Consider the following 71,519-nt stretch of genomic DNA (forward strand, 5'->3'; position numbering starts at 1 on the left):
TCCTGGAGGAGCAAATCACAAGGTGCAAAGCTTGTTTTTTGGGAAAACAGACAAGACTTCCTTTCAAAGAATCCACCTGGAGAGCTACAAAGAAGCTACAACTAATTCATACAGATCTTTGTGGTCCTCACGTGACTCATTCACTAAATGGCAGGAGGTATTTTCTTATCTTCATTGATGATTATACTAGAATGTGCTGGATTTATTTTATGAAGCAAAAGTCAGAAGTTGCTGAGATATTTCTGAAGTTTAAGAGATGGGTTGAGACTCAAAGTGGCTGCAAAATTCAAGTCATCAGATCTGATAATGGAACAGAATACACTTCACAAAGGTTTAACACTTTTTGTGAGGAAGCTGTAATTGAGCATCAACTTACTGTTCCTTATTCTCCACAGCAAAATGGAGTTAGTGAAAGAAAGAATAGAACCATTATGGAAATGACTAGGTGTCTGCTGCATGAGAAGAATCTACCAAAAGAATTTTGGGCAGAAGCAGCAAACACAACTGTTTTTTTGTTAAATAGACTGTCTACAAGGGTACTGGAAAAGAAGACACCTTTCGAAGCTTGGTTAGGTTTCAAGCCATTTCTAAAAAATTTGAAAGTGTTTGGTTGTCTGTGTTTTTCTCACATTCCATAGGTCAAGAGAGACAAGCTGGGAGAAAAAGCTGAATATGGAATTTTCATTGGCTATAGTCTGGTGTCAAAAGCCTACAAGATCTATCAACCACAGACAAAGAAGGTGATCAATAGCAGGGATGTTCAGTTCCTAGAAGATGAGCAATGGGACTGGACAGATGAGCCACAAGCAAAGCATAAGGAGGTCTCACTGGATTATGATGAGCTAGTAGATGATGATCCAATTAGAGGTACCAGATCTCTGACTGGTATATATCAGAGGTGTAGTGTGGCTGTTTTGGAACCTTCAAGTTATGAGGAAGCTAAAAGTGATCAGAGATGGATGAATGCTATGAAGGAAGAGTTGGCTATGATAGAAAAAAATCAGACATGTGAGCTAATAGAAAGACCTGAGGACAAGAAAGTGATTGGAGTAAAATGGGTTTTCAGGACCAAACTCAATCTTGATGGCTCAGTGAATAAGCATAAAGCCAGGTTAGTGGTGAAGGGATATGCACAGGTTTGGGGAGTTGATTTCTCAGAAACCTTTGCTCCGGTTGCAAGACTAGATACAATTAGAATGATTCTTGCCTTGGCAGCTCAACAAGGATGGAAAGTGTATCAGTTAGATGTGAAATCTGCTTTTTTGAATGGAGAGTTGCAAGAGGAGATTTATGTTGAGCAGCCAGAAGGCTTTGTCACACCAGATCAGGAGGAGAAGGTTTATTTGCTGAGAAAAGATCTCTATGGTTTGAAGCAAGCACCTAGAGCATGGTACAGCAAGATGGATGAGCACTTGCTGGGTTTGGGTTTCATAAAAAGTCTTAGTGAATCCACTTTATATGTCAAGAAGTTAGCATCTGACTTAGTGGTGGTGTCTCTTTACGTGGATGATATGCTGGTAACAGGGAGTAATAATTCTCATATTACTGCATTCAAAAGGGAAATGATGAAAACGTTTGAAATGACTGATCTTGGTGAGATGTCATATTTTTTGGGGATGGAGGTTAGACAAACTGAAAATGAAATTTTTATCTATCAAAAGAAGTACTTGAAGGAGATTCTGAAAAGATTCAACATGGAGGAGTGCAAGAGTGTAAGTACTCCAATGGGTCAAAAGGAAAAGTTTCAAAAGAAAGATGAATCGGAATCTGCAGATGAAAGAGTTTATAGGAGTTTAATTGGCTGCCTTATGTATCTCACTGCAACTAGGCCAAACATTATGTTTACAGTAAGTGTCTTGTCTAGGTTTCTTAATTGTCCAAGTGAACTGCATATGGTAGCTGCAAAAGGGTGTTAAGGTACTTGAAAGGTACTCTTTCATATGGAATCAAATTCTGCAGAATTCAGAAGTTTAAGTTGCAAGGGTATTCTGACAGTGACTGGGCTGGATCAGTGGATGATATGAAAAGTACTTCGGGTTATTTTTTTACACTTGGGTCAGCTTGTTTTTCTTGGTGTTCGAAGAAGCAGGAAATAGTGGCCCAATCAACTGCAGAAGCTGAGTTCATTGCAGCTACTGCAGCTGTAAACCAAGCATTATGGTTGAAGAAGCTGATGGATGACCTGCATTTGGAGCAAAAAGAAGGCATAGAAGTATTTGTGGATAATCAAGTTGCTCTAGCTATTTCACAGAATCCAGTATTTCATGGAAGAACAAAGCATTTTAAGATCAAGTATTATTTTTTGAGAGAAGTGCAGAAAGCTGGAGAAGTGAAACTAATGTACTGAAGTTCAGAAAATCAAATTGCAGATATATTTACCAAGTCATTTCATGTTAGTCGATTTGAATTTCTCAGAAAGAAGCTAGGAGTGTGCAGCACTTGATCCAGGAGGAGAATGTTGGTGTTTCAAGGCTGCTGTTGATGTCCTATTTTTTAGGAGTTAATTAGTTGTTTTTTTAAATTGATTAGTCTTTTGTTTAGGAGTTTGTTTATTGCCTTTTACTATTATTGCTTTGTTAGTTTGTTGCTGATTTTGTGGACCAACAAAATCAGCTGGTTAGTGGCAACCGTATGAGCTCAGTTTTATATTTAAAACAAGTTCATTAGTCAGAATAAAATAAGCTGTTGCACAATATTGTTTCTGATGTTTGTTTTTCTCATAAAAGATCAACAAAGATTTTATTCGTTTAAAATAAAAAATTCACCATTTAGGAAAAGTGAGGAGTACCAGTTCATTGACCATTCTAGTCTAATTTGATAGTGCAAATATGATGTTTCATTCTCTATATAAGATGGTAATCTTACTACACTCGAATACTCAGTTAGTAGCAGTTTAGAAGTAACATTGAAATGTGTACTTTTCTCATTTTATTATTGAAAAACGAAGTATAGTAAGAGCGATATAAAATTTATGGTGTGCAAATAATATTTCTGTGTATTGGATTATCCTTTGTATTCATGGTAGCAATAGCATAGTATGTCGGTCTTCTTCGGTCCTTTTATCATGGATACAACATGCTTTTATCATGTGCTCACTTTTCCATTATTTTGTAGGCAATAAAGACAGATTTAGTCAGAGAAACTAAACTTGATGCACAACTAAAGCTTGTAATTTCATGTGTCAAGTTGTTCCAGCTCTTGAAGTTTTATCTCCAAAAAAGCTTCAAGAGCTTGAACAACTTTAATGCACAATAAAAGCTCGATGAGATGAACTACAATTTGAAGCACAATTCTAAATGCTTGAAGAGCAGAAACTAGAACTTAAAGCACAATTACAAAAGCTTGAAGAACTGAAACACATTTTACATTTGCTATCATTCTTAACTTCATGCACACTCATGCCAATGAAGATACAAAGTCAAAATTCAATTGATAGTTGCAATTGTTAAAAGCGATTTGTATGGCTTTCAGGTGTTACTTAAATTCATTTGAGCCATAGCTCTGGGTTCGGAACTGTGAAACACGTATCCTCCTAAGTGAATAAACATGGTTTTTGAACACGGTTGTGGATTGATATACGAAACTCATTAATTCTTAAGCTCAACGAGAGGCAATCCAAAATATTAATCAAATATAATTATAGAAGGATACTCATCAAAAGCATTGAATGTTCAGAATCCACTACTCACATATAAACTCTATAAATAAGAGATAAAACCTACAAGTATGATATGCTCTCTCTTATTGTTATACTGTCTCTCTTATTGAACCAAAGTCGTTTATAGTTCTTCATAACACAGTAATCTGCTTGCTTGACTCAAGGGTATGTAACTCATAAATATTTGGGAGAGGACACCTAGATCCAATAGTAACATACTAGTCCATTGGACTAGATATCTTTTCTAAGACAGAACAAACATCATTTTTAATATCTCTGTACTTATCAATTTTTCTCCTTTTCACAAAATAAATTCTGATAGTTATATATAAACAAGGGGTTTTGGTTTCGTAACGTTGCAGTAATCATTTTTTTTTACCGCAAAGCAAAACGACAACATAAATAATAATAAATTTTTTGAAACAAACACTATATTCAATAATTTTTTTGTCTGTAGCTTTGCATTACAGGAAACTTTTTCAAATGATTGTTATTTATCCCATATAAACAAGTTAATGTGTTGATATGTAGATTTATTAAGTTCAAAGAATCCACTTAACAAAAAGATGAACGTGTCTCACACTAATATATTTCAAGAAAAAACAATATTTTTTTTTAAAAAATTAAGTGCTCTTTCGTATATTTTTTTAAAGAATATTTGAAAGGAATTGATGAAACGAACAAACTGTGATCTATCTTAAATTAGAAACTTTTTGTCTTATTTATTTTTCATTTCATAAAAGGAAAGAATGAAATTAAATGCCTGGACCCCACAACGGTAAGGACAAAACGACACATGCAATCAAAGCCCGTTTTATTGTCAGACACGGTGGGGCCAACGGCGTGGCGTTTCGTTTCGTCGTGGCATTGTTGCCCCCTTACACCTCCTATTAATCATTTATAATCATTTCTTATAAATGCTAATTATATCACATCAACACACTTTCCCTTACCTTTTCCATTAATTAATCACTTTAACTCTTTAATTCCACCCAAAAAAGGAAAAAAAAGAAAAGAAAAAAAAAGGGTTCGTTTTATTATCCAGTCACAGTCACAGTCACTAGACGCAGCACACATGGATGAAGATGAATGAATGAATGAACGAATGATGATGCACACTGCGCACCCTCACCCAATCGTCGTTGTTGTTCATGCCTGCTAGTTACTGAAACCAGCTTCAAAAACCGTTAATTTCAGCTTTTTCTTCATTGATTAATATTAATCGTGACTTTAATCAGTTACACTTGAAAAAAGTGCTAGATCTCGATCTCCGATGCCGATGCGGTGGTTGTTGTTATTGTTCTTGCTAATGTTGGTGCCAATGGCCTACGCAATGCCGGTTCGGCTCACTTTTTCTGCGAGGCTGGTTCATCGGTTCTCCGAAGAAATGAAGCCGGTTCGTGTTCCGACCGGTTCGTGGCCGGACCGGCGGAGCATGCGGTACTACCAGATGCTTCTAAGCAGCGACTTTCTCAGGCACAAGATCAACCTCGGAGGCGCTCGCCACCAGCTTCTGTTTCCATCTCATGGTAGCAAAACGATGTCGCTTGGCAACGACTTTGGCTGGTAACCCTAATTGATTCCTCTTTTTTGCTTCTTCGGATGAAAAACGACGTGGTTCTGAATCTGATTTGTGATTGTTTGTTGCTATGCATCTCTTTTGTGATTAGGTTGCATTACACGTGGATTGATATAGGGACACCGAATACTTCATTTCTTGTGGCGTTGGATGCAGGGAGCGATCTCCTTTGGGTTCCGTGTGATTGCGTACAGTGTGCTCCCTTGTCTGCAAGTTACTATTCCAATCTGGTACGGTTGATTTCCCGTTCTATGTAACTTGTGACCTTAATTTCTGATTAGATTTGTCTTATACTCAAATCTTAGCAGAGAGCTTAAAAAATAGGAAGAAGAAGAAATGATTTTTCCCTAGGGTGTGTTTGGTTGGGGGAAAATGTTGAGATAGATGGGTAAGTGAGAAGTGGGAATAGAAGGTAACCATGTTTGGTTGAGTCAACTTCCATACTTACCTACCTAAATCACTATCCTACCATTCTCCGTTGCATATCTATTTTCATCAATCTAGCCGGCGAAACTTTCCCTTTCATCATGTGGTATTGTTGAAAAGCAGCCTATTTGCTGACATTGTGGTTTAACCAAAAGACCAGCGTACCCTCTCTAAGCGCGCGAAAGGAAAATATCGGACCAAATCTATTTGCTTTCGTTGTTAGAGTTGTCACTGCTCAAAGACCAACACTTGCACAGAGGCACACGGAAAATGGTGTGGCTGGGATTTGTGGAATACAAAACAAAAAAAAAATAAGAAAAGAAAGATGGGGCTGTGGTTGGGGTTCGTTTGTGAAAGAAAAAGAAAATTTAAGAAGAGGAGGAAGGACGAAGGTGGTTCGGAGAGAAGAGATATGGGGTTGTGGTTTTGATGGTTGGTTGACGGTGTTACCGGTAGAGATGGTGGTTTGTTGATGGGTCTGTGGTGGCTGTGATTTTGGAGACTAGGGGAAGGGAAGGTGGTTATTGGCAGGCGGTGGGGTTTGTGGGTCTTCAAAAAAAAAAAATTTGGAAAGGGGAGGGGGGGGGGGGGGGGATGGTGGTTGCTATGAAGGAAGAAGAATATTTTTACAAGGTTATTTTGGTAAAAGCACATTTTTTCCCCATCTATATCTAACCAAAAGTCAAACATAGACTTTACAAAAGTTACCTAATTTCTCCGGTAAAATTTTTCCCAACCAAACAACTATTTTTATATTTTTCTACCAAACTCACTTCCCAACCATTTCTCTACTAATCACATTTCCCTATGATTCATAAAAATTTCTCTTCAACCAAACACCCCCTAAAAGTTAATCAAAACCAATCAATGACAATCCTGTCAAGCAAATTGCAAAACCTTGATCGGATAAGTTTTTCAATTCTGAGTGTAATGTAATGTAACACTTAAACCCTAACACAGTACACAGGACATGGACACCTTTCTAGGGAGAAAAACTTCAATGTTCGGTGGTCCCTTTTAATAAAAAGGGAAATTTTTTTGGACTAAAGGAAATATAAAAAAAAAAGTTTGACAGTCCCGGTATTGAAGTTTTTCTCCTTTCTAGGTGCATATGTTTGATTGAAATTTTAGATTCTAAGACTTGGCAACAGGTTTAGCACTTATTTCCAATAATTGATTGGCAGGTGCTCCCTCACATATGGGGCATCTATTATGCAGGATAGAGATCTCAATGAGTATAGTCCATCTCGTTCGATATCCAGTAAGCATCTATCTTGTAGCCCTCTGTTATGTGATCTGGGTTCGAATTGTAAAAGTTCCAAGCAGCAATGTCCATACAGAGTCAATTACTTATCTGAGAATACATCAAGTTCTGGATTGTTAGTTGAGGACATATTGCATCTTCAATCAGGTGATGGCGGGGGTGTGTCAAACTCTTCTGTTCAGGCTTCGGTTGTTATCGGGTGTGGCTAATTGATCCTGTCCTTGTCACTTCAACGTCACTTTGCCTGATGAGTGATTATGTTTCTTTTTTCGAACCTTTGGTATTTTTATCTGACGTCAATTTTGTTTAGTGCAGGTGTGGTATGAAGCAAAGCGGTGGTTATTTGGATGGGGTTGCTCCAGATGGTGTCATGGGTTTGGGACCTGGGGAGAGTTCAGTTCCAAGTGCTCTTGCTAAATCAGGATTAATCCCTGATTCTTTTTCCTTGTGCTTTGATGAAGATGATTCTGGTAGAATATTTTTTGGGGACCAGGGATCAAGTATCCAACAGTCAACTCCATTCTTGCCTTTGGATGGAATATAGTAGGAGATTCTGTACTTTAACTTAGTCTACAGTCTTTCAATGTGCTAAAATAGTTTAGAAAATGGTGTCATGCTAATTATGATAAATTTCTTGGTCAGTTCAACCTATATTATTGGTGTGGAGGCATGTTGTATTGGGAATTCTTGTCTTAAAATGACAAGTTTAAAAGCACAGGTTGATAGCGGAACATCATTTACATTTCTTCCCGGCCATGCATATGGAGCAATAGCTGAGGAGGTACCTTAGTTTGTTGAATTCCATGATTGTAAATTTCTTCTCGATCTTTTGATGTGATTTTATTGGTGACAGTTTGATCGACAAGTAAATGCTTCAAGATCTAGCTTTGACGAATCTCCTTGGGAGTATTGTTATGCATACAGGTGAGTTTATTTGATAGATCTATCTCTGCCTGTCTTTCTCCCCTCTACTCTTGTCTCTTTGGTGCTTGATTTCACAATTCCTAGAATTTTCTGGTCTTTCTGATAGCTTTAATTTATTAATTTATTATTTTTTGAAACAGTTCGCGTGAGTTGCCAAAGGTTCCCAGCTTAACACTAATGTTTCAACAGAATAACAGTTTTGTGGTCTATAATCCCGTGTTTGTATTCTATGACAATCAGGTAGGTGTGGATTAAGATATAAAAGATTCGATAACAACTTCCTAGACTGAAATTTTGACAAGATAATTAACTATAATGTAAGAGAGTTTATTAGAAAAATAGACTAATTATTTGAGGCCGGTCACTTAAGACAAAAAGAGACGAACTGTTTGAACTTTTATTTAGTATGTGGACACTGAAGAAGTATATTTTTCTCTAGTTCTTTCTACCTTACAAAAGCGAATGAAATTTGTATCAAACATATAATTTTATTTATACCAATTTTTTCTTTTCCTTTTTCTGCCATTCTGTCCCAACTTCCAACCTTTTCATTTTTATCTTACATCCATTCTCATTACTGGGCTACAATGCTACACAGGTCTGAACTGCTTGAATGTTTACCTCTTGTACTCATAGTTACACACTTACACCTCTATTACAAGCTGTGCTTGAGTTTCTTGAAAATTGAATTATAACAATTTTTGGTTATATTATTTTCCTAGTTGGTGAACCGACTTTCCTTTTTCAACAAATGCATAAAAGGTGGTGCAACAGCCTTTTGAAAACTTTTTCTAGTATAGATTACATTTTCTAGTGCTGCACTGCATCCATTCAACATATTAATAAAAAAAAATGTTCTCTACAAGAAAATTCTCAGTTTTCAGCAAAAACTATTATAAAAATAAGGGAAATGATAAAAAAAAAAATGCTTACTGATGTAGCTAAAATATGAAGACTGATCCTTTTTGTGCAGGGAATTATTGGATTTTGTTTAGCCATACAGCCAACCGAAGGAAATGTGGGAACCATTGGACGTAAGTATACTGATTGTCCCCTACTCCAGAGTATGGAAAAATGGATACTTTGATCTTAAAATTATTAAAATCTTTTGCAGAGAACTTCATGACAGGATACCGGTTGGTATTTGATAGGGAAAACAAGAAGCTAGCATGGTCACGCTCAAATTGTGAGTCATTTTACTTCTGAACGAAACATGTACTAGTCTTTTGAGTATATCCTCTTGTCATGTGCATCCAAAGATTAAGGCATGCGAATTACTTTGAATTTATGTGCTAATACATTTTAGCTTAAGTTCAAATCAAACCTCTCTGGCAATCTCCTTGTTTTTCTTTGCCATTTGCTGATGCCTGATGCTAAGGCTTTTTTCTAGCCTTCACTCTTCCCTCTGTTTATTCCTTTCACTTAAACACTGTCTACATGCATCATCTGTAGGTCAGGATCTTAGTCTAGGTAAGAGGATGCCCCTTTCCCATCCAAATGAGACATCATCAAACTCATTGCCTTCAGATGAGCAACAAAGAACCAACGGGCATGCGGTTGCTCCAGCTGTTGCTGGAAGAGCTCCCCACAAATCTTCGGCTACTTCATCTCGTATGATTTCATGCCGGCAACAGAGGCACTGTTATTTGTTTCTTCTACTTCTGCTTGTTTCAGCCTTTTACTGAGACCCTCGCATTCTCATGTATTTTAAGTTGCTTGTTTAGATAGCGTTACATGTATATCCAAATCCGCCTCCATTTTGTCCTCCTAGCTTTGTAAGTATTTTAGATCTTACACCATCTAATGCTGTTATTTTTTGACCTTGTCAACATTAGATTCCTACCACTCGTAATGGACCATTTTTTCTTTTATCCCCGCTCTTGGTCGGGTGAGGTTATGTAAATTAATTTACTTGTTATTCCAAATTTTCATTTGCTAACGTTAGACTGCTTTTTAATTTTTAATTTTTTCAATCAACCAATTTCTGTGTTACTTTGTTAATTTTATTTGATATTGTTGTGGACTATGTGAAATATCATGTGGAGTAAGACGACATTTTAATTATTTTTTACAATAAAATCTGAATCCAGGATATTTAAAGGGTATAAGATTTTTATATTTGATATAGAACGTAAATTCTTCTGATATATCATACTTGAATATCATGCTTAAATTAACAATACATAGGTTTCCAAATAAAATTATCAGTAACCAATAGACTCCTGTGATGTATCAAGTTTGCATTTGCTGCCTTGTAATTATGATCATTTAAATGCTTGAAATCATGTTTGAATCAATTGTTCCTGTTAAGAACCTTGGAGTTATGTATAAAAAAAACTTGAAATCATTGTCATTTTAGAACACAAAACATTACCAATTAATTAACCAGGGCTAATGGTCCTAGCTAGGAAAGCCCCATCACTAGGCTAATGTCAGTAGGACTTGATAGCGAATTTACGTAGACTTTATTCAACAGGTTTCGATTTTCTAGTACTGTAGGAGAAAATTTTATCATGTTGCATTTGTTGCCTTGTAATTATGATCATTTAAATGCTTGAAATCATGTTTGAATCAATTGTTCCTGTCAAGAACCTTGGAGTTATGTATAAAAAAAACTTGAAATCATTGTCATTTTAGAACACAAAACATTACCAATTAATTAACCAGGGCTAATGGTCCTAGCTAGGAAAGCCCCATCACTAGGCTAATGTCAGTAGGACTTGATAGCGAATTTACGTATACTTTATTCAACGGTTTTGATTTTTTCATACGGTAGGAGAAAATTTTCTCATGTTGTAGACACATCTTATGTGGAGTTCACATCTATTAAAAAAATAAAAAAGCAAAAGAAAATATTGCACGAAAATTGAAGGGTCGCTAGTAAGAAAAAATAACTCTCTTACAATATGAGAAAATATTTTCCCACAGTCACATTTAATAGGAAAAAATAACTCTCTTACAACATGAGAAAATATTTTCCCACAGTCACACCTAATATGTTATTATTATTTTCTTACGCACTTAACTCTGTTAAATATTGCATGCCACTATGCCTGTAAGCCAGCTTAATTAGACTTGTATTCATTATTTTTAGCCAACAACAAAAAAATTTATTGGACAACTGGTTCATAGAATAAAACAAATCCCTTGAACCAAATAATGCGTTGCACAATATGATGACCTGAAAGTAAGAAGGTTCCAGCTTACATGTATATGTTAGATATGTGATTTTAGCTTATGTTATTCCTACTACACCAATAATGTCGCTGTCCAGGTCTTCCTTTCTGACTTTCAAGGTAGCCAAGACGGATCATGAAATAATTTATGAATAAGATGCCGAAGATTTGAGTAAGATAGTAGGCATATATTAATATGGGTTTAAAATGTTATAAGAAATAATTTTATTTCCTGTATATATGTAAAAATTTGCGGGACTTAATTTTTTTTTTTTTTTACATGACCCCATATGAGTTTCATACATTTTTAATATATTTATAGGAGATAATTATATTTCCTGAAACATAAAAAATGTTAAACCCATATTAATATAATCAAATCTTCGGCATCTCATTCTTATTTTTTTTTTAAAGGATGAATGTGATCTGTCCCCAAGTTTTGTCTGATACACAATTTTTAAATGACATGGTGAATGAAAAAAAAAAAAAATCCTTGTAAGATCAAGCTCATTACATTCACATCTTACCATTTGAGTTAAATAATTTTATATATGACCCTTTTTCATGATACAAGTATCAATGTATGTCAGATACATATAAGTATGATTTCTTGAAAAGACAAAAAAATAAAAAAAAATAAAAATCATTAATCTCTAACGATTAGGAAATTATTTTCCTTCTGTTGAATTAAATTATGCATTGTGCTTGTTTATTATTTAAAACCAGGGAGAAACAAATGAAGAGAAATAGGTATTCTCGTTGAATAAAGCTGGAAAGTGGAAAGTGGAAAGTGGAAAGAAACCTCTTTCTAATGGAGATTGGTACTTTGAACCAAAGTACCAAACAACATTATGTCTCCTACCAAACCATATCTGTCTACACCAATTTCAAGGGGTCGATAAATTAAGGGTTTTATAAGAGTTATGTTGTAGGAAAAATGATTGTGTAATGTTATAGAGATTCGTTTTGCGTGTCTTAATTTTTTATTTATTTTTTTGTTTTAAAAAGTGTGGGCCCCACAAAATGTTGTGAGAGTAGGAAAATTTGTTGTATTATGTTAAAGGATAAAAGTAAAACCCATAAATTAATAGATGGGATTGTGTTTTCTTATGTCGTTGAAGAGTATCTCCTATAAAGACATTTTCAAATGGGTCTCACATTATAAAAAAAAAGAAAATTATTGGCTCAAATTTCGAAGAATTTATGGCATGAGGTAAGTTTTCTTCAACAACATAAGAAAATATTACCCTTAATAGATATGAGTGTATCTATGTAATATATTGGCATTGGTGCAATATATCAATGGTCGATCATTGGAATGGAAAGAAAATAAGGAGGTGTTTGGCACAAGATAATTTTTTTTTTAATGGGAAGAAAATATTACCGAAAAATATGTGGAAATTTTTTTTATCGGGTAAGTAACAAAAAAGTGTTTGATTGACCAAAATTTTCCTGCAATTATTTGATTAAGTTTTCCAAGTTGTTGCTTGATTGATTGTAAAATAATAGTAGGAATGTGGAGTTATTTTACAAAAATAACTCCACCTTTACCTTTTCATTCAAAAAGAGTTGTTCACATATGGTACAATCAAGAAGGTTATTTTGGTTCATTTTCTTGCACTTCATTTTTTACTTCCTCGGGCAACAACGTATCCCACACTATCGATGGACAACCTGAGTTGCATGCCGTATAGGATTTCCCACATAAAAACAAAAAATCTGATAATATTTTATCCGAGAAGCTAGCTATTTTTTTGGTGCCAAACACATATTTTCCTTTTTCCGAATGATGTTTTCCCTGGCACCCAAATAAAATCAGCGTACCAAACACACTCTAAAGACTAGGGGCTTTTGACCACTGTAGCCTTAATTTAATAATTAATTACTAATTCGCCCTTCAACATGGAGCGTTTCGACATTGTGCCACTTCTTGAAGAGACACATGTGCTTGCGGAGATGCGGTGCCCGTACTCAGATGTTATGGTGAGAGCATTCTACCAGAAACTCAACTATGTGCATGGCGAGCTGACTTCCCGTGTCTGCGAAATTGATATCATCATGACTGCTCCTATATGGACTGGTCTACTCGGATAACTTGTACTAGTGCACCCGGGTAGGCTGTACCCGGGTAGGCTGTACCCGGGTATCTCCATACCTACCCGGGTAGGCTTAGTACCCGGATATCCCCTTACCTATTCGGGTAAAAACTCAACGTATGTAAAAACATTTAAATTTTGCGAAATATACTCAGGTAAGGAAGGGATACTCGAGTAACTTGGTGATCAACAGTCAAACAAGGGTAAATTGATGTTATATTTTTTCAAAAGTTTAAATTTTTGCAATAGTTTATAAACAGGGTCAATTTAATAATTAATTGTTAATTAAGAGCTAGAGTAGTCAAAAAGCCAAAGACTAGGTCGTATGACCCTTTCCCCTCACATTTACGAGCTTTTCCTAAGACCCACTGTCACCGAAACAACTGTAGGAAATCTTAGATTTATGCGGAAGCGGTTTAGGACCTAGTACATTGGTATGCTTACCGAATCATCCTTGTTTCACAATTACCTCTCGGTGCGCAGATCTCGTGTAGAATCTTCCCTTGTAGGATTCCTCTTCACGAACAGCTCACCTCAGCACCGCAACACGAACAACTTCCTTGTAGCTGGACTGTGGCAGATCTTCCAAACTATCTCTCGAGGAGAAAAGGGAAGTGTGTGGGCACTGATTAGATTCTGAGCTTGCCTCTTTCTTACAAAAAAGACCTCGGAGGCTGATGACTTAAGAGATACTATTTATTTGGGTTCCAAGAAACCCTAGCTCATTGGGCTCTAGGTTCCTTGGGCTCTTCTCATACTAATAACTCATTTGGGCTTTAGTAAAAGAGCAAACCCAACAATCTCCCACTTGCTCTTTTGGATACAAACTTGAGTCGTAAAACCCAAGATCATGTAACCCATAAGTCATCATCTATCCAAAAAAATACCCCATCCCTTGTCTCGAGCTAGCTTGGGGATCTACCATCTGTTATTAATCAAGGCTCCTGATAATCAACGAATGATTATCTAATTCGGTGCTACTCCACTAAAAGCCCGAACTTGAACTCCAAGATTAACAACACTTATAACATGAATATGCATCGCCCCTTTGTAGAATGTCTATAATTGATTGACAAGGTTTATGTAACTCAATCAATTATTTATTCCCTTGACTATGATAGTTTCTCTGATGGATTACATGTACTGGCCAGTGTCTTTAATATCCAAGTACCGAAACATATCAAGGGGACATATCCTACAAATTCCATGTTGTTTATCTCATAAATATCGATAATCAAATAATCTCACTCCCAAAATACCGAGTTATTGGTCGTCAATAGATCGAACCTCACCCGTTGGTAAATCAAAGAATGAAAACTATTAGATTACCTATTTATAATAAACTCAGGATTAAGAGCAATCACATAACTATAGTTAACTGGAGATTTGATACCTTATGACAGAAAAACAACCTTAATCAAATCTCTCCTTGATCCTTTCAATGTGAATGTTAATTCACACCAATATTTTACAATGATTCAGACAAAATCATTTCATAAAATATTGCAGCCTGAATAAAGTGCCCAACTTTATTTAACGGCTGTGACTCCATTCATCAATTGTGAGATCCTATGATCATGTCCTCCATGAACGTATCCATATGATCATATACTCCACAATTTGATCCGGACCTTTATGTTTGTAAATAGTGCGCAAAATAAATAAATAAAACCTTATTTATGAAATTCAGAAAATTATTTTATTGTTTCATCGTCTTACTCTAAGAGCACAATGAAACCAATAACTCCCACTTGCTTAATGCAAGTCTGGGATCCTCCTAAGACCCAAAGAAGTAACATGTCTCTCGAACACAAGTCCAGGCAAACTCTTAGGAACTGGGTCTGCAAGATCCACCTCTAATGCTATCTGAGTTTAGTGAAAAACTCATAGCTCGAGGTTGATTTTCTTGAGTCAATATCCACTTGAAATAACTGAATTTTTGAAAACTCAGCTTTTCAAGACTCCCACTAGAATATACCAGCATATAATCTCTCGTTCTCAAAAGATACTTGAGTACATGCTTAACAATAATCTAGTATTCCTCTAGGTTCAAAATGGTACTATCTCACTACTCCCACTACGTGACAGATGTCTGGTTTAATGCCCAACATGATATGCGTGAGTCTACCTTTGCCAAAGCATAAGATATCTTGCTCATGCATTCTTCCTTCTTAGAAGTCTTTGGTCACTCCTTAGGAAGATGAATTCCACATCTGAGAATTATAATTCTTCTCTTAGAATTCTCATGTTGAATTTTGGATTTTGTCAATGTAAGTAGCCTGAGGTGATGCCAACAACTTATTCTTCCGGCCTCATAAGAGTTTTATACTAAGAATATAATTGGCTTCCCCAGTACTTCCATACCAAAACACTAACTTAGCCAACTCTTTATGCTTGATATTACCTCCACATTGTTTCTAATAAGGAGCATATCATCTACATAAAGTACCAGAAAAGCTATTGTCTTCTGTTGTATCCTTTACGTACAAATATATATCATTCATCAAGGTTATCTCAAAATCAAAATTTTGATAACCTGATCAAAACTGATGTTTCGAGACCTGGATGCTTGCTTAAGTCTATGAAATAGACTTTCACAACTTGCATACCGTGTGTTCCTACTCATTTGCTATAAACCTTTTTGGTTGTTGTATGTAGATATCCTGACATCCAACTCCCAAAATGAAATCTCATAATTGAGACTTATAGAAACTAAGAGAATATGGATAGACTCAAGCATGGCGTCTGGCAAAAAATGCCTCCAAGCTAGCTTTGAAGGTTTTCACCTTTCTGTCCATCCTCTCTTTGCCTTTTATGTCCACATGCACCTTGTGGGTTTTACCCCTCTTGGTGTCTTTACTAGGACCGAACGGAGTTGAAATACAAGTATTTCATCTCATTGTTCATAGCCTGAGCAACACTTGATCAACAACATCTTCTAGTGCATTATCGTAACTAGTAGGATCAATATCACTCAACAAGAAACAACTTGAGAGTTAACAAGGTTCTCTCCCACTACGAATGTACTGCACTAGACCTTGTGTATTTATAGGTAAAACAAAGAGTGGGTCAAATGATGGATCTTCAATTTCTTGAGGATCCGCTTATCCTTAATATTGTTCCTTTACATGTGATACTAATATTTCTACTATTTTCACTTATATATTATCATGTTGAATTTCCAATCATGGTTCTCTTGTTTGTTCACTTAGAGATATATCTATCCCCTCTTGAACAATCAAGGGAACAATAGATGAAGCTTCTAGAGATTCTGGAAATTCTTGATTTGAGATAAATCTCATCAATAATAACCTAACTTAAGAGCTTATAATTTCTTATCTAGTCCTCTTTTAAGAAAATCATGTGAGTGCTCACTTAGATGATCTTGTCCTTAAGACTAAATAAGAAATCATCCTTAGTTCTCTTAGGGTAGCCAAAAGATATGCACTCTTCCATACAAGATTCCATCTCATTTGACTGCTGTTGTAGGACGTGTGCCGTAGCACCCTAAATCCGAATATGGTTTGATCTAGGCTTGCACCCTTTCCATAATTCTTTAGGTGTCTTTACAACAAACTTTGACGGAATCAAGTTAAGAAGATACATTTCCTTCTCTTAGGCATCTCCCTTGAACAACATTGACAAAGATGAATAACTGAACATGATCTTCACCAAGTCTAGAAATATTTGATTTTTGCATACTGCAACTTCATTCAACTAACGCGTTCTTAGAGTTGATAGTTACAAAAACTATCCCCTCTTAAATCAGGTAAGACCTGAAGTTACCGGACAGGTAGCCAAACACTTTAGTAGACCAAAGTGTTTTGATTTGAACACCTACATGCTTTTCTGCCTCAGACTTAAACCTCTTGGAAATTTCCAAAAGCTTTAGACTTATAGCGCACTTGGTTCATCTGTCCAAATCCAGAGTAAACATTCATATAATGAAGTACTCATCACCTCTTCTGGTCTGAACACTAATTGGTCCACATACATTAGTATGTACCAGTTCCAGTTGAATAGTTGCGCAAACCTTTTTGGCCCTTGTAGGATTGCTTGGCCACTTTACCTTCCAAATAGGACTAACATGTAGCTGTTAGTTAAAAGATTATTGAACTTTCAGTCCCTCTTTTAACTAAAATATGTTTCCTACTTGAGATAATATGACTCAATCACAAAGGCCAAAGTTATGTTTCATTTGAAACTTTTATTTCTTTGGTGAAAGTTCTTGTTCATCATCCTTTCCATTCAACATAACAAATTTAAAAAGGGTATAGGACATAGGTAATAAAGACTATTTAAACAATGTACCAGAACAAAACAAGACGAAGATGAACTTCGAAATGTAATTGAGGAATCAATTGCATTGTCAAACCATGTTTTAACCAAAACAACTAACAAAAATTGAATTCCTCTTGAAATCCGGAACAAATAAACAGTCACTCAAAACCATAGTCGTATAAATAACTTGTCCTACTGCAAATGCAGACACAAGTTTCCATTTTCAAGCTTAAAATATCTATGTCCATTGCTGACAGGTATGCCATGTTTGAACTACTACAAAGAGTAACAAACATAATCAGTGATTCCTGAATCAATAATTCATTCACTGATCAGGCCTTGATATGCCCATGTCAGGTTCTTTTCATCACCTCTGGACAATTTTTCTTTCAGTATCCCATCAGTCTGCACTTGAAGAACTTGCCTTGCGGCTTCTTCATAGCAACTGGTTTGACAACTGATAACCAAGTCATTTTGTTCTTGTTACCACCCTTGGGTTTCCCTTTGGGGCCTCACATGATTACAATTGATAACCAAGACTCTTAGCAAAAACTGCACCGACTGCATTCTGTCCAGCAGAACTGCTAGACGCAGCAAACATGTCATTAAGAGTACGAAGCATTTCTACTCCATTCTTAATCATGTACACTTGCTTCTGCAAGTATTTGGAAAGACTGACAATAACATAGCAGCGAACTACCATATCTGTCCTTTCCCAATCTGAGAAATGCATCTTAGTTTCCTTAGACGCATCCTCTGCAGGTTGCTATGGCCCTCGCATTGTCAGAACAAATTTTAGCTTCCATGTTTTAGAACAATATCAAAAAATTTGCTTTTCACTTATTCATAGTTGGTACCATCTAGAGGTTTTCGACTCAAAATCATTTCTAAGATATTTTCTGAAAAACATACAAAGCACACAATTATAAACAAATAATGCAATAAACAAACGAAGTGCGAGTAGATTCTCATAACTGCTCTTGTTTATTGTTAACAATTCTTCAGTTTATCTTTACAAGGCTTACGATGGGCAAGTCACTTGTAAAAACCAAAATTGTTATTTGGGCCTTCAGTGCCATTGCCAGAGCCTCGATGGGAGGGTTAACAATTTTACCAAAGTTGAATTTAATTAACCATTGTTTAATTTCAAAATTATCCTTAGTGTCTAAGGATTGCCGACGATGGGCCGTACAATACTTTACTAAAATTTTGAAATTATTAAGATTTAATCTAGTGAAATCTGATTATCCTTATCCGATGGGGCTTCAGCGATAACCATTTCACTAATAAACCCACAAATGGAGCCCGCAGGTTTTTAAAATTAATTAATTTTTAAAACCTTCACCCATTCAACATTTTTGTTTGAGAATTTTCATAAACTCAGTCGAATTCATTGTTTAATTTCAAAATTATCTTTAATAACTTAGTATTATCGACGATGGGTCATACAATACTTTATTAAAATTTTGAAATTATTAAGGCCCAATAAAATCCAATCATGCTTATCCGTTGGGGCCTCACATGATTATTTTATTGATAGGCCCACAATGTGCCTGGAGGTTAAATTAATTTCTTAATTTAAATCTCCTCCCATAGATATTTAAGTCCAATCTAATAAAATCCAATCATGCTTATTCGATGGGACTTCACATGATTATTTTATTAATGGTCCTATAATGCGCTTGAAGGTTAAATTAATCTCTTCATTTAATCTCCTTCCATTCAACATAAGCAACATTTTCTAATTTCCAAGAATTATTTAATTGAGAGTATCCTTTGTTCGATTTCAAAAACTATATAAGAAAGAGCGCCGATAAACGTGCACTAAGCTTAACATAATTTTGAAAGCATTAAGGTCCTGAAATCCGGTCACTTTACGTCAGCGTGTGCTCCAAACAATCATGATACATGAAGGTTGTATGCAGCGTGTGTTATTCCATGACCATTTCAGAAAACTCACAAATTACTCGCAAAATAAAAGAATTCTCTTGGAAAATTTTCTCTAATTATTTTTCTAGATTTAAATAATCCAAATAGCTGACTTAATTATTAATCTAGATTGCAACAATCATAATAATTATCATTTATGAGGATAATTTGAAATCAAAATAATTTCTATAACGATTATTTGTCTTGATGTTAATTATCCAAAATTAATTAATTCAATTATTAATCTAGATTTTTAATAAAAATCATAATAATTATTAATTAATTTCTTAGGATGATTTAAAATCAAAATAATCCCATAATAACTATCATACTAGTCGCTGAAGACATAATAGCTATTATGCTCATGCAGTGATACAAGTTATGCAATAATATGGCACCACCTATTCTATATGACATGTTATCGCAATAAAGCATGTTATCAATCATATAATTTATACCAATCAATAAAAGCATTAAATAATAAAATCTAATTACTTTAATCCATGACATTCCTATTTTAAAGAAAATAAAAAAAATGTCACAACTTTGGAATTCAACTTTCGCCTAGCCCATAGTATCTGTCTCAAGCCCCTTTAGGGTTTTCATGGGCCCAAAGCCCAAAGACCCAATCCTTTGGCAAGAAACCCTAGGAAACGAAAGAGGAACCCTAGCCGTCAGGTCTGCCGTGCCGTCACCCGAAGTCAAATCAGGCCGAAACTCCAGGGGAAGGACTGCCACATAGAGATGAGTGCACCGCCGCCGGAACCACCCAAAAAGGTGGCCGGACGCTCCCTCACTCTCCCATTCTTTGCCGGAGAGTGGCGACCACTATTAGCCTCTTGTGGAGGCGCGTGGTGGAGCGTGGAGTCTCTGATGGCGGTGATCCACCCACCGTTGCTTTCGTCTTTCCGTCCTCTTTCCAACCATATATAGATCGCCCCATTCCGAGATCGGTAAGTCCTCGAAAAGTCTCCGACAGTGCTGACTGCGCATCTTCCTCGCGATTTCTCGATCTTGAATTTTTACAAAATATTGAAAAATACACAAAAATTCCGAAAAATTAAAAAAAAAAAGCAAGGAGGAAACCTAATCATATGGGATTAGCCTCCTTGTTACAAATCGAGAAATACACGAGAGACCCTAACCATGGATTAAAGCATTTTTACCGATTAAAATTTAAATTTTTATGAAAATGAATTATAAAATACACATGCTAGATTCATACCATAATCCTAGAACCCTAGGTGCCACATTTCAAGAAGCAAAACTAATTACATGAATAGTGAAACTAGATTCACATACCAATGTACAGCCAAGGCTCTGATACCAATTGTAGGAAATCTTAGATTTATGCGGAAGCGGTTTAGGACCTAGTACATTGGTATGCTTACCGAATCATCCTTGTTTCACAATTACCTCTCGGTGCGCAGATCTCGTGTAGAATCTTCCCTTGTAGGATTCCTCTTCACGAACAGCTCACCTCAGCGCCACAACACGAACAACTTCCTTGTAGCTGGATTGTGGCAGATCTTCCAAACTATCTCTCGAGGAGGAAGGGGAAGTGTGTGGGCACTGATTAGATTCTGAGCTTGCCTCTTTCTTACAAAAAAGACCTCGGAGGCTGATGACTTAAGAGGTACTATTTATTTGGGTTCCAAGAAACCCTAGCTCATTGGGCTCTAGGTTCCTTGGGCTCTTCTCATACTAATAACTCATTTGGACTTTAGTAAAAGAGCAAACCCAACAACAACCCAGTAGTATTGAGTAACACACAACAGTGCAAGTTCAAAACCCTTAAATCTTAATACATTCCGTACCCTTTTTCCTTCTAATTCTTTTGAGGTCTTTATGAGCGAGCTTGTTACAACTTACAAAACCCACCTCAACGGCGAATCCTAACTTCAACCGGAAAAAGAAGAAGGAGAGAGGGCGTGGTAGGCCTTTTTTGTAACTTTCCTCCCGATTTCCTAATTAAAGTTGGCCATTTTATAGTAAACAAAGAGAATCTAGAACCCAAAAGCAAGAAAAAGCACAGAAAGATATTAATACTACAATGCTTTTTCGATCCTTTAAACCTGGGATGGGCTTCATAAAAACAGAAATCCAATTTGTCATGTGTGTCCATGTCCACAACAATTTTCTATAACAAAGAAACAATTAATTGCTAATTCCTATCCTACAATTCGAAGTTTTATTCTCCATCTCACCTCAGCATTATAATTTATCATCTTCTTTTTCAGTGTAAATATGACATGACATGAGCCTGATATAAATCGAGTATTTTTATTAAACTTTTTGTTTTCCTTGACCTCGAGGTAATTTGTACAATTCATGTTCTCAAGTAAAAGCTGCTTAACTAGGGACTTTAATGCTTAAACATATATTTTTGGGGTGGTATCGTGATGCATGCTTCTCTTTTCTACTCTCACCCACTTTTTGGTGCATTTTTCTGTTTTTTTTTTTTTTTTTTTTTTTTTACCTTTTTCCTTTTCACTTCACTTAGTTTTTCTCCAAAAGTTAGACTGAGAGCTTTCTGTAGTGTTGCTGTTAATTGCAAAAAGCTTAATCAGCTTGTAACGTCCGGCTACTTGCAAGAATCAATGACTGTCCCTACACATTAACACGAGACTTTTCAGTGTGCTTTGTCCTCACTCGCACACTTTTCGAGAAAACTTCTCCATCCCAGAATTGCTCCAAGTCAAGCACGCTTAACTGTGGAGTTCTTCCAATCTGGGCTACCGAAAAGTAAATGCATCTGGTTAGTATAGGTAGTACTAATTAATTCTTATAAGCCATTCCTAACTGTATCGTCCCATACCAGCACAGTCTCTGGAATTCCTCTCTTTCGGGTGTTGATTCGATTCATTCATGAACCCCAAGTTGCAAGATTTGGCATGAGCCGCTCATTGTCCGTGCCCTTTCACACCGGCGATCATCACTCCCTGCCCTTGCCAGATCTTGGGATGTTACACAGCTAGTTGCTTAAATTACTTATAAATTGCTTCATTTGGTTCCCTTTAAGAAATATCTTAGAAATAGAAAATGAAATGTTAGCTTTGCTGAAAAAGTATAATTGACAAATCAAAAGTTCCCAAATTGAAACAAGATAGGGAAAAAAAAAACTTTGAAGGAGGAGGCTTCTTTATCAGGTTAAACCAATAAACCGAAACCACGGTGACCCCTTCCCAACTCTCCCTCCAAACAAAAGAAGAAAAGAAAAATATAGTAAAGTAAATCAGGTTCAGAAAAAGAAAAGAAAACAAAAAGGTTACGTAGCTTCTGATTTGGATTATGACAAATGACGTATTTTTCTTTTGCTTTTTCTTTGCCAAATAAATTTTTAGTGAACCCTGATTACCATGCATAAGAAAATTATAACATTTTAACTTTTATATATATATATATATATATATATATATATATATATATATATATATATGGAGTTTACATTTCTGCAGTTGCTGTATATGCAGCAATCAAATACTTGTCATATATATACTTGCCATATATAACCATACAAAAGATTAAAGTATTAAATATGAGAAATCATAACCATACACATGTCGTTGCTGTACTAAAACGTCTATATAAATTATATTACCCCTCTCTCTATATATATATATATAAAATAAATTACAGCTGTAAATGTAACCACTGGCCACCTTAATACCATATAAGAGTCTAGTAATTTTAGTAACATTTAGGGTGTGTTTGGTACAGGAGAAATTTTTTGGTGACCGGGAATCATGATTAATGGGAATTCAGTAGAAATTGAGTTTACTTGGAATCTTACGAAAGAGGTGTTTGGTTTGCCAAAATATTACCGGGAATATTGGGTAAAAATTACTGATTCCATATTTGGTTTAGAACGAAATATGACTTGGAATATGAGGTTATTTTACAAAAATAACCCCAAACTATTTTTACTTTTGATAGATTGGGTCTAGATTTTTATGTGTATTGGGGTATTTTTGTCTCAAAATTTATTGTAGTGCTCTCCCTTTTGCTTGGTATTCTAATTGGTATTTCGAATTACCATATTATTTTTGGTAATCTGAATAGTGACTTTTCTTTATAAATCAAATTACCGATAATCCTTAGATATCCGAGAAACGTAATTTATTCCTTCTACCAAACATGGTAATTACATTTACCAAAAAAGGATTACCGATAATCATCTTCAAAAACTTGAAACAAACACCCCTTAGATGTTTGGACGTGCGTAAGCGTGTTTGAGTGGAAAGTCACTCGGGTTGGTCAAAGACTAGGGATTTTGTCTTCCCTTGAATTCATATACATAAGAGGCCACCAATAGTAGTTCATAGGAGATTTTATTTTATATCTATAAACAAATTTTATTTAAATATTTATTTTGCTCAAGCTTCTTAATTAACAGCTGTGCTGAACGAATGTCCAACTATTCATTAATGATAATGTATTCGGCAGATGAAATCAGAAAGAAAAAGAAAAAAAACCAAATTATTTATTACAATTATTTACAAAATTATTCATTATAAAAAATTCAAATTATTCACTAAAGAGTCAAAACAAAACTATTTACCATCTAATAGTGGTTTTCCTTGCAGCCTTCGTATTTAAATTTGATTGTTTTATTTTATTATAAATAATTATACTTTTATTCTTTATTTTTTAATTTTAAAAAAAAGATTCCTTGCTAGATAATATCAGGAAAAAATCATGACATCAAAATGTCACTATACAACACTCTTTCCAAAATAGTGTTATACTATTCACAAAAACTCTATATTTATGTTACGTGAAATGCATTGGCTTTTATTTGAAGTAAATTTTAGTTTTTATTTTTTTCGGGGTTTCCTCATACACATTGCTGTTCATTCAGACTTGGGAGTGGGAAACTGCTTTCACCTTCCTTAATTGATCATTGCCCTTCAATTTGAATTGAAGCCAGAGAGTTTTTTATTAGCTGTCATTTGATATGCCACTTTTTTTTAACAATAAACAACATTGTCAAATATAAACTGAATCACCACATGGGAAGCAGTACCATAAAAGTTTACTATTTATTCACAGATGAAAGATGAGAAAGGGTCATTTTCCTTCTTGTCTACTTTCTTAAAACCCAAGTTCAAAATTTCTCTTTAAACAAGTTAGAACCCATTTCAGAGTACCCAAAAGGCTCTTGTTTAGTAGTGTTGGTGGGGGCCACGACCTTCCCATTCCTCTGTTTGAACCTGATGAAATGCCTTTATAAGAAAGCCTGAGTAGGGTAAAAATATCTCAAGATATGTAAAGAAGTTCTTCAGAGATCAGCATTGTTTATTGATCATTAGAAGGTAAGAAGAAAGAAAGGAAGGAATCTTTTTTTCTGTTTTGCAAGAAAGTTCCTTGCAACTTCTTTTCTCAGTATATATAAATAAACTCATCATCGAAACATTTTTGCTACCTTTTTCCTATCTTTGAATTGTGCACCTCTATTCATATCCATACCCAAGTGGTCTTTTTTTTTTTTTTTTGTAGGTATAAACCATTTTGGTTCTGTTTCTAAAACATACAAAAATGGGAGTTGGAGGCACTCTTGAGTACTTGTCTGATCTAATGGGTAGTAGCCACCACCATCACAAGAAGAAGAAGAAGCAATTACAAAATGTAGAGCTGAAGGTGAGAATGGACTGTGATGGCTGTGAGCTTAAGGTTAAGAAAGCACTCTCTTCATTAAATGGTATAACTTTCTGTTTCACTCTTACCCTTCTTCTTTTTTGTGTCATTATATATATATATAGGATCGGATTATATTTACAAACTTTTTTATTTAAAACTCTTACAAACTAGTACCGGTCACACTTTAATCATGCAGTGTACGACCGGTATGCAGTGTACGACCGGTCGTACTTAGTGTTATTTGCAAAAAAAAATTTATAAACGGATGTTATTCATATATATATATATATATATATATATATATATATATATATATATATATATATATATATAGGGAAATCATTATCTCCATCTACATGAGATAAGAACTTTTTCCTACACAAATTCGTTTTACGTGCCAATTAATTTTTCTTTTCTTTTTTAATTTAAAATGTGGGACCCACATTTAACTTATCTCTATTTTTTTTCTCTACTACTATCCTACAACATAAGAAAATATGCACCCATATATATATATATATATATATATAGCATTGAACATGATGGTGATGAAATTAAAAAATGGGTGGTGAATGTAGGTGTAAAATCGGTGGAGATAAACAGGAAACAGCAGAAAGTGACAGTAACTGGGTATGTGGAAGCAAACAAGATCCTAAAGAAGGCCAAGTCAACAGGGAAAAAGGCTGAGATATGGCCTTATGTGCCTTACAACATGGTGGCTCATCCATATGCTGCTCCAGCTTATGACAAGAAGGCTCCTCCTGGTTATGTGAGGAGAGTGGACAACATTGTCACCATTGGAACCGTGACAACATATGAAGATCCATACACCAATATGTTCAGTGATGAAAACCCAAATGCCTGTTCTGTCATGTAGTTTAAAGGGAATGGGGAAAAAAAAGTGTTTTCACACAGTAAATTTTCAAGTTTTCAAAATTAGTAGGTTCTTTTATTTTGTTTTTTTGTAGTGTAGTGCATTTAGTGGATGTGAAGAGACGTTTCTGTGATCCTTGTTTTCCTAAAAAAATTTCGCTTCAATGTGTAGTCTTGACTTGTGGACTTTACTTGCTCCTAGTTTTGCAGTGTGTAGTCTTGACATTGAGTTCTGAAATTGGGTTGGTTGTTACTTGTTTTAGAGGGCAACCTTTGATTTGATGAGTTCTGTTCTTTCAACGTATCATGAGACTCTTTACGCATGAATTGTGATGTTGTGGCTTTCTTTTCTGCCTGGTTTGCCCTTTGTTGCAGAGGGATGCGTCTTCAACAATTAACTTTGTGTTTTAGATTATGACTAAGAATAAAGAAGGGCAACATGGTAGGTTATTAGAAAAAGTTGGTAGTTTACAAAATTTGGCCTGTAAAAAATTCAATAGTTTAACAAAGAATTAAAATTAGATAAAAAAAAAATAAGTTAATAAAAACCTAAGAAGGATTCCTAATACCGTATTGGTTTTCTTAAATATTTTTTTATAAAATATTAAAAAGTTGAATGAAACATCCATGAAGACGTCAAATATTAAAAAAATATAATAAAACTTCTCATTAAAGTCTGGCATTGCACTGGCGCTGATGTTAGAAAATCATCCATAACCAATACTTGTAATTTAAATAAGGAAAAAAAAGACTATCGTTCAAAAGTACATAAATTGTGTTCTTTTAGATAATTTACACAAAGTATGATCGGTCATAATTTGTGTAAATCTAAAAAGTTTTTTTTTTTTTTTATTCTTCAGTTACATCGCTGATGTGTAAAGTGAAAAAAAAAACTTTTCAGAATTACACAGAATATGACCGGTCATATTTTGTGTAATTCACTAAAAGGACACAACTTGTATCCTTTTGAATGACACACACTGAACCCTTTAAATAATTCAAAGTATAATTGGTTCCTACCGGAAACTGTAGCTAACAGGAATAATAATCACCAACGTGAGGGAGGAATCAGCTTTCATTTATTTATTTTTTCTGCTTTGCCTTTTATTCAATTTGAGTCTTCCTTTGCATGAGATATTAGCTAACTGACCAAAGGTTGGTGGAGTATTGATTCTCGATATTATCTATCGATTAATCAATTATTTGAACAGTTCGATTCAAGTCGAGGAGAAACACATAGACAGTAAAGATTGTCTTATTATATTTCAACACAACTATATTCTCCGTTGAACTCAATCTCGAGATCATAGTTAATTTAAAAAAATTTCTTACTAGTTTGATCCACGTATTATTACCCTGATAATGTGTTACAATCTAATTATAAGACTTGAGTTCCACGTTGATTATATGAGTGACTAATGTGAAATTTATATGGACTTTGAGTTCTTTTACTTGAAATTTATATGAATTTTAGGCTCTCCTACTTCATAAGGTAGCTTTTGACTTCAAGCATGTTGTAATTATCAATGGAAAAACATGTTTAATTACCTCAGAAAATTCATCCAAAATTAAACTAGTTTTATCATAATATATCATTAAATATATTTTTTCACACCTAATATTTAATTATTGTCCAATCAAATTTATCCAGATTGTTAATTGGTAAGAGGGCTAGAGATTTTGCAAGTTCTTTTTTCCCCCTGTTTAAAGATATTTTATAACTTCTTTACCAAAAAAAAAAAAGAGATTTTATAAATGCAATTTTGACAAAAAAAATTAATTTAATGTTTTTTAATAAAATAATTACGTATTTATTACATTTTAAAAAAAAATACATATCTGCTGCACAATGTGATGCCCAAAATGTGACGCCCATTTTGAGCGTGACACATGTGGCCCTGGTGCCCCCTTGGGCATGAATGGATAAAAAAATTCTATATAATTCCCAACCACTCTATGCACTCTTGACATCTCTTCTCTACCATCAATTCTTACATTTTGCATACACAATTTTTATCTTTAATTTAGTATTTTTTTATTTATTTCTTATTCCATTTAAAAATGAGTTCACATCTCTCGATCATGATCCCTAGCTGCATCAGTCCACCAAGTATATAAACGATCGAAGAATGAGATGCAGAGGTCACCTTGTCCATGAAACTCACTGGCCAGGGGCTCCGCATCAAAAATAGCAGCACAAACAGCGGGCCAGTCCTCGGATGTAGATCTGGTAACAACATGCCCGTCAGTAGGCAATCCCAGGATATCGGCCACATCCTGCAAGGTGATAGTCATCTCACCCTGTGTCATGTGGAACATATATGTCTATGGTCTCCACCTCTCGACCAAAACATTAATCAATGGGGCTTCAATCTGAAATAAATTAAACAATTATCACATGTTAAGTCAATATATTGAATAATCACATCAATTGTAACGTCGGAAATTGCATACCTGGATATGTCGCATGCGTGCAACATGTATAAATCCAGCCTGTGTGAGGTAGTCGACGACAACCTCTGGAATAGCGCCGGTAGGTGGACCCCCCCTGTGGTTTGCCACGCCTGGTCTTTAATTTACGCACATGTTCCGTATTCCACACTCGCTGTGAAATATGGCCACTCCGCGTCCTCTTCCGCAGGACCTCCCATCTATACGGCCCAAGTATGATGTACATACTAGGATCGGCAGGCTCTGAATCGGATGTCGAACCCGCAGATGATGGTGAATCACCCATGATAAAAAAAACTATATAACATAAAACAACATTGAAATTAATCACGTGTCACATCTAATTTTATGTACACATTAATTAAGCAAAACCCTAATTTATTATCAAAATTATTAAGCATAAACCCTACGTATTTACTACAATCGTAATTAATGACATAATATTAATAAATAGTACACTAAACTATTTGTAATTAAATAATAATTAAACTTCAAACACTAATTAAATCGTAATGACATAATACTAAACCCTAAGTCAGTAATAATTTCATAATTATATAATAATAATAACACCTATGTCACTAGAAAGTTCTTAATAATCTACAACATTCATAACATGATACACAAATTACGAAGTCGCTATCACTATTTTCTAAATCACTAATATATGCTAAACCCCAATGCATAATTAAATTATAATAATAATAGCTACGTAACAAAAAAATTACTAAGTCATTATAATATTCATAGGATGGTACAAATTTTCTAAGTCACTATCATTATTTTCTAAGTCTCTAATATACGATAAATCCTAACATATTCGTAACGTAGCATTGTAATTTAAACGTATAAATAACAGGTATTAGGAACTTACCTAAGTTGGCAGAGCTTCGCTACGAAAAATTTCACGGATGGTTGAGAGCACAACTTGGTTAGAAAGAGGTTAGGATGGGAGTGAAATGAAAAAAATAAGAAAATGTAGAGTTTTTATAAGGTGGTTGGGGGGGGGGGGGGGGGGTGGACGCCCCTTTTGGGCGTCACATGTCACGCCTGGTTTGGGCGTGACCCACCAGGACGCGACGCCCTCTTTGGGCGTGACATGTGACGTCCAAGAGGAGCGTGACATTATGCATAGATCCGTATTTTTTAAAAAAATTGTAATAATTGATAATTATTTTATTAAAAAACATTAAATTAATTTTTTTGCCATGCAATTTTATGGGGCTGATTTCAGGCCCCGGCCCATAGATCATGGACCAGGCTCAATTCACTTAATTCAGTGCAGAAGCAATAACCAGCGAACCCAACGCTATTTTTTTGTGATTCCGGTCAGATCCGTTTAACTCCTCCGGCTCCGGCAATCTCTTTCTCCCACTAACGGCGACGTTCCGTTCACCGGCCGAGTGATGGACTCGGAGTCTACCATACCCGATTCACAAACGGACCCACTCTCGAACCCGTTCGACAACCTGTGCCACGACCTGAATTCCCTCCAAGACCTAGCCACCCGCGGCGCGTGGCGCTCCATCATCGACAAGGTCTCACGCGCCAGAGCTCTCTCTCTCCTTCAGAAGCCTCACGATCACCTCACCTACCTCGCCTTCAACGTCCTCGCCTTCACAAAACTGCGTCGTTTCAACGAAGCTTCCGCTGAGCTCGATTCCGTTGAAGACCTCGATAGCTCTCACTACAGGTACGAAACCTACCCGAAAATATACTCGAATCGGGTCGGATCCATGGTCCCTTTCTCTCTCCGATGGCTCCATGCCCTAATTCCAATCAAATTGGGGCAACGCCAGCAAGGGATGGATCGGTTGTACCATCTCCTCGATTTCGTGCGCGAGAAGCTGAAGGAGAAGGAAATGAACAATCTCGGTGTTTCTCTTGATGTGTGGAGGAAAAGAGAGGTTTTTGTTGTGAACTGTATAATAGGGCACCATTTGAGTCAGAAAGAGTTTGGTGTGTGTTTGAGCTTGATGAAGAACTTGCTTTCTCGTGATGCTTATTCTTCCGATCCTTTGTTGATTTCTCAACTTGGGTATATCCAATTGCAAATTGGTGACTTGGAGGGTGCGAAAGTTTCTTTTTTTAAAATCGAGGGGGAAGGGAAGAGTAATGGGTCGTTGAGCGAGGTTGAGGTTAAGAATCTTGTGAATCGAAATAAGGCATTGGTGTATATGGTTGGGAAGGATTATGTATCTGCAGTGAGGGAGTATGAAGAGTGCATTGAGAGGGATAATTCGGATGTAGTGGCTGTTAACAACAAGGCTTTGTGTTTGATGTATCTAAGGGACTTGTCTGATTCTATCAAGGTGTTGGAAAATGCGCTTGAAAGGGTTCCTACCGTGGCTCTCAATGAAACTCTTGTTGTCAATTTGTGTAGTATGTACGAATTGGCGTATGTTAATCACTCTGATATTAAGAGAACGCTTAGTAGTTGGATTGCTCGTGTTGCACCTGATGACTTTGATGCAACCTGTACTCGTACATGAGGCTAGTTTCTTTTCTTTCTTTTTCATCACCCATTTCCATTTCCCCCCTGCAACTAGCATTCTTCAAATGTATGACGAATTTGTTTTATTAACAGGATGTTACTTTTTCATATTTTACATGCATAATTTAGTTCTTTGCCCATTCAGTCACTACTTTCGCCTATCTATGTGACTTTGAAATAAAAATGTTCATACTTCTTTCCATACCGTTCTACTTGAAAGTTGGAACATGCTGTACTGAGTTATATGCAGAATTTGTGGGGTTGTAATGTGTTTGCGACTTTAGTGGGTGCTTTAAGCACAGCACCTACTACCTAGAAATTATTCAAACTTTTTTCTATCAGATATCGGGTATGATGCCTAGAGAGAAGTACATTGATGGATAAAAGAATTAGGTGTGTTTGGTGCACATCTTGTTCGTCCGTAAGCTTTCAAAATCTGATAGCGTCTAAATTCTGTAATTAACGAGAATAACCAGTTTTTATAGGCTAATGATTATAACTAAAACTCTTGCATTACATTCATAAATGGAAATTGTATTATTTTAGGGTTGGTTTCGTTATGACATTATTCTGCCGCAAAAACTAGATCTTACTATTTTAGTTGCTTTATCCCGTTCTACTCTACTGCAAATGGATATATGCTTATTGCTTTTACTTCCTCAACGTTATTACCTCAGGTATAAAATGAGATAAAAATGTAATACCAAATTATTATGCAATTAACATTTTTCTTTCACCATACGGAGCAGCAATTTTTTTTGTCTTCTCTTTTAACTCCAAATTCCCAATTTCTTTTTCTTTTTTTTTGTTTAATTTTTCTAGCATTCCTTTTCTTTTTCCTAAGGCTATATATGTCTTGAAGAATTGGATTTGGGTGGAGTGGAAGAGAGTGGTTAATAATAAAGAGAAATGGAAAATACTGTTTGGATGTTTCAAAAGGAAAAAAGATGAGCAAAAAGATTATCATCTATTTCCCTCTTGGTAGGAGTTCTCTCTCAGTTTGTATGAGTTCCTCTTCTTCCTTGGGAGGATGCTGTTGCTGTGTAGATCTCAGTTTGTGTTGCTCTTATTATCTTCAACCTTCCCCTTGGTTCAGTTCTAGCCCTTAAGAAGTCTTTTTTTGAGTCTACCTCCAGGGATCAGCAAGAACCATCTCTGGAGTGGGGTGTACTGGATTAGAAGTAATGGCTGGGAGTGAAGAGGGTGATGAGCAGAGAAGTAGGTTGGATTGCAAGCTGGAAAGGGCTACCCTCCAACTGGAATTGGAGGTTGAGAGTAGCTTGGTTTTGGCTGGGAGAACTCTTGTTGGGAGGATCTTAACAGCTAAGCCTCTCAATAGAAATGCTGTTAAGTGTATTATCAGTATCACTAAGGCTTGCAATAATCCAAAAGATATGAAGAACTCTGATATGGGTACTACTACTAGTGGTTTCATGTTTACCCTCAAAGATAAACAGGCAGGTAAGATGATTCTACTGGGGGACCTGGAATGTCATGGGTCATCTACTGAATCTAAGATGCTGGACCACCCAAGTCTTCATCTTTGAAGAAAATTATGACATAGTAGTGCATTCTGGGTACACCAAGTCTACCTCCTTAACGGTTTAAAATTAATATTCTTTGTTGTTAATCCTGGACTGAAGCTTCAAAGATGGGAGTGCTTGTGAACCAGCAAAAGGGCAGGGAAAGGAAGGGGTATCCATTGGAAAAGTTGGGAGTGATTGTGAACTAGCAAAAAGGATGGTGGTTTGAGTTTTGAAGATTTCAATAATATTAACACTGCCCTCACTTGGAGATCAGCAGTATCTTGGGTGACATCAACGTGTTAGCTTTTTGGTTTCTTTCTTGCGGTTTTGTTTGAAGGAGTTGAAGGATTTCGCCTCTTTCCATGCAAAATTGAAAAGCAAGATCAGTCTCGAGCTCAGTCTTCAGTGCATGGCATTCTGGGTTGAAATCTCCCGTCTGGTCCTTTGTCTGTCAGGGATGTATGGTTCCCATTGTTTGGGTTTGTTCCTGATACAGAAATCTTGTTTAGATGTGTTGTCAAACATGCAAGCGTACTCCTTTTGATGTTAATAACTCTCAATGGAATGTGTAAAAAATCTTTTTAATCAGTACACTGTCAAAAGAAATTAAAAAAAAAAAAAAGTTAGTGTAAGCTGATTGGAGATTGAGGGAGGTTAAAATCTTAGAGGAAAAATAAGTGAGAAATACAATTACATTACACGTGTATTTTCTCACCAAACATGGTCTGTATTTTATACAATATCATAGATGTTGTAGACCAACACAAACAAGGAAACAAGCTCTACCAACTAAAGCATTGCATAAGATTGACCAGCTTATACAAGTCTACCGGGAGAACATGCATTAGGAACCGTTAGATAAATATCAAATTAAATGGACGACGGGGATTAAAGAAAGGCTACGTGATGAAAGGGTAAGTTATAGAAAATTGATTATTACACAATGTTCCTAAAAAAGTCATTATTTGCACACACAAAAAGTAACAAATAACACTACCTATTCAAACCTTGGTGTCAAATAACACAAACTATTCAAACATTTTTCTAAGTGCAGCAGGGGAGCAATTGTTTATGTTTGCAGATGAAGACTTGAAGGAGAAGAAAAGTTCATCTTAGCTTTGCTTCCTTTCCTACGCATGCATGCACCAACTCTCTCCCACCAACTCCATCTTGGCATCTTCCTCTTCTTACTATTAATAACACACTTTCCTTCTTTACTTGATGTATGACCGTTGCTTTGCTTCTTTCTCATACATCAATCCAACTAAGTAGTTATTTCCATGGCCAACACACTACATAGCATTACCATCTCCAGAATCACGTTTGGAAACCAATGCCCCAGTGTCCATTCCGTTTTTCCATTCGTGTCCACTCTTCCTCTCAGGTTAGTTCCTTCTCACGTTCCTTTGCATGCTGTTTCACTTGTTGCTAACATTTTTTCTTGTCTTGCCTTTATAGAGCACTGCATAAAGGAAAACATGTTGTGCTGAATAAAACAATTGTTGTGGTAAAGGCAAAGAGCAACTTTGATGACACAGATGTTGATATTTCTTTGAGCCCGAGAGTCAATGCTTTGAAACCATCGAAGACTGTAGCCATTAGTGACCAAGCCACTGCTCTTTTACAAGCTGGAGTTCCCGTTATTCGCTTAGCTGCTGGAGAACCTGATTTTGATACACCAGCTGTTATAGCTGAGGTAAATTTCAATTTGTTTTCTAAATTATATATAAAAATGTTTTGTTCTTCTTTTTGGGTGTGTAGTAATCATGTCATGACATTTATGGGCATGGTAGGCTGGGATGAATGCAATTCGTGAAGGTTACACGAGATACACCCCCAATGCTGGAACATTAGAACTGCGCCAAGCAATTTGTCATAAGCTAAAGGGTTACTTGAAATGCTTCACTTTTAGAATTTTGGATCTTATTTATTGTGTGAGATGAGGAGTTTGATAATATGCCACAACTGTTGTTACAGAGGAGAATGGAATTACATATACTCCTGATCAGATTGTGGTCAGTAATGGAGCAAAGCAGAGTGTTGTACAGGCAGTTCTTGCAGTTTGTTCCCCAGGAGATGAGGTATATAATATCTGAACAAAATTTTCAATGCATTCAAAATTTGTGCTGATTAGGAGTAAAAAATTGAGTTCAATAGTATATGCTGCTTCAGTAGTGCTATCCTTTTGATGCCTTCTTCTTGTATGTGTTTACAGGCTTGTAATATCATTATGCAATCTGTGTGAACTTATTGGCATGCCTATTTTAAAGCAATTGCTCCGTGTTTTGTTTCTCTATTTTACTTGATTAATTTGATTATCATCAGGTGGTTGGGGTCAAGCAAATAAAAATCACTCTCATGCTGAGCACATGTTTCCATTTATAAAATTGCATCTTATGTGATTTTAGAAAACTTATTAATAGATGTTATTTTTTCTTTTGCAAGCTGTGGTGGTTTTCATTTAGCTTGTGCTGTGAATGTTTCAGGTCATTATTCCAGCTCCATTCTATGTGAGTTACCCAGAGATGGCAAGACTGGCTGATGCAACACCTGTGATTCTTCCAACATACATATCTGATAACTTTCTCCTGGATCCCAAATTTCTTGAATCCAACCTTACTGAAAGATCAAGACTACTTATTCTTTGTTCACCCTCTAACCCTACAGGATCTGTCTACCCTAAGGAATTACTTGAAGAGATAGCCCAAATTGTAGCTAAGCACCCCAGGCTTCTGGTACAGACATAAATCCATGACGGTTGAATGTGTTCTCCTAAATGATAATTCCTTTCAATATCTCTATGGCTGTTTTATACAGGTTCTCTCTGATGAAATTTATGAACACATAATTTATGCACCAGCAACTCATACAAGCATTGCATCTTTACCTGGCATGCGGGACAGAACACTAACTGTGAATGGATTTTCTAAGGTTAGTCTTTAATGATATGTTCTCTTCCTAATAGGGGGTGACTTCTAATTACTACAAGTTTTTTGGTGTTTGCTGTTGATCCCCAGTTTTTGTTTCCTACTCAATGCAAATTCTGTATTTCTTAGTGTGTTTGTAAATTATGGCAATGCATAGAGCATGGGGATTGGATTATGATGCTTTTAAGCTGTGTTCTTGTAGGCATTTGCAATGACTGGTTGGCGGCTTGGGTATGTTGCTGGTCCAAAACATATTGTTACAGCATGTGGAAAGATTCAGAGTCAAGTATGTAGTATTTTTAATTGCCACTTTTTTTCAACAATGAACAACTCAACATCAAACTTTCCTTTTCCTCCAAGACATCTAATAGATGCTTAGGTTTACCAGAGTTGGCAATTTGAGAAGAAACTTATAAGAAAATTCCCATCATTCAGTTGGTTTGGGTTGGACTAGTGTTGCTATTTACTTTACAAGCAAAGTATACTTTCTGACACATCTTACTGAATACAGTTCACTTCAGGGGCAAGTAGTATATCTCAGAAAGCTGCTGTTGCTGCATTAGGACTAGGCTATGCAGGTGGGGAGGTTGTTTCTACCATGGTGAATGCATTCAGGGAGCGAAGGGATTTCTTGGTTAAGAGTTTTGGAGAAATGGATGGTGTGAAAATATCAGAACCCCAGGTGCAAACTCAACTGTTTTTATTAGCCTGTTGCGTGACAGCTATGTACTCTTATGTTTTGTGTCTTCCTTTTCCTGTATGCTAATGTTACTCAGAAAAAATAAATATACTATTCCTTTCACTTTCAGGGAGCATTTTATTTGTTCATTGATTTCAGCTCATATTATGGAAGAGAAGCAGAAGGGTTCGGTATAATTGAGAATTCTGATTCCCTCTGTCGATACCTGCTGGACAAGGGCCAGGTATACTCATTTAATGGCTTTCTTTGTGACTGAGAAGTCAGGCACCATATGGAGTGATTTTTTTTATAAAAAAAATATGACAACTAAAAGAATGAAATCTCTCTGGAATGCTTCATCCATAGTGCTTTTCTAAAGTGTTGAACATCATCATCTAATGATGTATGTAAAGTTCAAAGAGAGGGAGTGGGGAGTGGGGAAAGCTGAGGTAAATGGTAGTCATAAAACTTCTTTTTGGTCTTAGTAAGTCATAAATTGTGTTTTGTTGTTTTGACTTACAGGTTGCCTTGGTGCCGGGGAGTGCATTTGGAGAAGATACTTGCATTCGCATCTCTTATGCAGAATCCCTTACTACCTTAGAGGCTGCTGTAGAGAGAATTAAGAAAGCACTTATCCCTCTATGCTCTGCTGCACTTGTTTAATTAATGCCAATATGTAATATGCTTATTATGAAAATAATAGGTTGTGGCTGATTGCTCAGCAAAATGCCACAGCTTCATTTGTGTTTAAACATTACCATTATTTAGTAGTAGGTGTGTTCGCGGTCTGGATTGGATCAGTTTTGGAAGCAAAACTCATCCGATCCAATCCCTTCGGTTTGATCATGTAATCATCCATCCGGTTTAGATTTTTTTTCAAATCCGATCCAATTTTTTTCGGTTTGGATTGGATCGGTTTTCGGTTTTCAAATATCCTAAAATTTGTTTCATGATTATTGTGCAAATAACATCTTTTGTATATATTGGATTTGTAAATGTTGAGATATATAAAACCATTAATGTAGCCTCACCCAAAAGCTTAAGCTTTTGGGTTGAATTGGTTCTTTACATGGTATCAGAGCTAATTACAAAAAATTGAAATACAAAAAATATCAGTAAACAATATTATAGTTGATGAGACGCGACTAAGTTTTTTCTTGGGTTTAGTTGATGAATTAATGGGTCTTGAGTTTAGAAATTTTTGGACTATGATTGAGGAAAGGACCAAGTAGGTAAAGGAGAATTAATATATTGGATCGATTTTCATCAACTCATCCGAAAACCGATCCAATCCAATTAAAATTTGCGGTTTTTTTTCGGTTTTCGGTTTATTCGGTTCGGTTTTCGCGGTTTGAATCGGTTTGGATCGGTTGATGAACGCCCCTATTTAGTAGTGTTGGAAATTTAACGTTTCTCATGTAATGTGTTGAGATATATAGTCCCACATTGGTTGTATGTGCAACTAATGTGGCCTTTATAAGGCCTTGGGCACTCCCACCCTTTGAGCTAGCTTTTAGAGTGGTATATCCCAAGGTTCTTTACATGGTATCAGAGCTCCCTTGACTACAAGGTCACAAGTTCGATCCTCACCGCCTCCCGCTTTAAAGTGGAATTAAAAATAAAAAAAGGCACAAAAAGGTAAACCAAAAATGGGCATGTGCAATTTCCACGCTTCTAGCCTAAAGGGCACTCGTGTGAGGGGACGTGTTGAGATATATAGTCCCACATTGGTTGTATGTGCAACTAATGTGGCCAGGTCTTGGGTACTCCCACCCTTTGAGCTAGCTTTTGGGGTGGTGACCTCAAGGTTCTTAACATAATGAACTGAGCCAAACTTATTTTTGTTTAGAAAAAATTATTTGAAAATGTCAAGGTTAATGTATGTAAATTTTAAGCATCCTATGATAAAAGGTAAAATCAGTACGGAGGATTGCTGAATTTGTTTGTTAACTCGTGTAAGGCGAAGATATCAACTATGGCAGAGCTAGGAAACGGGCATTTCAATATGTAACTGCATTGAGACTTTTGATTTGTGGTTATTGTCTTACTGGTGAAACTTTTCTGCAGCAAATAGGTGACTTGTGTTTCTTTTACTCTTGTATGACCTTGTTAAACCAAATCACTTATTTGGATTGGGGATTTGATTTGGAAAAACAAGTCTTCATTCCTACTATGCCTTTAATTGCTTCAGAGATGCACTTGGAAGTTGGGACGGTCTTGAGTTTCCTGATGCTTCATTCAGAACTGGTGCACGTTGTTTTTGTTTTTGTTTTTGCGAATGATAGAGAGGTATTAGGACTTTGTCCTAATTTCTAAGTTACGAACTTACATTTTTTTTTTTTTTTGCATATTTATATAAAGAATTTAATGTTTCTCATGTTACATTATATAATTTTATTTGTTACGTATACATATAAGTTTGTGGGTCCATGTGATGAGAAGAGAGATAAAGAGAAAACATAGGTCTCATACATTTTTATGTGTATGTAGGAGATAATTTTCATTTCCTACATGAGAATTATAAAACTCTTCAATAAAATAGTTTTATGTTCTTGCAAGACAAAAATGGTGGTGGTGATAGAGATTTTTATGTGGTATAGATGAGCTACTTACAATCGTAATGGAACTCCTTTATGCACTAAAAGGAGATTGTTACTTGTGCAGTTTATGTGCTTGTCTTTTAAGTTCTTACAAACAACTATCATATTATTATCAAGCTTGTAGGATGATGGGGTAAAGATAAACTAACCAGACAAGTATATTTTTGAACAATAGGGCACATTCCTATACTGTACAGAACATGCACTTCCTGTGAGTCTAACAAGAATTAGATAATCTTATTCTTCTGTCCCACTATATTATTGTACAGTTTGTACTGCACCAGAGATTCAATCATATAAATAAGAATCACACATATATGAGTACAATTACGATACTAAGTCAAACTAGACAAGAATAGCTAAGGTCCTAGTCCAACACAGCAATTAACCTAGCTTACTATTGACTAAATCACTTGTCGCCTATGACTTGGTTTTGGATAATTTATGATAGATTTCTATTAATTTCCTATTGCTACAGAGATGTTATCTTCAGCTAACATATGCTTTTTAAGATACGATTCTGTATTCTAAAAAGCACGTGACTACTGCACTGAACAATGTCTTTGCAGCAGCTGAAGAGACATATTTTTCTTTATGATAAACAAAATGAAATGGTATATAATAAAATAAAATTATGATACTATCGATTGGATATTTAGTAATAAATTGGAAGAATGCTTTGATTCTATTGCATAGAAGTTTTAATTTTATATAGGTTTTACATAGGAGTGAGTAATAACAAATAATCCTCATAATTGTACAACTTTAATTTATACAAAAATCTGCCACAAAGATTTTTTTTTTCTTATTTTGAATGTTATATACCTTTCCAATGATTTTTGTTGGCGCAATACATTGTGTGGAAAGCCCTTCCTTAAAAAGATTTCTCCTTTTCCCAAAACATGCATATCATAGATATTAGAAATTTGGGATAGGTTATTCTACTTACCATTTTCTCTGCCTATCTTTGTCTACCACTCTCCAACACCATCAGATCAGAATCTTAACTAACATTTATTTTTCTCTCTCTTCTTGAGATTCTGATCAGATGGTGTTGGAGGGTGGTAGGCAGAGATAGGAAAAAAATGATAGGTAGAATAACTTATCCCTAAAAATTAAAATTGGGGACTAAATAAATGCTAATTGGACTAGGAATGTTCATCAACCGATCCCAAACGATTCAAACCGCGATGACCGAACCGAAAAATCGATAACCGAATAAATCGAAAACCGCAAAACTAAAAATCGAAAAAAAACCCGCAAATTTTAATTGAATTGAATTTCGGATTGATTGATGAAAACTGGTCCAATCCAAACCGATCCAATATATTAATTTCCCTTTACCTACTTGGGTCTTTCGCCAATCATAGTCCAAAAATTTCTAAACCCAAGACTCATTAACCCATCAACTAAATCCAAGAAAAAATATAGTCACATCTCATCAACAAATTTCATTTACGTAGAGCTTCATATCTCATTGCCCACAAAAAAAACTATATTATCGTTTACTGATGCTTTTGTAATTAAAAAAAATTTATATAGCTAATATATACAAAAGATGTTATTTGCACAATAATTATGAAACAAATTTTAGGATTTTCAAAAATCGAAAACCGATCCAATCTAAATCGAAAAAATTTGGATTGAATAGGATCGGATTTGAAAAAAAATTCAAACCGAATGGATGATTACATGATCAAACCGAAGGAATTGGATCGAATGCTTTTTGCTTCCAAAACCGATCCAATTCAGATCGCGAACACCCCTAAATTGGACAGAGTAAAAAAGCAACAAACAAGAAAATTGATTGAAGCTTAATAATCCCACCATAAGTCTCATAATTCTATTTTATGAAGTTATTGAATATGAAATGTACCTTCGGGGGACAAATCATTTATCCTCTCTTTCCTTTTGTTCATAACAAACATGATGCAAATAAGGCCTATGATGCTGAACACATTCATTGCTGACACAAACAAAAATAACAATGAGAAACCAATTAAAATAAAGAATGCAGGGCCGTTGTATTCAGAGATACCTTAGACTCTATGGTTCCAATGATTGAAAGCAAGCTTGTACGGCTGAACTTGGAGTTCCACATAGAATACACTACCACACGTTTGAATTGCAAAACTGAACCGAATACATAGAATATAACTAAAATTTCAGATAAAATATAACCAAACTCAATAATCGAATATAATTAAAGTTTCTCAAGTCCCACTAAATATACTTAGTGATCAATACATTTTATTTTTTTTGTAATACACAATGATCAATCAATTTTAGTACATGTAACCACTTTTTTTAAATAAAGGATAGTGGCTTCAAGGCTAATTATAAAATGTCATCATTATTATTTTGTAGGCTACTCACCTATTCGTTAGCCTCTACTACATTTGGGCGTTTTGACTATATTAATTCAAAATATAAAAAGTTGTACCGGATTAAGATCTTAGTCAAAGGTATTACTATACTAATGCAAAGCGACGCGTTACATTCAGGTTCGTGTTTGCCTTTCATAGACGCGGCCTTTGTCATACCGTGTTTGAGGTGTTGCAGACAATGAAGACGGCGCTGTTTAAGGAGAATGACCAGATGTCAGAGAGCCAGAAATGCAACTTTGAACCAGACGCGTAGAGACGTGATACTTAGAGTGCCGTTTTTATGTATTATATATATCTACCAAGCGATAAACTTTTCTCTCGTGTTTCATTAAGTCCATATCTCTCTCTATTTCAATTTATATCTCTGTTTATATACCTCTCATAAATTGTATCCCAACTTTAAAAAAATTAAATCAATTTGAATTTCGGTCTTAGTATACAAAATTTGCACCACTAAGACTTCAAGCTATTTTTGCACCACATGTGTTTCATTCTCATTCCAATTTTAAATATTTTTTATTTATTTGGTTAACTTAGGATAGTCCAAAAAATATAGCATGTTATATATTTAAACTATTAAAGGGTTTATTAAAATCTTAGGTTACTGGTCCTAACTTTTATTACTATTACTAGATATACAACCTATAAAAACTAAATAGTTACATTAATAAATTTTAAGTCCGGTTTTACTGATATAAATATCACATTAATAAAATTTCAATGAATAACCTAAGATTTTAATAATATAAATATACAAACTTTAAAAACTAAATAATAATAGTAATATAATTTAAGACCAGTAACCTAAGATTTTAATAAACCCTTTAATATTTTAAATCTATAACATGCTATTTTTTTTTTGGACTATCCTAATTTAACCAAATAAATAAAAAATATTTAAAATTGGAATGAGAATGAAACACAGGTGGTGCAAAAATAGCTTGAAGTCTTAGTGGTGCAAATTTTGTATACTGAGACCGAAATTCAAATCGATTTAATTTTTTTCAAGTTGAGATACAATTTATGAGAGGTATATAAACAGAGATATAAATTGAAATTGAGAGAGATATGGACATAATGAAACACGAGAGAAAAGTTTATCGCTTGGTAGATATATATAATACATAGAAACGACACTCTAAGTATCACGTCTCTCGTATACGCGTCTGGTTCAGAGTCGCGTTTTTGGCTCTCTGACATCTGGTCATTCTCCTTAAACATCGCCATCTTTATTGTCTGCAACACCTCAAACACGGTAGGACAAGGGCCACGTCTATCAAAGGCAAACACGAACCTGAATGTAATGCGTCGCTTTGCATTAGTATGGTAATACCTTTGACCAAGAACTTAATCCAGTACAACTTTTTATATTTTGAACTAATATAATCAAAACGCCTATATCTGGGAATCGAGGAGCCTCCAAATTCTCTAGGTGCAAGTAAAGACTGTGTAAAGGCAAAAAGTTTAGAGATTGCTTCAACAACAATAATAATAAAGTCACTTCATCCAACTGGATGTTGCCTTACAATCTAAGAGATTGTTGCAATAACAAGGCAAAGTCAACTTAATTGTTTGGTTAATTTTTCGAAAGTTAATTTTAAAAAGGCAAAAAGCTTAGTTATTTGGAATTTTAACGACACAAGGTATTCCCAATATAGGCATGCAACTTAGAGCTTCCCAATGTCTAATTTCAACGAAATACGATAAGCTAATAGATATCCATGCATCATGGGCATTAGTGGGGAATAACATTAAAATATTTTATGCATTGGTTGTGCTACCAGAAGCTCAAGCATATATATACACTACAAGAAACTAGGCATGTAAAGGCGGTTCATTTTACAAACTCAGGCGGTTAAAACCGCCTCTGTTTGCTGAGTCCGACGGTTAGTAAACCGACTGAGATAACACAGTCGCGCAGTCATACGTCGACGGTTATAGCAAACCGCTGGACAAGCCGCCAGAAGAACTTTTCGTCGGTTGACGTGACGGCTGCAGACGCCTAAAATATCACTTAAATATGTTGGCCAATCCTTCTAAGGCGGTTTGGGAAACCGCCTATAATGAATTATCTCAGGCGGAGTGGCAGGCGGTTCTGAAAAAGTTGATTTAATAATTTCCAAGCGGTTTCTAAAACCGCCTGCAGTGTAAAAAGGTGACAATTGCAATAAGCAGTTATTTTTGCGATTTTTTTTTTAAATTATTTTCTTCAGTAATTTTGGCAGGTTTTTGTTAGAAAAAAATATTTATTTAGAATTATTTACAATTTTGTTTATAAAAAAGTACTATTTTATTTGGTATGTAAAATCATTTTCAATAAAAATAAATTTACGTCATTTTTATTACAATGTCCAATAAAAAATTAATTAAAATTAAAAAAAGGAGTATGAAAAGGTAAATATACATACCTTTTAGCTAAAAGTGCATATTTAAATTTTACATCCATAACCATAGAGACTTAACTAGAAATGGTCAACAGTTATAGAAAATTAACAACCATCCATTGAAAAAAATTCCATGCACAATGTCATCTACTTAATATCCAGGAAACAACAATCTAGAGATATCATAGGAGTTTAAAATCGAGAAAATTACAACCATTCAAGCAAGAAATCCATGCACAATGTCATCTACACTACATTCATATGTAGGAAACAAAAAGTGTGCATATATGGATTTCCATCAAAATAGATATCCTAATATAAAATTTAAGATTCTGGTGCTGGTGGTAGAGGTGATGAATTTGGTTCTTCACAATGTGGGTCATGACTACCATTAGAGGATCTTCTAACTCCCGGAGATCCCAAGTCTGGAGTCTAATGCAATGGAAAAAAGAAGCATATATTAGCCATAGCCAAGTTTACAAGTTTCACATATTATGCAGATGCAACGATATAAAAAAAATAATATTTCAATTACCAAACTAGATTCACTTTTACTTTAAGGCTGATTGATGAACTCAGTCACACAATTCAATGCAACTGATAAAATAATTTAGTTACTAACACTCATTCATAATTTAAGACAGCCACCACCATCATATCACTATGACAATAAGCTAATATATAAATGTTGGACAACAACAACCAGTCTTTAATTCTCCACATTATTTATGAATCCATATGCATTCATACAGTTAACAAATAATTTAAAACTGAGGCAGCACTCTAAAGAGAATCAAAATGATTTAACAATCACTCCACCAAATTAAATTGTACACGTATTTAACTATTGCAAAAACCACACCTCATCTCTCCCAGAGTCCTCAACCCCTATTTAACTAGACATTCTTCAATATTCAGCAATTTCAAAATGTCCTTACACTAGAGGGCAAAAAAGAAAAAGATTTCAAAAAACAAAAATACCACAATGTATCTTCATCCAAACAAAATACCCAGTAATTATTTAGCAAAACAAAATGCAACATTTACCTGATTAAATGAAAAATTAGATGGTATTTGAGCTCCTAAACTTTGCATAAATAATGCCATTTGCTCTTTCATCATGTCATATTCTACCATCTTGCCTTTTATACTTCCCAATTCTTCTTTGAGGGCGTTGTATTCAGCTGGCGTTGGAACAGTAGAAGAAGACGATCCCGAACTGTTAGACGATCTACGGTACTGCGATGGAACCACCCCAAATCCCATACCTCTAACACGGCCTGGGTGTTCCTTCCCAAAAACGTGTACATATGCCTCTTCATCAGACAATCCTTCTTGCATTTGTGTTAATAATTGATCCTACATATAAACATGATATATAGTTTACATTTATAATATAAAGATAATATAAATGATGTTTAAAACAGCATACAAGAATTTCATACATTTTTCAGCATAGCTTCTTCATTAACAAAATTTCCATCCCTTTTTGTGTGAGCAATAGGATACATTTCACCCCTACTATATTTTTTGCCATCTCGTATTTCCTGCAGTAATGACAAAAATGTGAATGAGTTATATATTAAAAGAATATTAGAGTCATATAAAAAATTGGCAAAAGACCATACCAGCTCCCTCTTCAGCCTTGCTATGGTTTTTGATCCAAGTGTATGTGGGATTTTTTGTTTTTTTCTATTTGCAGTATTTATTGCGCTGTATCTCTGCATTGTCCAAATAATTTAAATATTTAGGTCAAATAAAAAATAATGCAACAATATATGTATGACTCCTCATATTACCTTCCCTTTCTCACTTAATCTATATTGCAAAAACCCAGCCCAATTCTCTCTTGTGATGCCTTGAGGATAGTTCTCAATGTTTTGCTTATACGTCTTGTCCTTCTTGTAAAATTCATGGCAAATCCTATACCTGTTATCCTTCCATTTCTTTCCCATATTTTGCATACAATAGTTGTAATGGTATTCACTCTCCAGTACAAATTTTGGCTGAATAAAAAAAAAATTATACAACGACATTATTTCTGGAAAAAAATAATCATTGTATATCTTAGGAAATTTAATGATCATTTATACCTTAATAGTGCTCTTCCAAGTATTTTCCTTATACACCGGAGGTACATTAGGCCACCTATCAAAACATATGGGGAATATTTTGGGATCACATGCAATATGTCCCAAAAAACCATGGAGAAGTCCACACGAATCTCCAACAGGTTGTTTGTCTTCATTCCATTCCAACACAACTCTCTTGTGACGTGGAAGTACCAAAACATCCCTTACCCGCAATCGTTCCTCATCAAATAAACCATTATCAGCTACGACATCAACAACCCAATATTTGTTGCATGTTCTCTTCGGAGGGTTTGTTGGTGGTCTTTCATTGGATGGCTGAGATGGACCACAACCTTGTGGAGATTGGCTTGAAATTTGTTCTTGTTGGACTGCCAATTCATGTGGCTGAGTATCTATTCCTTGACTAGTACCGATTGGGTTTGAATTGTATCCATGGTTAATACTTGGTTGCCCAATATGATCTTCAAGTGCATGAGCAGTAGAGCTTGTGGATTGGCTCCTAGCAATGAATCTTTTGGTGCGTGCCATTATCCTGTAAATACAAATTGTGTGCAATCACAGAATACAATTTATGTGCAATTATAAGTCTTAAGCAATAATAATATATCAAATACAACAGAACTTACACATTAATAATTAACTTCACAATACCAAATAAAAAAAACATAATACAATAATGTTTTCACCTATGCCATGGACATACAAAAATAATATGTTCACCCATATTATGGACATACAAAAAATGAAATACAAAACAGAATACACCATACATAAATAATGCAATACAATAATTGAAATTATGGACATAATCATATTTGGAGATTAGGTCATATATCCATTTCTTCTTCCTCATTTTGATTAGGAATCAAATTTGGAACATCATCATCTATGGCAGGTCTAGATAACTGTAGAGGTATTGTGTCATCAACTAAAATTTGGTCCAAGTTTTGTGGTGGAAATTGGTCGGTGCATGTCATAATATGTTCACCCATATCATATAAGTCTCTAGGCTTCACATTAACAGGTATACTCCAACCAGTTTCTTTCTCATCATCAACATAAAAAACCATTTGAGCTTCAGAAGCTTTAATATATGGCTCATCATCTTCTTTCTCACCAGTATGTATCAATTTAGAAAAGTTCACTTGAGTAAAACCCAATTTATCCTTTTTTAACCCTCTTTGAGTAGTGGTATCAGCCCATTGACATTTAAACAAAGCCACTGTGAATAATCCATTGTAATTAATCTCAATGATGTCAATCAATTTGCCATAGTAAGGAACCCCTCCACATATCATTTGGCCATCTTTACTACTTGAATAACTTCTAGTGTCAAACGTTCCATAAACTCCACTATTTTGGGTTTTTAGGTTCTTCTCGCGTTCCAAGGTACGATACTTGGTGCCATTAACATTATATGCATTGAACCTTCTAGCTTGATAAAATGGACCTTTCGCAAAGGAAAACATAATGGCTTTCTCTGATTCCCCAATATTATCCATATCAATGACAACCTACAATGGTTAACTAACTAGTGTTAGTCAACTACATTTAAACTTTTCAAAAAATATGCCTAACACTTCATCATCTGCACTATGTGATAAATTACTCACGCGTTTAGAGAACCATTCGACAAACTCTCTATGAACCCTCCTATCTATCTCAGCCTGACTTCGATTACTCCTCCTTAGTTGTCTCTTCAAGTCGGTCCTGAATTCCCTAATCAAAATAAAGACATTCAAAAAACAATATAGTCACTTACGCACTAAAAAAAAATTGGCAGTACTTACTGGACATAGCTTTCAACAAGTGGGCAGTTTGTTAGCACGTGTCTATGAGCCTGTAACCATTCCATGGATGTAAGATTAAAATAAGTCGATGCACCAATTGGCTTTCCTACATTGGGAAACAATTCATCTACGCGTGATTTTGGGAAGATATCATCAGGAACATCATCAACACGTCTGGGTCGATTCCACATAGTCTCAATATTATCGAGGTACCTTGAACAAAATGTTAAGATTTCTTGTATTAGGTAACCTTGGGCTATAGACCCTTCTGGTTGTGCTCTATTACGAACATATGATTTCAATTGTCCCAAGTACCTCTCAATAGGATACATCCAACGGTAGTGAACCGGACCTCCAAGCTTAGCTTCCTCAACAAGATGAACAACCAAATGAACCATGACAGTGAAAAAAGACGGGGGAAATAACATTTCCATGTGGCATAGAGTTAGCACAACTTGACGCTGTAAATTATCCAAATTTGAAACAGTCAATACCTTATCGCATAGCTGCTTGAAGAATGAGCACAACTCAATTAAAATACTTGATACATTATCAGGCAATGAGATTCGTGTGGCCAACGGTAGTAGTTGCTCCATCAATATATGACAATCGTGACTTTTCAACATCCCACTCAGCCTCATAGAATCAACATCTATGCACCTAGAAATGTTGCTAGCATAACCATCCGGTACAGTGATATTCCTTAAGGTCTTTAGGAAAGCCTTCTTGCCTTGATTAGTCATTGTGTACACTGCTAAAGGATACTTTCCATTTTCAAATGGCCAAAGGTCATGCTTACAACCCATTCTTTGCAAGTCTTTTCTAGCATTCATGTGATCTTTTGATTTATTTGCATCATTAAGCAATGTGAATATGATGTTGTCACATACATTCTTCTCAATGTGCATCAGGTCAAGATTGTGACGCAATAAATTATGCCTCCAGTATGGAAGCTCAAAAAATATGCTTTTCTTCTTCCACTGCATAGTGTTCCCATGTGCACCACGATCACTAACACGTGCTCTTTTCCCTCTACCATTTACTTCAGGTGTTCGACCAAATGTAACATGCAAATTTTGAACTTGTTCAAGAATCTCACAACCAGACAACAATGTTGGAGGATTACGCATATCTTGCTTTCCATTAAATCGCACCTTGTTCAATCTAAATCTGTGTCTTTGATGAAGAAAGCGTCGATGACCCATAAAACACCATTTTTTACTATGATGAAGACGACAAGTTTCAAAATCAAAGTTACATGATGGACAAGCTAACCCAGTGTAAGTGTTCCACCCGGACAGATTACCTAATCCGGGAAAATCACTAATGGTCCATAATAAAGCTGCATGTAATTTGAACATCTCTCTTGCCGAAGCATCATAAGTATCTACACCGTCAAGCCATAATTCTTGCAGCTCTTTCATCAAGGGTTGTAAGTACACATCAATATCATTTCCTGGTGCTCGTTTACCAGGGATTATAGTTGAAATAATAAATGATGTTGACTTCATACACAACCATGGAGGTGTATTGTACGGAATTAAAACAACAGGCCAAATGCTGTAACTAGAACTCATATTACCAAATGGATTAAAGCCATCAGTAGCCAAACCAAGCCGAACATTACGTGCGTCTGATGCAAATGATGTGTGCAGTGAATCAAATTTCTTCCAAGCTTCAGAATCTCTAGGATGCCTCATCTTTCCATCATGATCACCATCCATAGCATGCCATTTCATGTCTTCTGCAGTCTTTGACGACAAAAACAACCTTTGTAGGCGCGGTTTTAGTGGAAAGTAATGAACTACTTTCGCAGGCACATTACGCTTACTATTTCCATCACTAACTTCACCTCCTTTAGTGCGTGGTTTCCATCTAGATGTGTAACATACCTTGCAAATTTGTTTATTTTCATCCTCCACTCCCCAATATAGCATACAATTATTTCGACAAGCATGTATTTTCTGATAATCCAAACCTAACTTGGTAATTGTCTTCTTTGCCTCATAAAACGAAGTTGGAATTTTTGCTTGTTCAAAGGCATCGTGTAGTAGTTCCAATATCAGAGTCATTGCCTTGTCACTCATCCCACACAAACATTTGATATGATACAACTTCACAATAAAGGATAACTTTGAATACTTCTTACACCCTTCGTACAATGGTTGCTCTCCATCTTTTGCCAATTCATAAAATTCTTTCGCTTCAAACCCTTCTTCATGTGGATTATGGGTTGGATTTCCATCTTCTCCAACATTTAAAGCCTCATGGTTCCCATCCACCCCAAAAGCATCATTTAACATGGTTCGAATTGGATCTTCATGAACAGTGCGATCTTGGGCAGCATGTTGTACATTTGGATCAACATTACTGCTTTCTGCAATCTCTGTCTCGCCGTGGAAATACCAAAAATTGTATCCTTCAGGGAATTTTGTGCAAAGTAAATGGTCAAAAACCACGTCCTTTTCGTGCCACTTTCTAAAACCACAAGGAGAGCAAGGGCATAATATCAAACCCTCAACAGAACTATGAGAAAGAGCAAAATCAATGAATACCCTAACTCCTTGTTCATATTCAATCGTATTTCGTGGTTTCATAATCCATGTCTTATCCATTACCTCTGAAAAATGATGATAGCTTCGTTAGAATATGCTCAATTTCAGCAAATTCGTACTCATTTTAATTTTACCACTACTGCAATATTCTTAAGTTCATGAATACAAATATAATTTCTGATCTTAGGGTTAAACTTACTCTTTGGATATGTGTTTAGGTCTAGTCTTAGGTTAGGGTAAGTGTTTTACTGCCCAAGAAGTAATCTACGGCAGTAAAGAGTAATCTAATCTAATGCCACAATAAAAATCTTTAATATAATCTAATGCGACAGTGTTTTACTGCCCAAGAAGTAACTTTTTATTACTTCTATAATATTTTTTGCCAACATGAAAGTAATTTAACATGACTAAACAAACAACTTTGCATTCATTTCAATAAAATAAAACCATTATACAGAATAAATATCAAAATGCTACAATTAATATGGCTTTGGAATAAATCCATTATAGTTACAGTACCTTTTCAAAGGTTCTTCGGGATCAGAAGGTTGTTTGTCACTTGAAAGATGATGGCTGTGCGTTATGCAGTTTTCGACCTTGTAATTAAAAAAAAAAATTAAAGTCAACAGCAACATAGTTTAACATCATAGGTGGTTCAATCCACTACAGCTATTTAAAAAGCACAATAGATACATCATCGTAATCATAGCATATTAAGAAAGTATTACTGTCCAATGCATACATACAAGTACTTCAAAAGAGTAATGAATTCTTCTATTTTTTCAGGGAAAGCAGAGTCACACCTTTTTTATGCAAAAATTAAAAAATAAGTGTAGAAAAATATGTAGATTACAACACACGCATTAGACATAAGAATGGATTAGATATGACAAAACAGTTTTCTTGCGTTCTGCACATAAAATAAATACCAATTTCACATTTAGTCATTTGCACATGGCACTCATCTGAATCAGTGATGAAAAAGCAAACATCACTACTAAAATTTCCATCGGACCATGCTTGAAGACAAAGACTCAGATTTCCAACTAAGGACACAAAACTTTGGTGCTTTAAATTTAGAGCTATCACATATGCCACAGACATCACATAAGATTACAAATGCATAATGCTATTTGTATTCATGTTTACTAAAGTACATTATAACAATAGGGATAAATTTTGGGACATTAACCGTGTGCTCCACAACACAAGAAAGTGATAAATTTTTAATTAAACAAGAAGAATTTAAGTAGACAAGTAGTGAAATATCACTACGGATAAGTAAGAGAACCAGACCAAATAAATCAAGAGAGAACTAAGAAATAACTATAAAACCCATGCATAAAAAATAATAAATAAGCTCACCTCCATAAATAATGCTTCACCACTTAAAATTACAGACCTGTTCTAAGGTTCATAATTCTTTTCAAACTCTCTTCCATCATAAAACTCCATCAAAATATTTAATAGTTCAGTGTTTTAAAATTTTCCAAACTGCAACCAAATCCCAACTTATGCTATATAGGGAGCACAGAACAAAGCACCAGTTTTCTCACAGATACATTGGGAACTGCTATTAGAAAACATGGTGAACCAACTATTGCATCTAATATTCCCTTAAATTAGCTTTGACGGCAAACAAACATAGTAATTCTCATTGTAACAAAAGGGCTCTTTGAGAAAAGCTTAGGGGTATCAAGCTCAAAGCCAAACTGAGGAAACAAACGACAATTGACAAAAAAATAACAAAAAAAAGTATTCAAGAAAAAAATTAAAAAATAAACTACATAAAAGCGGCTACACATCCAGGGGAAGGCTTCGCACTATCCATATCTCATTATCTTGGCATAGATTCTACTAAGAAATCAGAAAACAAATGTTCTATTCTACAAAAAAGTTCCATATTCTTATAACTCATAATTAAGAATCCATAGAACAGTAAACAAAATCATAGACGTACATGGCAGCAAAATATTTTTCCGGGTACTTACGAAAAGAAATCGGAATGCTGTACAGATTAAAGAAATTAATCATAAGAGAAGCTAAAGCTGGGATTTAAATATTACATTTCCCAGTTGTCACACCAAATTATTCCAGGGAAGCACAAACTTGGTAATAACACATGAAGTCAATAAGACATGCGCAATAACAAAAACCAATCTGTAGTGGAAAGTTTAAAAACTAAAATAATGCAAAAAAAAAAAGGAACACACCGAAACCCCAAAATTCATATCAACCAAGTTCTTAAAGAAAGGAGAACAAAGAAGCAATTACCAATCGTTTGAAATTGGCATACAATTTTAAAGGAAAAAAAAAGGCGCACACTGAAACCCCAAAATACATAACGATTTGAAAAATTGTCATGCATTGTGATGGAAAAATAGAAAGAAATAAATCAGTGATTTAAAAAATAAAAACCCACAGAGTTGATGAAGGTTGATACAGTAGAGTTTGCATTTTGCAATGAACCGGAGTAATCGATTGATGACTCACCAAGTTTTAGTTGTAGGGCAACACATTCTTCACCGTTCACTGTCACTACCTCAAGGTGATTTCAACGTTGAATGAAGGCACCACCATGGCAACGACTGAAAGCCTATATGTTGAAAGTGAAAATCGTTAAAAGAAGAAGAAGAGTTTTGAGACGCAGTGAAGAGTAAATGATTATAAAAACCTAACCTTTAAACCTAAACTTGATACTAAAAATAGTGAAGAGTTGAACAATGGAAGAGAAAATAGTGAACAGTTGAATGGCGGAAGAGAAAGAAAAAAGTTAAAAATCGTTGAGCGATGGAAGAGAAAGAAAAAGAGTGAAAGTGTGTGTAGCGGGAAAGGGTGTGTGGAAACTGAAAGGTGAAAAGGTATGGAGGTGAAAGGGGAAAGTGAAAGAATGAAAAGGGGGGAAGAGGTAACTTTCACAAAAAATTAACGCGTGAGAATTACAATTCATCTAGATGGAACCGCAAAATTTACAAATTCTGTTACTATTTAACAAATAATTGGTATGAAGTAACAATTATAATCCATTAGTCACAATGGTTACAGAGTCTGCATTTACTTTAGGAGTACGGGTTCGAACCATGATCTCATATATTTTTATCATTTAAACATGAACCGCCTCCAAATTCAGATAAACTGCCTCCTATAAATAAATCTCAGGCGGTCATAGGATAACCGCCCATAATGGACGTAATTTTGTGACCTCCCTAAAAAAGGTCGCCAGAACCGCCTTGGATTGTATATCAGAGGCAGTTTCATATAAACCGCCTCAGAAGTCCCGCCTCTAAATGCCTATTTTCTTGTAGTGAAATATCTAGTTAAGAACGAAACAAAATTATGTAAAATAAAAAAAGAAATAAAGAAGTTGTAATATATGAAAAACTAAGATAATTACGTGAAATAAGTGTATGATTTATGTATGATACACTGTCAAAAAATATTGATAAATACAGTTAGAAATTACCAACACTCAATAATGATTATTGGCATATATACGACGGAGAATAGAATAAATAACAATATAAACTCGCTTACCATAAAAAAAAAAAAAAACAATATAAACTTATTCTAACTAAAATTTACCATAAATTTTTGAGTTTTTTTTTATTAAAAAAATATTGAGATTTTATCCTGTTAATAATAAACCAGTACGCCTTCAGCATGTTATCAATGCCACTATCATAATCGTTCCCCCATCTGAACCAATTCTCGAGTTTCAATTGGAAATGATGAGAATTACAATGAAATATTTATATGCTATATATAACATTTTAAAATTTTACTTATCTTAATTTTTTAATAATAATGTTCTTAAAATTTAAGTTATTTATACATCTATGTTATGATCGATAGTTAGAAGAAAAGCAAGACTTTTTTTTTTCTCTTTATTTTACCCTTTGTGAGCTTAGGTTGTGTGAACAAAATATAAAATTGTCTTTGCAAATCAAGAAAAGACAGCCATAATTTAATAGAACACGGATTGGAGCTCGTGGTTTCTGTTCCTACGGTTAAAATTTAAAACATAGTTAGCATTTTTTTTTATAAAGAAAAAGAACATAGTTAGGTTATTACTAGTTTTATGATATTAAATTTTAATATTTAATAATTAAACATATCTCTAATTATTATGCATTGGAGGTGAGACACTTGCGGGATTACTTCAAATATTCAGTATGAAGGACTTTTTTTATGGTCCATTTCTACAACTTAAGTAGCTACAAGATGAGAACAACCAAAATGTGTGGTCAAAGTAGAGCCTCTCTTTAAATATATAGAGGAATTAAATATAAACCATCCAAAATTTATAATAATAAAATCAACAATATCATTTCTATATTACGTTTTATAATTATTACATAAATAAATTAAATTTTCTTGACATATCTAAGATTTTGTTTTATTTTTTATTTTTAATCATGTGCTGTTTTGTTTTTCATGCCTTTGTATCTCCACAAAATAGTGATGAACTTCTTTTTATAACTATCGAAATTGTGTATTATATTATACTTAGATGAGTTAAGTTTACTATAAGACATAAATAATGATAAAAGTTTATAATAATAAAAGATTTTGAGTTAATTGTGTTTCAATCATGATCCAACCAAAGAAAACTGCGGAGGACACGTGGCTCTAAGCACCAACAATATGCATAACCCTGAAACCAATCGACCAATGCACACACAACTCCTAGATTGCCGATTCTTTCGACACCGTGAACAACCTTATCTGGCGTGTGTAGCACACTCCTTCCAACCGCGTGAAAGACTCTACATACGTGTCGTATGGCAATCAAAAAGGCCATTAATATTACCAATCTAATCAATTTCTCATCCAGGTTATTAATGTCGTCTAAGAATGAACACGTCAATTTTTTTACAAAAATACATGTCAGACACCGATATATTTTCGATATGTGGTCAGCGTTTTTTAACATTTTTTTAATTCAAATTATATTTTATTTTATATTTTTAATTAAACATAAAAATAAATTTATAAAATAAATATTTTTTACAATAGAATTTGACATAAAATTTTATTTTTGATTTATATTTATATTATAAAACTTGTATATTTAATTATTTATATGACTTACTATGGACAATTATATATATTAAATGTAAACTATATTATATATATTAAATATCATTTATTATCAAAATATGTCCTAAGTGAAGGTAGTTAAAATTGAGATTTTACGTAAAGTCAAAAAAGAAATAAAAAAATCAAAAAATATAAAATCATAACATAAAAAAAAAGAGTAAAAAATCATAAAAAATGAAAGCGTTTGAAATATTGGTAAAATTATTTTAAAAAAAATATATAAAAATATAAAATCGTAATGATAAATCGAGATTTAATTACCATATTTCTAACATGTCGAAAATTTAGAATTAACATATCGACCTTGGGTGTCAATCATATCGAGTCTCATATCTATATTGATGCCTGGCGGTGCAACATAAAATGTCGTTAGCATTCTCCTCACCCCTTACGATCACCATCATCAGCACTAAATTATGTTGAATTTAGGATTCAGCTTCGTATTGTCGTAAAAAAAATTACATTACAATAATCCATGGCCTTTTGCAATCCTTCATTGTCCAACATACAAAATGTCATATATCATTTAGAAATAATTACAAATCAAATAAAATGTAATGATTTTTTTTTTTGGTAAACAAATGTAATGATTTTTATTTGAATACTTATTTGCATAATTGTGAATCTATATTTATATTTATGTAATACATGCTTTGATATTATGCTTCCACCACAATTTTAGTTTATGGAAGTTTCATAAAAAATTAGAGATGATCATAGATATTGACCTTATTTCGAGGGATACATTGGAACTATAGATGGATCCCTTGTGACTATCATTCCTCCTAACCATGAAAAATTAATTTCAACGGTAAAAGGGATATCTAAAACAATGTCATATTAGTATGGGTGATAAACAAACTAAAGGTATTTGGCTTAACTCGTAAAGGCCTAAGCTTAGATATCTAAAATTAATTATTGACACCATGCTTGGACTTGTATAAAAACCCGTTTAATAAAAAAAGCCTCATGCTCCAATTCAAAAGCTCAGTCTTAAAGCCTCTCTCAGACTGACCTAATATATTATTTTTTATTTATTATTTATATTTTTTATACTACTTGTAATAATCCTCTCTTTCTCCTCAATCCATTGCACCCCATCTTATTGGTTAAATAGATTTTTTGAATTATTTTGTTCTATATTATATTCTGTTTGGATAAAATTTTGTTATCTTATTTTTTTAAATAGGCTAAACAAGGCTTTTACGTTTTGTAAATAAGTTAGGCCACAAGCCGATAATTATATTTATAACAAGTAACAGGCTTGATCAGGCTGACACATTTAAACACATACTTAACCTTTTAAAACCAAAGCTCAACTCGGCTCGGCCCGTTAACACCCCTAGATATTAGTGTGCAACTTTGACATACTAGTCACTTTTACCTTTGTTGGTTGACCTAATACGTCTCATGTCACTCGTTTTCTATCTGCTTGAAGAAATAAAAAGTGTGTTCCCTAAGATACAATTCATTATTTTTTACATAAATTTATTTAGTTATATATTTATCCAAATGAATTTTTATATGAAGTTATGAACTAACAATAAAACCTTTTTTTTTAGGAAAATGTTGTGTAGTAAATGCTAGATATCCTAACATGAAAGGGTATTGAGCACTATACAAGAGTGAAATGAATCACATTTATGATTTTAGAGATTTTACAATCAACCACAAGATTTAAATGAAGTATTCAACACATTATTCACTAAAAAAAATCATTAAAAGAACAATTAAAGTTTGAAAGAACATGTAGCACATATTACCTAATATGAAGCCATTTTTATTGATCAAATAGAAATCTACTGTTGCACCAATAACACTTCATTCCATTAAAGGGTGTCGAATATGAAGAGTATGACAAATAAGACAATAATATCAATTATACTCCTGACTACCATGAAGAAAATAATATTGATAATAAATGGGTTCATGACTTAGTAAAGGAGAAAAAAATAAGAGAAATATATTTCTTATATTACATGGACCTGCTAAAAAGAAAAGAGAAAAATAAAAAAATGAATACCATCTATTTTTTATTTGTGCGTGCATTTTTTTTGTGTCTCATGCAACGTGAAAAACATATTTTTCAAAAAATAATAGTCATTTTGATAGATTTAAGAATCAATAGTTCGATTAATGAAACATAGAAATTGGTATTATAAAACTAAGAAAGAAAATAAAGACATGTTATAAAACTAAGAGAGAAAATAGAGACACTATGAAATAAAAGGGAGAAGGTCAAAGAATATCACCAATCCATATTGTCTTCTTTTTCATAGAGTACATGTTTTTACATAGGACTTCAAGGATGAATAGGGGACTAGCAATACCTCACCAATTCTGTTATGGTTGAGGCGCACAAATACACCATGTAAGAATCATTTTAGAAAATGAATGAGAATCAATAAAAAAAAATTTCTCTATTTTTATCGTGGTAAAATGTTAGAAGGTAAAAGAGAGTAGATTGATGTAAAATTGATTAGGTTAAAATGGATACAATGAGAGAATATAAAAGAGTGGGGATTGTAATAATTCTACAACTCACCCTAATGTAAAATAACAAAACATACTAAAAATAAAATAAAATATTATTTATATTCTAATACAAGGCAACGAGGGCAAACTTCGAATCTCATTTATGCATTCAGAAGTTCAAAAAAGTACAACGCTCATATCAGCATCTGCCCCGTAAACTTAATTAAGCCTAAGTATTAGCAACCTAGGTATACAAGTGGTGATACGTATATGTACACCATTACAAGTCAGTAAAACATAATGTTTCAAAAGTACCTCTTCAAGGTGTGCTATAGAGAACAAAATATGGAACGGTAAGGATATGTAGAACCCAAAATCATCACACCTGATCAAGCTAATGACTCAAAAAATTTACACTTCCAATTGGCTTTAATCTGTTACAGATATATTCATAGTGGAACCTTGGTTTCCCCAAACCTGTAAATTGAATGAGAATCATCAATTTCGTAATTGATGCAAACAATAAATGCAAATCTAAAATCACGAGCCTAAAGAATGTAACAAAATATGCAGAGAACGTAAGAGATAATCTAACAATGCATTTCACAGCAAAGTGAATAATGTCCTCGGTAAACGCAAGTATCACAATCACTCACCTTGCTTGCTCCAATTGTCCCACCACATCAATCAGAGCATGTATCGTCATTTTCTTCACCTATTCCCAAAGAAGCAGCGATCAGGGGGAAAAAAGAATTTTAAATCCCAATAAGAAACTACTGACATGACAATATGGCACAATTATTAACATATTGCCAAGTTCAGTCCATACTGCTTTTTTGGAAGTTAAATAAATAAATTCTAAAACTAAACAAATAGTGTATCTAATAGGCAGAAACGACAAAAACGAGGAAGGTAAGCCACAATTTGGACTGATCCAAAGTGTAAATACCCATTTTAGTCATGCTATACATCAAAACAATCAACAAAAATATAAACGGCATAATCAAATCAAGAAAACTAGTTTGGCATACCTCCAGTTTGTCCTCAGTGGACCAGTGATTTATTGGAAGCATGCGGAATTCCTCTGTCAAACGGAAGCACTCACCAACATTTTCAGGAGAGACAAAATCAAGCGCAACTTTAATGCATGACTGCAAAAGGAAAAAGCATATCATGGATGTTTACGTGCTAAGCCACAAAAAGTGAGCTAGGGGTTAAGAAATCCTAGGTTCAACCTCCATGCTGTTATTGTATAAAAAATAAAAAATAGAAATTAAAATAAAAAATAATCACATTTAATGCCTATAAAAGAACAGGCATGTGTCAAAAATATTACAACTTAAAAGAATCAATGTTGTCACTTCCTATTATAGCTTGCTTTGCTTACGCAGGATGTTGAGATATATAGCCCCACATTGGTTGAAGAGCAACTAATGTGGGAGTTTATAAGGCCTTGGGCACTCCCACCCTTTGAGCTAGCTTTTAGAGTGGTGTATCCCAAGGTTCTTTACATAGTATCAGAGCTTGAGGTTCAATCCTCACCGCCCCCACTTTAAAGTGGAAGCACAAAAGGTAAACTAAAGATTGGGCCTGATACATAATCCACGCTTCAAGCCAAGAGGGCTCTCGTGTGGGCGTGTTGAGATATATAGTCTCACATTGGTTGAAGAGCAACTAATGTGACAGTTTATAAGGTCTTGAGCACTCTCACCCCTTGAGCTAGCTTTTGGGATGGTGTATCCCAAGGTTCTTTACATGGTATCAGAGCCTCGCCGCCCCCCACTTTCTCTTGTGGCGTTTCTTAGCACAGGTAGGCTAGGCCTGTTGCATTGTCCACTCTTCAAGCCCAATAGGCTCTCGTGTGAGGGGGCGTGTTGAGATATATAGTCTCACACTGGTTGTATGTGCAACCAATGTGGAGTTTATAAGGTCTTAGGCACTCCCACCCTTTGAGCTAGCTTTTGGGGTGGTGACCTCAAGGTTTTTAACATGGTATCAGAGCCTCGCCGCCCCCCACTTTCTCTTGTGGCGTTTCTTAGCATAGGTAAGTTGGGCCTGTTGCATTGTCCACTCTTCAAGCCCAATGGGCTCTTGTGTGAGGGGGCGTGTTGAGATATATAGTCTCACTGGGCAGCAACACGTCTTAATGTTTGTATTTAAGAGGATGTATTTTAGCCTTAAGGTTTTAGGTTGAGATGTGGTGTTGGCCCACTTATTATGGTTTGTCATTTGGCTCATTGGTGGATGTACCATTTGCAAAGGGTTTTGGACTCCCCCGTACCATTGAAGGGCCGGCTTGGCTCAGCGGTAAGCTTGCTTGCCGTGGTGTGTCAGGTCGCGGGTTCGAATCAGCCTCTCTGCAAAAAGCAGGGGAAAGACTGCCTAGAGTATTCCCTTCCCCAGACACTCACGAAGTGGGTATTTGAACTGGGTCGGCCCTTATTGGTTGTATGTGCAACTAATGTGGCCTTTATAAGGCCTTGAACACTCTCACCCTTTGAGCTAGCTTTTAGGGTGGTGTATCCCAAGGTTCTTTACACAGGATATATACCTACTTTTAAGTTAGTAGGCGTTCTTGTATCATAGTATGTCAAAACCAACATATACTTTAAGTTAGTAGGCGTTCTTGTATCATAGTATGTCAAAACCAACATATCTGACGTAATAGAATACTTAAACATTTATACACTTCTAGGCAAACAAGGAAACATCATACCCACATTAAAGACAAAGCAAATTCACAACATGTTTTCATTTTACCTTCAGATTTCTGACTTGGTGAGGACAACCTGCTGGAATAAAAACAGCATCTCCTAGCTTCTGAATAAAAGTCCAGGGCTCAATTCCTACAAGAAAATATAGAACTGTCACCATATAGGTACAATTTGATCAATTAAACCACCCCTCCCCCCAAACAAAATAGGAAAACTTATGAACATTACTAACCATATTCCTCCTTAAGCTTCCTCTTATGCTCCACAGTCAGATAGAAAGTCTGATCATGGATGGGGTGAATAACCTACGATTTCGAAGGATGTGCCAATCAAGAAATAAAATACATGTATATTGAGTGAAAGGATTATCAGACTGACCAGATATCTACAAGCAATAGTTTTCAACTGCCAAATCAAAACTTCAAAATTGCCAAAACCAATTATATAAAACATTTATTTAAATGGCCAATGAGGATCTAGGACTGGTAACTACACCAATAATGCATTTCCCTGCCCTTGTTTCTGAACGGAAGCATCTATTGTTATATTAATGAAAGGTCCATAAATGAATAAACTTGTCTCAGGCCATATATGATATGTTTCAATATGGCTGATCACATCAATATAATTCCTTACCAATGATAATGCATAGACTTAATTAAACAGAAATAATTTATTTCCATTCTCAAAACAACTATTCACAATTGTTATTTATCAGCAGCTTGATCCTTAGCCCAATCCTTTATGACATGTATATTTAATAAAAAAATTATCAGAAGAAAATATGGGATACTGTCAATGTTATTAAGGTGCAAAACTCCAAATATTATGAATACAAAATTAGTTATAAGATTATGTTCCTAGCAGTAACTTGGTAAGAACCAAGCTTTATCAACAAGGAGCATCCTGATAGATAATGGAAAATCATTTTACTAATTTACCCGTTTTAGAGGACTGCAATGGACATGCCTGAACTCTCTGAAATGCTTCATCAGATATTCCTGCAATTTAGGTACATCCTGTCTACGAAAAATATCCCAGAGAGCACCTTCTGAAGCATCCCCCGCAACCAATATACCGTTTTCTTGCTTCATTTTCTCTTTCTCAACCTCTTTGAGCTCTGACCCACATGAAAGACCATCCTCATTAACAATGGCAACCTCATTCCAATCAGAGTGTTGATGAAATTGATCAACCACTTTCCCATCACATAACCCATTTTCATGTTCCATGACTTGAACACTATTTTGCTTTTCAGAAGCATTTATGGGAGAATATGAATTATCAAGCACGTCAGCATTAGTTTCTCCATCCTGATCATCTCCAAGTAGTTCCCTCTTGTCTTGCTCAAGATGCTTTTGTGTCAAATTCTCAATGGTAGTAAGTTGCTCAGAATCCAATTTCACTTCAGCTATGTGAGTCAACACATTTACCTAAAACAGCCAGATTAAAAAAAGATATTTTGTTTTCCTCATAAATGTGCAGCCATGCAATAAATACAGCAATAAATACAAAGCACCAACAAATATTTAACCAGTAAAAGCCATGCAACTAATGAAAATAAATGCTGATTACAAATTTCTCTAATCCAAAGGCATCATTGATTTCAAGTCTTTAAATACTTATGTGACGATGCCATCAATCATATCATGATAACATTTTCAAATCATCAATTACTAAAACAACCACGGCAATAACCAATCAAATATAGAATCAAATGAGTTTATGCATTGAAGACAATGCGCTGAAAGAAAAAAAATTATGAGATAGACTTGAAACCACAATCTGCTCATAAGAAAGAGAGCAGAGAAATGCAACAGCTTACACAGGCAACAATTTATACATCCTACAAACTATGCAACTTATCATATTCTATTTAAATATAACAACCATAAGAATTCAAACAACCCTGAAGAAACCCTTGAAAGAAACGGGCCAAGAAAGAATTAAGGAAATAGATCTTACTGCATCAGACATATCACAGTGGAGCTTAGTAACAGAATCACCACGCCCAAGCTCCTGAGCAAATCCATAAGCAATATATGTCTTTGGCCCCATGTCAGGCTTTAGACATCCTTTTGGCAACTTCACTGCGAGGTTAAGAACACCTCTAAGAGGATCCGTATATTCTTTATAGGGCAAGGAAGATAGGAACTCAGCACAATGACGAGGTAAACATTTCTCAAAAAAATTAGAAGGAGGCCAATCTTTTAATTTCAATATCTGAGGCCAATTAAGCCAATCCTTACGACCACTTGTATACCCAGTAAAGAATTGATGTATATTAATCTCTCCCTGCATTAATCAACAACTCAAATAAAAAAAGCAGAAATCACCAGCAATAGAATAGACACGTCATGTAAAAGAAATAACACAGTAGTAAAATAAAGCAAATGTGATTAAGTCTAGTCTGATTAAAGATTAAGAAAAAAAATAGAATGAGTACAACTAAAAAAACAGTAATAATTTCAACAAGAAAACATAAAACAGTTTGTCTTACTTGACATCAGGTAGATGCTTTGAGCATGCCGAAGAAACAGGCAAACACACCAATAGGAAAACAGAATGCAGAGGATGCAAGGGAAACAAGAAAGGATCTGGGTAGGTGAAGCAAATATAGTGAAACAGACAGCAAGAAATTGAGATGAAGTTGTAAGAAAAGATGATAAGATATGGAGTGAAATCCAGGTCTAAAAAAGATGACAATGATAACAAAAGCAATATAAAGTGATCACAGAATACCATATTTGTTGACAATGTTGGGAGAGACGGCACAGGGCAAGCAACAAGAGTTGAAAGTTAGTGACCAACACAATGAAAAGTTATCTCTTTATGACTCGTACAGCAGAACATCTAGAAGCTGTCTCTTATAGAGGAACTATCCACCAAGGTCAAGATTGAGAAATTAAACAAACCTCACACCAACCAAGTCATAATAATTGAGATTTCGGTATCCCAAACTGGCAAACAGCATGTGCTTTGTCAATGGTGGCCGGTTCCTTAGTTGTTTTTTTTAAGTATCCAAGTTTGCCTCGACCTCTAATATACATCGAACCAATTGAGACCACATGGGAAATTCTCACCATTGAAACCTACTCAGTGAAGTTGACAGACATGCTATCAAGGGAAAAAGTGACCTGATAGCAGCAAGAGATTGTCAAGGCCGGAATGGTGGTGTGGATTGTGGAAGTTGATCTGAGGTGCAAATGAACGATTTTTCAGCACGAAAGGCCTCCTATGGACGTAGGTGGACATCGTCGACCGACCACTTAATTGAGAAGCGCAATGATCTCCAACAAACTCACAAACCAGAAAAACAAAAAATGCAGCAACACAATTTTTAGAGTTTCAACATGTCCTCAAAGGTAATTTAGGGTTTCTCTGATACCGTATTAAATATCTGAAAAATACATAGAATAGACAATAAACTTGTGAATCTACAGTAACATTTATAAGAAGGAGTTACAAAATTCAGAAAATGAAGGTAAATGGTGGAATTTATGCAAAAAGCCCTCCAAGTTCAACATTTAGAAATTTAACAAACCTCACACCAATCTAAGCAATCAATTGCCTATATATTGTCATTGAAGAAATTAGACATGACAGTGAAGGTAAATGGTGGAATTTATGCAAAAAGCCCTCCGAGTTCAACATTGAGAAATTTAACAAACCTCACACCAATCTAAGCAATCAATTGCCTTCACATCGAAAAGTTGATCCTGCTTGGTGCTTCTCTCACGGAATGCACGCCACATGACAAGTGGTTCCCAGCTCAAACCAGACGTACATTCAAGTACATTGCTAACAATGACAGGCTCCCCTCTGTACCAATGCCATTGAAAATGCCTTGAATCCCCATGCTGTAGATCTACAGCCCTAGGACAGTATAAACAGTTGTCACTGGAATCTTCACGCGACGCTGCCTTCCTCATATAATTATATCTAACATCTGTGTCTCTACCAAGCTTCAAACATGAACACCACTTGGGAGGAGTCTCAATTGCTTCTTGAAGCTTATATGCTTTTGCTAATTCTCCTGCTTTACATACTAAGTCTGAGATAAAATTTGGATGAAATATGCTTCTCAGTTCAAGAAAACTGTGGACGCATGCATCGTTAACTTTTGGACAAAGAATGCTACCATCACTTTCTGCATGCCATTCAGACCTTGACCACGTACGATTCTCAGGCTTAACATTAGCTTGTAATGCATTTCTTTGTACCTTCTTATTTTCTTCCTCTGCATGCAAATAACCACGACCTCGGAATACAAACTCCAAATCAATTGGCTCTGCACCGCCTAGAAGCTGCCCACTTCTAAGTTCACGGCAACAGATGAGACAAAGATCAAAAGAGCATCTTGTACAGCTTCTGTGGTAATCAAATATTGATGTTTTGCAATTGTCACTACAAAAGAATTTTAAGTCAACAACTAAATAGGAGGATAGCTGAAAAACAATAATAAATCTGATAAATCCCTACCAGTATACACGCTCATCCTTGGAGTAATCTGCCTTTTCTATATTTAGCTCTGAGAGTGAGAGCCCTGCAGTGCACATACCGAAAGCAAATTAAACAGTGAAAAAAATATTGAACTAGTACTGAACTTTAATAAAAATTCAAGCTATGCTGCTATGGTGCATACAAGAAAAATAATTTGAGGTGGGAAAGTAAATCAAAATCAAGAAGGGAGAGAGAGAGAGAGAGAGATTTCTGAAGTAAAGAACCAAAACAAAGAAACACCAGCAAAGAAAATCACATTAATAAGAAGAAATGCGTTGCAACAGTCAGGCTGTTCAAAAGCCAAAAGTTTATCAAAACAAAACAAAAAACTCTTTTGCAGTCAGCATTCAGAATGCAGAGTAATCTGTGGCTTCATGGCCTCATTTCAAAACAATGGTTTAGTTGTGTGTAGCATAAAGAGTACTAGAAGGCAAATACAATAATTAAACCTAGCTTTGGATCAGCATCAAATTCATATATTCACGGAGCAACATTGATCCATACATCAGTAACCTCAATTGAGACTCCTTAAGGGGGGAAAAATACCTTGTCTCTTAGCTTCTATCTCCTTCTCAATCATTTGTTCTTCATCCAACTGTCTTAGATATGGAAGAAGTCCTTTCAGCAAATACTTAAGGAGCTCCACCTTTTCATCTGTTTTGGTTTCCGTTTCTTTTTTCATTTCCTATAGTAAACCAAATGGTCATGATGATACAAATGTGAAATGCAGAAAATCATAGGAAAAGCCAATCCAGAAGAGGGGGAAGAACTGACTTCAATAAGTTCACCAGATCGCAAGCACGTTTTGCAATTGCAATTACCACGGCAGACAGGACATTCCTCAGCAATATCATCCTCTTTCAGTTGAGGATACCTTAACAAGACACAGCAAAAATATCAAGGACTGACAACATTGGTCAAGCTTCTATCATCCAAAATCTAAACTTGTAATCTTTGCTATAACTTTTCAGGACATTGATCTCACAATTGTTTCTCTAAATTATGAATTTTTTCCTAATATAATAAATAGTATCATATTAAATATAACATATGTAATTTATTGAAATTCCCCACACAAATGATTAAAAGTCTGGGTAAACAACAGAAAGTTGTGTTCATACATGGATTTATCATTTCAATTCCTTCCAATAATCTGTTTAAAGTCCTCCAAAACAAAAAATATATTCAAATTAAATAGACCCGGATTTTTAGCTGGCAGTGCGGTAGGGACATGGATGTTAACTTCATATATAAATCTCACCCAACTTGAACAGGGCATATTCAATAACAAGATAAGTGACATACAAGGACAAAAAATAAATAAAGAGAAAAGGAGGCAAAGTTATACCAATTATTTAAACAGGGTATGCAAAATCTTTTCCTCTTACAACTTTTGCACCTCACAACCCTGCCTTTATCATTTCTCTGACATTGATGGCACATTAAGGACTCCTCTTCAATCCACCGCTGATTGATAAAACAGAAAAAAAAAACAACCACAGATGCAAGCTAAATCATATTCATATATAACGTCAAACTCAAAACATGTATATACATAAAAAGAATAATGAACGAGCAGAGAAATCGTATTACTTTGTCTCTAACAGATTTCTTGATGACTTTGGGCTTCTCGTGTTCGTTGTTTTTACGGTCCCTAAAAGCATATCCTGAAGAATAAATAGGCACTTCAGGTTCACCATGACCCTGAGCCACCAAAACTTCATTCTCTGCCTTGAACCTACGCCCTAAACCTCTCTTATTCCCACTAACCAGTTCATCAGAACCTCTCTTAGATCCATCTTTATTGACGATCTTTCTTTTTCTACCGGGTCTCTTCTTCAAAACACTATCATTTCCCACATTACTCTTTCTGCCGCGCTTCTTTCCCGTCACAACTTGAACACAAGAAGAACCCCCTGCTCCATCATCGTCTTTTACTTTACCCGAACCTTCACCGTTCGATAACCCAACATTTTCAGCAAATTTCACCGTCTCGGAACCTCCATCACCGTTCTCGGCGTGTTCCTCATCAGCATTTGTGTTTGCTTTGAGAGGAATGGGTTCCCCCGTCACTGTCACTGTGACTGTGTTCCGTTGCCGCTTCTTCCTTACGCTGGCCATGGAAAGTTCAAATAGGGAGAATGGAGTTTTTGGTTTGTATTAGCAGAAAGAAAGAACAATAATAATCAGAATAAGAGATGGCAACACAGCAAGGTGAGGTAGTTATGTTTCTTGCTTTTAATTTTGCAGTTTATATTTATACATAAATTATATATAAAAAGAAGAAGAATGAGGGGGAAGAGAGGGAGGGTTTTAAAATCTGGCTCCAACATTAAATTCAGGGGTAGAAGATAAATTTTTATTTGTCCGGAAATCTCGATTTTCAAAAATATAATTTTTACCTTCAGTTTACGATAATATTTGAAAATTTAAAACTTAATAAAATTTAATTTCCCGAGAATTCGAAAAAAATCCGTATACTAAACGGCCCCTCAAATAAATCTATGTTGTCCAGTTAGATTAAATAAAGTAACTGAAGCTTTTGTTTGGTGAAAAAAAAAGTTTAAATAGATAAACAAGAAAACGCACGAATGAGGGAAAATTTGGAAGCGGGAAACAGAAAAAGGACAATCCAATTGTAATAAAAAAAAAACGTCACAAAAATCGATGTTGCTTTTGGTGATGTGTTTGTTTTTCTAGACGGAACAAATACGTGGGCGGGTAATAAAAGCTGTGGGCTTTAACCTGTGGATTGTTAATTCTGGAGTACCTTCATTGGATCTTTGGAAGTTGCCCTTTCACTTTCAAGATATTAATATAGGAAAATAGAACTATTATCTTTCTGAAAACGTGATCACGTGGTTATATTATTTCATTATAATTATTCATTTAAAAATTATATACTTTTTTTTTCTTATCTCATCGTCAATGAGTGGTTGTGATCAAATAACATGTCCACATAATCATTTTTCCACATAAAAAGATCCACTCTCATGTCATGTTATAGATACAATTAATGTGGACCTTATCATTTTCTTTTCTTTTTATTTTAAAAATGTTGGGGTCCTATTTGTTGTGTTTATAGCATAACATAGTCATTTTCCTACAACATAATACTCTATTTCTCGTTAATAAAAGTTGCTCTTCTCAATTCAATTTAGTTTAACATATTTCTATTTTTAAAAATGAAAATTTTAACAAATTTTAAATTTTTGTAAAAAAATGTTTAATCCTAAATTATGAAAGTGAAAGATTTGTATCGTGTTTTATTGATATTTTTATTTTGATTGATAAAAATAGTAAGAGGAAACAATGAAATAAACATGTATTAATGTTTTTAAATATTTAAAAACAATAAATATGTTAAATAAAATGAAAAGATTTTAAATAATAATTGTTTTAAAACCAATAATATACACTTAATTCGTGTTTAAATTAATTTTTTTATAATCACCTTTTATCATTTCTCTAAATAATTTAAAAAATTAATTATTTTTTGTAGTTAATCTACTAAAAAAATGAAGGACGACTGGACGAGACTCATACTCAATATCTTTCATAAATGTAATCTTCTCTGTAAATACCCTTTTAAGCCATTAACATTGGAGCATGTCAAACTGTAGCAATCAAGAGTTATTATTATTCTCTTATTTTAGTTATTTGTTATCAGATTAATTTATTTTTATTTTAGTTATTTAAATTATCTTATTAGTAATTATTTTAAGAACGTTATTAGTTTTAAATTCAAATTAATATTTTTTTATCTTTGTCGAAACTGTAATTGTATAAATTATTAGCCCATTGAGCAAATACATCTGAGAAGAAAAAGGAAATAATTTAAGTCTCATTTCTAATCTCCATTCTCCCTAATTTTTGTTATCTCCAAATTTTTTCTCTAACTTTCTAATTTAATTATCTTCAAGTATGTTAATTTTATTTATGTTAATTATATATTAAAAAAAACTGGATACGTGAAAATGAACGGTGAAATAAAATTAATATACTTGAATAAGAGCTATTCTCACATGAGAACTAAATAGGGTGTTCATCAATCGATCCAAACAGATTCAAATTGCGGTGACCGAATCGAAAAATCAAAAACCAAAAAAAAAAATCACAAATTTTGATTGTATTGGATTGGTTTTCGGACGGGTTGATGAAAATCGATCCAATCTAATATATTAATTTTTCTCTACCAACTTGGGTCTTTCCCCAAATATAGTCCAAAAATTTCTAAACCCAAGACTTACTAACCTATCAACTAAACCAAAAAAAAAACCTAGTCACATCTCAACAACAAAATTTTATCTTATTTGTGTAGAGCTTCATATCCTATTGTCCAAAAAAAAAACCATATTATCGTCTGTTGATGTTTTTGTACTTTAAAAAATTAATAAATTTACAAAGCTAATATATACATTATTTGCATGATAAGCATGAAACAAATTTTAGGATTTTCAAAAAATCGAAAACCGATTCAATCTAAATCGGAAAAAATTGGATTAGATTGGATCGGATCGGATTTGAAAAAAAAAATTAAACTGAATAAATGATTATATGAACAAACCGAAGGATTGTATCATATGATTTTTGCTTTCAAAACTGATCCAATTCAGATCGCGAACATCCCTAGACGACAGGAAAGAAGAGGACGTGACGTGATATGAGCCACAATCACTGGGATCTGTGGGTTAAGCCCATCAACAAATGGGCTCATCAAAGGGTTGGAGCAAATTTTGGGTTTTAGGGGTTATCCTTTGCGCCAAGTCCATATTGACTATTCTAATACCGTAGCTAGAGATATGCAGACACGGACACAAGGAAACCCCCCATTCAAAAACGCAGCGTTTACTACCGAATGCAGCTTCATTTATTTTATTTTTTGAATACACTGAGAAATTAAACACATAACTTATTACATAAATATCTATACTCCTCATCACTGGTCACCCTAGCGGCTTGAATGCAGCTTCATATCTTTGATTTATGTTTCAAAATAATATATCAATACATTGCACGTCAATTAAATATAAATAAGTAAAAGCAAAAATAAGATTTTAATTATTCAAATTTTTATTTATCTATATTTTGGACTTTAAATATATTTTTTATATCGATGCTGTTCCAATCTAATCTTACCCCTCTAGTTTTTATCTTTTTGATAAACTTAGGGTGGGCATAAGAACTCCGAATAATATTTTTCTTATTTGAAGAAAAATAATCAGAATAAGAGATGTCAATATAACAAGGTGAGGTTAGTTATGTTTCTTGCTTTTAATTTTGCAATTTATACATAAATTATAAGGAAAAGTTCACCGATGCTCTTATGATTTACTTCAGAATTATTTATGTTCCTGTAATTTTTTTTATCACATATGTTTTTATTATTTGCAAAAAGGTATATTTTTTATCTCATATGTTCTTGTGATTTTTGTACTTTTTACAAATCATAAAAATATATATGATAAAAAATTATAGGGACATAAATGATTCTGGAGTAAATTATAGGAAGAAACTTTTCTCTAAATTATATATAACAAAGAAGAATGAGGGGGAAGAGAGGGAGGGTTTTAAAATCTGGCTCCAACATTAAATTCAAAGAAATCTATGTTGTCCAGCTAGATTAAGTAAAATAACCGAAGCTTTTTACCAAATGTAGAAAAAATGATTATGTAATGTTATAGAGATTCGTTTTGCGTGTCGTAATTTATTTTTTTTTAAATGTGGGCTCCACAAAATATTGTGTATGTAAAAAAATTTGTTGTATCATGTTAAATGACAAATACAAATTAAAAAAAAAAAAAAGGACAAAAAAACGATGTTCCTTTTGGGGATGTGTTTGTTTTTTAAACGGAACAAATATGTGGGCGGGTAATAAAAGCTGTGGGCTTTAACCTGATCGCGGATTGGTAATTCTTGAGGAACTTCATTGGATCTTTGGAAGTTGCCCTTTCACTTTCAAGATATTAACTCAATTCAATATTAATTGCGGTAAAAGTTTGGATACAAATCTTTCACTTTCATAACTTAGGATTAAATATTTTTTACAAAAATTAAAAATTTATTAAAATTTTCATTTTAAAAATTTAAATATATATATATATATTTGGTAAACACATTCAACTAAATTATTATTTGCTGTATTAATATTTTTATTTTGATTAATAAAAATAGTAAGAGGAAACAATGAAATAAATATGTATTAATGATTTTTCAAATTTTAAAAACAATAAATATGTTAAATAAATGAAAATATTTTAAATAATAATTGTTTTAAAACCAATAATATACACTTAATTCGTGTTTAAATTAATTTTTATAATCACCTTTTATAATTTCTCTAAATAATTTAAAATATTGATTATTTTGTGTAATTAATCTACTAAAAAAATTAAGGACGAGACTCATACTCAATATCTTTCGTATATGATCCATAAAGTCATGTCCTTGCCAATTTATCTTCCCCGTAAAAATCTTTTTAAGTCATTAACATTGGAGCATGTTAAACTGTAGCAATCAAGAGTTATTATTATCCGCTTATTCTAGTTGTTTGTTATCAAATTAATTTATCTTTATTTTAGTTATTTAAATTATCTTATTAGTAGTTATTTTATAAAAAAATTAGAGTACATAAAAAGGAGAAGAAGAAGGAAATAATTCAAGTCTCCTTTCTAATCTCAGCTAATCTGCCTATCTCCAAAAAAAAAATTCTCTACCTTTCTAATTGTATTCCCTTCGCAAACTATAATGAAAAAATGGCGTTCTTAATCAATCTTAATCGTTAACCGTTTGTAAAACGTATAGACAATGTTTAAACTCTTAAACTATTTTATTTGATGAAAAAATATTTCTTATAAAAGCAATTCTAGTATATCATTCTTAAGATTAACAATGACATGACATAATTTTTTTCTCTTATAATTGCACATGATCGTCATCTCATCCCTCGTTGTCACTTGTTACGCTCGTATCATTTGTGAATTTATTCAAATATT

The 71,519-nt window shown here is 34.4% G+C and overlaps 7 protein-coding genes across 9 annotated transcripts; 4 read left to right on the forward strand and 3 right to left on the reverse strand.

Moving 5' to 3' along the window:
* The first annotated feature begins 4,817 nt into the window (after positions 1-4,817).
* Positions 4,818-9,722, forward strand: LOC133284459 (aspartic proteinase-like protein 1). Of its 2 annotated transcripts, none has more exons than XM_061481473.1 (10): positions 4,818-5,224; positions 5,329-5,472; positions 6,887-7,126; positions 7,243-7,470; positions 7,570-7,708; positions 7,781-7,851; positions 7,992-8,091; positions 8,825-8,885; positions 8,966-9,037; positions 9,304-9,722. In XM_061481473.1, exons 1-10 carry the CDS (start codon positions 4,932-4,934, stop codon positions 9,534-9,536), a joined length of 1,581 nt encoding a protein of 526 aa, XP_061337457.1. In that variant the 5' UTR covers positions 4,818-4,931; the 3' UTR covers positions 9,537-9,722. The 2 variants fall into 2 exon arrangements, with proteins under 2 accessions (XP_061337457.1, XP_061337458.1); XM_061481474.1 differs by having other exon boundaries at positions 5,102-5,224; positions 5,329-5,467; positions 6,848-7,126.
* Positions 9,723-24,871: 15,149 nt separating this feature from the next.
* On the forward strand, positions 24,872-25,850 carry LOC133284478 (heavy metal-associated isoprenylated plant protein 23-like). The gene is made up of 2 exons (XM_061481493.1): positions 24,872-25,034; positions 25,552-25,850. Exons 1-2 carry the CDS (start codon positions 24,872-24,874, stop codon positions 25,848-25,850), a joined length of 462 nt encoding a protein of 153 aa, XP_061337477.1.
* A 3,744-nt stretch (positions 25,851-29,594) lies between these two features.
* LOC133284449 (uncharacterized) lies at positions 29,595-30,934 on the forward strand. Its single transcript, XM_061481461.1, has one exon. It carries the CDS (start codon positions 29,704-29,706, stop codon positions 30,787-30,789), a length of 1,086 nt encoding a protein of 361 aa, XP_061337445.1. The 5' UTR covers positions 29,595-29,703; the 3' UTR covers positions 30,790-30,934.
* Positions 30,935-31,660: 726 nt separating this feature from the next.
* Positions 31,661-36,919, forward strand: LOC133284447 (bifunctional aspartate aminotransferase and glutamate/aspartate-prephenate aminotransferase-like). Of its 2 annotated transcripts, none has more exons than XM_061481460.1 (10): positions 31,661-33,744; positions 33,831-34,013; positions 34,111-34,204; positions 34,295-34,398; positions 34,804-35,052; positions 35,135-35,248; positions 35,447-35,530; positions 35,756-35,926; positions 36,054-36,167; positions 36,446-36,919. In XM_061481460.1, the coding sequence occupies exons 1-10, from the start codon at positions 33,598-33,600 to the stop codon at positions 36,584-36,586; spliced, it is 1,401 nt and encodes a 466-aa protein (XP_061337444.1). In that variant the 5' UTR covers positions 31,661-33,597; the 3' UTR covers positions 36,587-36,919. The 2 variants fall into 2 exon arrangements, with proteins under 2 accessions (XP_061337444.1, XP_061337443.1); XM_061481459.1 differs by having other exon boundaries at positions 31,663-33,701; positions 33,776-34,013.
* Positions 36,920-44,182: 7,263 nt separating this feature from the next.
* On the reverse strand, positions 44,183-45,915 carry LOC133284463 (uncharacterized). The gene is made up of 6 exons (XM_061481479.1): positions 45,388-45,915; positions 45,094-45,300; positions 44,923-45,015; positions 44,740-44,841; positions 44,342-44,653; positions 44,183-44,233 (listed from the first exon to the last, which is right to left on the reverse strand). The coding sequence occupies exons 1-6, from the start codon at positions 45,913-45,915 to the stop codon at positions 44,183-44,185; spliced, it is 1,293 nt and encodes a 430-aa protein (XP_061337463.1).
* Positions 45,916-46,214: 299 nt separating this feature from the next.
* LOC133284464 (uncharacterized) lies at positions 46,215-49,792 on the reverse strand. The gene is made up of 3 exons (XM_061481480.1): positions 47,178-49,792; positions 47,001-47,106; positions 46,215-46,901 (listed from the first exon to the last, which is right to left on the reverse strand). Exons 1-3 carry the CDS (start codon positions 49,790-49,792, stop codon positions 46,215-46,217), a joined length of 3,408 nt encoding a protein of 1,135 aa, XP_061337464.1.
* Positions 49,793-57,657: 7,865 nt separating this feature from the next.
* On the reverse strand, positions 57,658-66,645 carry LOC133284465 (lysine-specific demethylase JMJ26-like). The gene is made up of 15 exons (XM_061481481.1): positions 66,118-66,645; positions 65,873-65,991; positions 65,299-65,398; positions 65,071-65,209; positions 64,504-64,567; positions 63,693-64,428; positions 61,987-62,316; positions 61,346-61,454; positions 61,182-61,231; positions 60,963-61,109; positions 60,254-60,326; positions 60,068-60,153; positions 58,339-58,458; positions 57,964-58,022; positions 57,658-57,784 (listed from the first exon to the last, which is right to left on the reverse strand). Exons 1-15 carry the CDS (start codon positions 66,643-66,645, stop codon positions 57,757-57,759), a joined length of 2,688 nt encoding a protein of 895 aa, XP_061337465.1. The 3' UTR covers positions 57,658-57,756.
* Positions 66,646-71,519: the final 4,874 nt, after the last annotated feature.

Source organism: Gastrolobium bilobum, unplaced genomic scaffold (assembly GCF_033153095.1).
Source record: "Gastrolobium bilobum isolate Gb01-03AN ecotype WA unplaced genomic scaffold, APGP_CSIRO_Gbil_v1 utg2164, whole genome shotgun sequence".
Taxonomy (NCBI): domain Eukaryota; kingdom Viridiplantae; phylum Streptophyta; class Magnoliopsida; order Fabales; family Fabaceae; genus Gastrolobium; species Gastrolobium bilobum.

Coding starts and splice junctions, on each gene's coding strand:
- LOC133284459 (XM_061481473.1), top strand. CDS start 4,932: ATGCCGATGCGGTGGTTGTTGTTATTGTTCTTGCTAATGTTGGTGCCA. Junction 8,092..8,824: donor TTGTATTCTATGACAATCAG/GTAGGTGTGGAT, acceptor CTTTTTGTGCAG/GGAATTATTGGATTTTGTTT. Junction 9,038..9,303: donor AGCATGGTCACGCTCAAATT/GTGAGTCATTTT, acceptor CATCATCTGTAG/GTCAGGATCTTAGTCTAGGT.
- LOC133284478 (XM_061481493.1), top strand. CDS start 24,872: ATGGGAGTTGGAGGCACTCTTGAGTACTTGTCTGATCTAATGGGTAGT. Junction 25,035..25,551: donor AGCACTCTCTTCATTAAATG/GTATAACTTTCT, acceptor TGGTGAATGTAG/GTGTAAAATCGGTGGAGATA.
- LOC133284449 (XM_061481461.1), top strand. CDS start 29,704: ATGGACTCGGAGTCTACCATACCCGATTCACAAACGGACCCACTCTCG.
- LOC133284447 (XM_061481459.1), top strand. CDS start 33,598: ATGGCCAACACACTACATAGCATTACCATCTCCAGAATCACGTTTGGA. Junction 33,702..33,775: donor GTGTCCACTCTTCCTCTCAG/GTTAGTTCCTTC, acceptor TTGCCTTTATAG/AGCACTGCATAAAGGAAAAC. Junction 36,168..36,445: donor ACCTGCTGGACAAGGGCCAG/GTATACTCATTT, acceptor TTTGACTTACAG/GTTGCCTTGGTGCCGGGGAG.
- LOC133284463 (XM_061481479.1), bottom strand. CDS start 45,915: ATGGCACGCACCAAAAGATTCATTGCTAGGAGCCAATCCACAAGCTCT. Junction 45,301..45,387: donor CTTGGAAGAGCACTATTAAG/GTATAAATGATC, acceptor TTTTTTATTCAG/CCAAAATTTGTACTGGAGAG. Junction 44,654..44,739: donor AAGAAGCTATGCTGAAAAAT/GTATGAAATTCT, acceptor GTTTATATGTAG/GATCAATTATTAACACAAAT.
- LOC133284464 (XM_061481480.1), bottom strand. CDS start 49,792: ATGGATAAGACATGGATTATGAAACCACGAAATACGATTGAATATGAA. Junction 47,107..47,177: donor CTTGTTGAAAGCTATGTCCA/GTAAGTACTGCC, acceptor TATTTTGATTAG/GGAATTCAGGACCGACTTGA. Junction 46,902..47,000: donor TCGAATGGTTCTCTAAACGC/GTGAGTAATTTA, acceptor TAACCATTGTAG/GTTGTCATTGATATGGATAA.
- LOC133284465 (XM_061481481.1), bottom strand. CDS start 66,645: ATGGCCAGCGTAAGGAAGAAGCGGCAACGGAACACAGTCACAGTGACA. Junction 65,992..66,117: donor AGAAATCTGTTAGAGACAAA/GTAATACGATTT, acceptor TTTATCAATCAG/CGGTGGATTGAAGAGGAGTC. Junction 61,110..61,181: donor AACACTCTGATTGGAATGAG/GTTGCCATTGTT, acceptor GAGAAAATGAAG/CAAGAAAACGGTATATTGGT.